We start from the raw sequence: 66,162 nt of genomic DNA, 5'->3' as shown, positions 1-66,162 counted from the left end.
ACTGCAAAGGTACTAGAGAAACCAAAGCACATTCTGTGCACAGGGAAGTGCTGTTATTTTGAGACATGACACCTTTGCCCTTTTGTCTGTTAGCTCTATGTCTCAGTGGCATGAAGGAAATATGACTAGACGTTTTTGATCGACAGACTTTCTTTTGTTCTGTTGCTGTTCTTTATACTTGTGTGCTCGTTCTCCGCTCAGTTTTGGTGCTTGTTGTGCAAGCTCATGAGGTAAGTCCATTGTCTGAAGTTGGAATCCGTTGTGTTACTTTTATTACAGAGTCATTACAATTATATAAGGTGCTTTTGTTTTTGCAGGTTTCTGTGGGACCCTTACTTTTGAGGCCATGGTTCTTTAACTGATTCGATGCCAAGAAAGAACTTGAGACGAGAAATTCCTTGCAGTTATGGTGAGGTGAGTTTTCCTCGCTTTAATGGATGTGTACAACAAAGCTTCAAACTATGGACTTTTTTAACTGTTGCAGAGCATTATGGGTCTGGGTGCGGGCTTTCTACCAAGAGACCCACTCTACTGCCACTTGCTGTCCGATTGAGCTCATACCTACAACAAACAGTCCAAATGAAATAAATATAGGACAATAATATTGGGTAAAAAGTGTTAAATCATATAAAGATAGCGCTGGGCACAGTGTTGACAGATATACACATTTATTTAAATAAAAACATGTTTCATATTTCACAACTGATTTATCTGAGCGAGTGTCAGCATCCACCGACGAACACTGTATGGCGAATAGCTACGATTATCAGTGAGTTAGTGAGCGCAATAAACAGCACGATATTGTCCTTGACTCAAAAGTATAAAATCCAGAACTTGAATTACTTTGATGTTCTCCTCAACGGCAGTCATCTTTATGTGGAGGGAAAACACCTGTGGTGGTTGGTAACTTCACAGTGACATTTGATTCGTGGGTCAGTCCGTCAGGAAGTTTGAAATCAGTCAGTGAGAGTCAATCGGAGCCGCTCCACTACGAGTTGAGGAAGACTTCGAAGAGGCCGGCCACTGAGTGCATCCGGTAGAAGATGCCGAAGGGAAGTCCGATGTTGACCACGGCGGCCCACATGTGGAACTGATAAAAATCGGACTCGGTGGAGTGGTCGAACTGGGGTCGAGCGCCGAACGCAGGCATGATCCATAACTGCCGGAATAAAAAAATAGGGTTAATATTTTTTAAAATTATTTTTAGGATTGAGTAAGAGTTCAACTTACAATGACATTTCCCAGCAGCAAGAAGGCACAGACTTCCTTCAGCACCCTCCTCTTCCACGACAGTCTGTTCGGTCGCTCCACATGCTGGTGCACCGGGATGGGTTTGATGTCGAAGTCCGATCCCTCTTTGCTGGTGTAGGGATTGGCCATCACAGTGATGGGGTGCACCTCATGGAAAGGCTCCCGATGAAGGCCCTCGATGATGAAGAAGTTCTGCAGGCCGAGCTGGATGACCATCAAGATGCCCCACGCTAGGTTGAGCCCGTTCAGATGACCTTTGGCGCCGGTGCCCACCATGGCCACGATGGTGAAGTAGCTGATGACGATCTGGCCCATGGAGGCTCCCACCAGCAGCCCCACATCCAAGCTGCGTGTGGGGTTCTTCTCCGACATGTGCTCCCTGTGGTCCAGCCGGTACACGACGCTGCCCACCACCGTAACCACAGACATGAGCGTGATGATGACGATGTTCACCACGAAGTGCATCATCACAATTTTGTCTTTGTGCTCCTCATCAATGTCCTTCTTCCTCATTTCCATCTCATACACGATGAAGGTTGTCAGGCCAGCGATGACCAGCAGGACGCCCAAAAGCGGGCCGATCAGCGCGTCCTTGAAGCGGAACTTGGAGCCGTGGTGGCCGTGCTCGTCCGCCACCCGGCCCACGTTTTTCCACATGACGTAGGCCATGGCCGAGGCGAAGAGGCTGTACTCGATGTTGAAGGGGTACAGGTAGTAGTAGGCCTCTTTGAAGACGCTGCAAGACGAGTGGCTGCACTTGCACTTGTCGTCCCCATAACCAGCTGCAAGACACCACACACACCACAGTCTTCAGTACCACCTAGTTAACCCCTTCCTTCATATCTAGTGAGTCAACTCAAACCCGCAGAACTAAGCTACTGTCTTGCCGAAGAGAAATGGTTTTGGGACATCTGAACATTGTTTCTCAAAAGAGGAGGTTCAGCTGAGGGAGCGGTGCAACAGCCTTAGTAATGTATCACATCTGTTGGTCAGATGCAAGCAGGAAGTAGATTTACAAGATGGTCCTTGAAAGAACTTCACATCGAGGTATAAAGATGGAGAACATATATCAGTCTGAGATGGTTGATGTGTAGAGGTGACTCAGCTAAATGCTTCCTTTGTTTCTAGGTCATTCACACCAGGAGGATGACTCATGGAGAACTAAGCCTCTGTGTTTGGACACTGCGAACTGCTTGGCTTGTTTCATCACCAACCTTTTTCGATGTAAAAACTTCGTCCTTGGATTTTGGAGGAGTTTTCCGAAGTATCGATGTCGGGGACCATGGTTTGATGAAGAGATTCATCAGTCACGGCGGTCATCCACAACACCAGATTGGTGGAGAGGGTGAGCATCAGGCCACATCTGGGGAAGCAGTCATGTATTAGATCAAGTCTTTTACCTTCTGATTTCATTTTTAATTAAATTCAATGTATTCAGTTTTGCATTTTTAGTAAGATTTTACTTTATTTTTTTTTTAAGTAGATTTTTTTTGCATTTTTTTCTTCCAACCATTACACGCACCAAGCTTTTTCTGAAGTATTATTACTATTATTTTTATTATAACATTGTGTTTAGTATTTTTTTAATTACAAAAGTGTTCAAAAATTCACCTGAATTCACAAGTATTAACTTACAAATGTTCTTTCTGAGTATTTGTGAGTCAGGTAATTTAATTTTGCCATTGCAATGCTTCTCATGACAATGTAAAGTTCGTGCATTCAGCTCATACGCTTAATACACATTTCATTCACCTTTTAAAATGTGAATTTCACTTTACAATGTAACATCAGTATGTCGAACTCAAGGGTCGTTGGCCTACATCCAGCCAAAGATATAATGATTTTCAGCCCTCTATATAGTGTCTTGAAGTTGTTTAAATTGCCTATTACTACACACTACTTTCAGTCCATAATGCACTGCAACACTTGAAAATCTGAACGTGTTTCCCCTCATAAACATTTAGATCTTTTGAAATGAACGTGGATCACCAACCTTGTTATGTTTTTCTGTACTTGTACACAATCTTTGGAGTGGACCCACAAGTAGTACGTCTGCAAATCAACAACACTGTGTCTTAATACATCCTTCACAGCACAAAAAGCATTTGTTAGTGTTGGGGGTTTGTACCTGCACGATGATAAAAACCAGCTGCACGACTGGAAAAGCCACTTTCACGGCCGAATCACAATGGAGGTAACCGACATAGCTGGCGATTTTAAAAATATCCATGATGATACTGAGGATTCCGAAGAGCACAAGCCCACCTGTGAATCAAAGACGGATGAAGTGGTGCTGAAATTTAAGTTTAATGTAAGTGTGTCCTCACCTCTTAGCCACACGGGTCCAGCATGAGCGTCTTTGTAGTCGATCGCGTTCTCCTTCCTGGCCGTGAAGACAACATAGCTGACCATCCAGATGATGGTGAGGAGCAGGAGGATGATGAGGAAAATCTGATGGTCTACAGTGCTGATGTTGACTTTGCTGTAGGCGCTGCCGCTGACCAGAGCGCTCCCCAGGATCAGGATGTTCACACAAATGATCCCGGACACCATCCACCCCCAGCTCCTGCCGTGATCCCTCACCACGTTGGAGGTGATGTTCAGGTGAGGCTCCGGTTGCCTCCCGGCTTGCCCCGCTGCGTTCATGTTGTTGGGCCCGTGGGTCTCCTCCTTGTCTTTGGCTGTCGTCTTGCATGGCTCGCAAGGATTCTCATCCGTCACGCAGTGGCAGGAATAGCACATGGTTCTTCGCTGAAAGCTCAGACAAGTGATGGCACTCTAACTGTCTCACCTCCTATATGAGACAGGTCTGACATGCCACGCCCACCTGTTGTTTCCGTCAGAAAGTGATCCCGCCCAGGTGAAACCTTTCCTGCATCACCTGCCACTCTTACATACCGATACAAAAGAGGGCTTAACCCCATACAAATGAGCATGTGGGCTCTTTAGTCCTGCTAAAGACTTGCATTCAATGAGAATCCACAAAACCCAGATGACATGAATAGTCACTGCATCAACATCCTTTATCTGTGATTCAATCACAACAGTTTCCCTTAAATCATACAAATATATTTCTTGTTAAAACACTTCTCTGCTGCACCTCAGAAGAGCATTGGGAAAAAAAAAAAACAAAAAACAACATGCCGGTTTTAAGGTACCAGGAAATCCAAGAAATCTGTTTTGGACATCACAGAATGCTGTGCACAAAATATGACGTGGGTCCAAGGAACCGGTTCTTTATTTGGTTTTGAGCTTTGATACAACACAGCATCCACCCCAGATGAGCGCGACATGCACCAGGTGTCTTTATCTGGTCAAACTCGATTCCTCCCGCTGACCATTCAGACGACACAATCTAAATGGCATCTGAATTCTCTCAGTAGGCGTAGCGTTCCCTATGGCTCCTATCTTTTTGATAGTGTGCTCCGGGGGAAATACTTCAGCCTCTTAAATGCTAATCCTGGCTCTGGAAGTAGATGTGATGCGCCTGAGGAGAAATTTCTGCCACCGTCCATCTATTGTCATTGAAAGCCCCTGGGTCCACCATTTAGACTTAACACTTTTATGACCGTTTCTTTTGGGCGAGACTGTTGCAACACGACGGGAAATCGTCGACCCTCTGCTCCCTTCGAATTGTAAAGCCGCCTGAAGTCTTTATCAAGAGCAACAGCAAGAATGAAAGAAAGTGACCCAACAAAAGGACTCTCCTTCCCCAATATAGTTATATTGCTTGATAACAGTTAACCAGTCCAAGGTCCAGTTGGGACACATTTCAAGAGTGATGGTCAGCAAGGCCTTTTAATATTCTGCCAATAACCAAAATGGCCCTTTACACAAGTGATTGCAGAAGCATTCAGGGTAAATGCTCTTTTTTTCTGGTGCAAGTTTTGTCTTTGGAGGAACAATTTTCACAAATATTAGCGTGTCGGCTTGTTAAAAGAGGCAAAAAGGGATGCGTTGCCTGTCATAAACCAGGGCGGCGCAGAGCCCAAAAGAGGTGACTAATAAAGGGGAGTTTAATATTAATAAATCATTAGTCCAAAGTCCAATAACCCAAAGGCAACCAGGGAAAAAACACAAACTAGGCTGGTCTGAAAAATTTAAGACACAAGGGATCTGGAGATTGGAGAGTTCTTTCTCCATCAATATCAAACTAAAATAGAAGCAGAGCATGGCACTATCCTCCATGTATTGCTACATCCTCACTCATGCCTCATACAGACTCTAGTTTGTATTGGAATTGTATTTAAGTTTTCGTTTGCTTGTATCCGACTTTTTATTGTGAATACTTCAGTATATATATATATATATATATATATATATATATATATATATATATATATATATATATATATATATATATATATATACTGAAGTATTCACTTTTTTTTTTTTCAAAAAAAAAAAAAATAAAAAAAAAAAAAATATATATATATATATATATATATATATATATATTTTTTTTTTTTTTTTTTTTAAATTTATTTTACATTAAAGTCAAAATACATTTATATTTTGTCATGCTATAAGTAATATGATTTGATCCCCAGGTTTGTTGTCGACTGATAAAAAAGCAGACTTTTCACGTGTTTTCTGCTCATCTTCATCCAGTCACTCTACTTTTCATCAGGCGCGCAGCAGAGCAGTTACAAGGGTCCTCTGTTTGTTTTGGATCCTCTGAGGGGTCGCGCGCGTGCAGGCGTCCATGGATACCGGCGACGCGCCCGTGCGCCGCTGCGGACCCACGACTTTCTTCCGCTGCGCCGAACCGCGCGTCCACTTCGTTGACGCCAGCGGATCCTTTCCACCGAGATCATGGTGAGACGAAGTGGAGTGGCGCACGCTGGAGCAGTGGGGCGCCATGAATGACAGGTTCCACAAGGCGGCCCGGGACGGCTACCTGGACCTGCTGAAGGAGGCGACGCGGAAGGACCTGAACGCTCCGGACGAAGATGGGATGACGCCGACGTTATGGGCCGCTTACTACGGCAACCTGGAGGCTCTGCGGCTCATTGTCTCTCGAGGGTATGAAATAAAATGACCTTTCACTCCGAATAAACTAGCTTTTCCTTTTCCTCTCAAGCTTTCATGACTATACGCACAGGTCCAGTTCGACTCGCGGCCAGCTGGAAAACTGCGTTTAGAATGACAACACTTTTTTTAAAGTCTTTTTTTTTTTGCGTGTGGAGAATCAACACTAAACGTTTGACTCTCAAATCCTGGTTGCGTCACTCGGTGGGCAGGTAAACACCAGCTGATGAGTCGCTCTCTGACTGGCAGGTTCCTGTTTTTGTCAATGGATCATCATGTCACACATTTGAAAACACAACACCTTCACGCTCGCATATCTTGGATATCTCGTCTAATGCAATTTTTATTGTCTGTTGTGATGGATAAGTAGCAAAACACACTGTCACCAGCGTGGTCTCCCTGTACCTTTCACCTGTGTGCGTCTTTGCATGTGTTTATGTTCATGTGCTTTTGTCTGTTGTTTGTCCTTATATTTTAAAGAAGTATATGTGTTTATCTTCACCTTGTCATTGCGTTTTTGCCTGATGATTTTTCACCACTCCCTGGTCATAATATAGAAACTATGCTGTCAAATGGACAACAAATAAATTTATGTCAAGTGGATATCAATTACGAATAATCCAAATTATTCTGATGTCAAATGAGGCTGTACATTATTATTTATTTATTTATTCGGAAAAATATAATTTTATTTATTTTTTGTAGGAATATTTTTAAGTAAATAAGCATACTGCCTGGAGGAGCGACGACCGCTTGTCATTTTGCAAAATGGCAGCATTCCACTGGACATTTTTCAGTTGGGGAAGATGGAGCACATAACGGCCCGCTTGTCGTTGTTTATGGCTGACCTGTTTTGCCTGCCAGTCAGAAAAATGGGCTCATTGTGAGCCCCTTTAATTGAGTCACTTCTACAGGAGATTCATTGTTGAGCCAAAATCTCATTCAGTGTTTGTGATGCCATGAGTCAGATGATGTTTGTGCAGGTTGATAAGGGTTTAGCAGAACCAAAATATATAATAAAATAATAGTAATATATGCTACGTCTTATTTTTATTTTAGATTTTAAATTTAGACTTTAAATATTAAACCTTAAATGGATTTATTTTCCTTATCACCACACATTTTACTGTTTATATAACTTATTTAATGACTTTATACATGCTATAAACCGCAAGTGGTATCTGTTGCTCTGGCAGAGACATGAAGTACTGTAGCAACCCTGCTACTGCGAATTGAGCCGGCGTTCCTCAACAAAAACCAAACCTTTCTCACTCCTGTGAAGCATGTTTCAGCCAGGACACATGAGAACGAATCACAACTGTGTTTAAAGGAGCCACTGATGTAGAAAAGTTCACCGCGTCCTGACAGCTTTAGTGGCAAAGATGTCGCCGCGTGTTATCATTATGAGCTATTACACGAGTCTGCAGTCGCATCAAACTGTCAGGGAGAATCAAGATGCAAACACTTGATGCTGTCATAAAGAAGTGGAGAACAGACACTGCAGCAGCCCTTAATAGAGAGTGTTGAATTTATGACACATAAATGTCACCAGGATGTTCTCCATTCCGCGAGCTTGTTGTGTGAGATAGAGGCCGCTGTTGGGTCCAGAGTTTACTACACAGTCGTAAAATCTGCTTCAGCTTGGACCCTTGTATGAACTGTCGTAAAAGGAAACGGCCTAGTTTTTACTTCCTTTTTCACCCACTGAGGCTCCAAGTTCAAGACCCTTTTTTGTCAAGCTAAATTGTGGTACTGATACTGGGATACAAATGAAGCAAGCCTCCTTTAAAGCTGGGATTGGCAGAGCCGGTCTGGTTCCAAAGATATCGTGTGTATTTTTGCATCACTGGTCCCTTCAGAATCCACTGATCACTTCACTGCAAATGTACTTTGAAGTTCCTACTAAATGCTAATGGCTACATTTGAAATAATTCTTGCTGAATTCAGACAAAAACTGTCTGGGTTTGTAGGATTCATTTATGTTCTAAACAGACTTTCTAAATTTGATCTAAAGCCTTGAGTCCTTGGAGTCTGAATGGCCACCATGCGTCTTGGATCTCGTGTTATGAAAGGTGAATCTTTTATGGTCATAAATCATCATGTCGTCGACAGGATTTGGCTCTATATCCTTGAGTCTGACTCACTTGTATCACAAAATGCATGAAAGCAAACCTACCTAATGTACACTGTTTTTAAATTTTGGCTTGTAGTTGACATTCTTGACTCAATAAGAAGGAAATCAAAGCGCGACTTTACCGGGCTCCCAGCTGAGTTTTGTGCCGACGATCTGGCACACATTCCCTGCGAGAACTTCCCGACATGGTCCATCAATAATACATCCACACTTGGGTAGCTTCACGTCCATCTTATCAAATATTCAGAGGCCTGTATGTGTCATGTTTTGGTGTGAGGAGGCCACACTGTTTAGGGAAACTTCAATAGAGGATTTCTGTTGTAAATGTAATACATTCAGTTATATTTATGCATCCAGTTGTTACAGTCTGAACTTCACAAGAGCTTCTTGGCTTTTATTGATTTTAAGCAATCTTAGGAGAAAACTGTCAAAACAAAGAAACAATATTTGCCAGTATAATTCCACCGCACTTGATCTCCAGGTAGCAACCTCACGCAGGTGTTTTTTTTTCTCGAGTCAGCACTAGTTGATTTCATGCTCTGAAAGTGGATACTGGTGCAGAAAGGCCGGTGCTGGTAAAGCCAAGGTCGGGTTACACAGGGAAGGCAGCAGTGCCACGGCATAGTAGGTAACCCTGAGGTCAGTGTGAGGAAGAGTCCTGCTTCCCTACTGGAGCACCATGCTGTCCCCTTCTGAGGTGACATTTAGTGCCTGTAATAAAGGTTAGAATAAAGTTCAGAACTTTCCTTTTTCTTCTCCAGACTATGTCTCATATCTGTCATCACTCCTGTCTTGTCTTCCACAGAGGGAACCCTGATAAATGTGACATTTGGGGCAACACTCCGCTCCACCTGTCAGCGGCGAATGGTCATCTCAACTGCCTTTTCTTCCTGGTGTCTTTCGGTGCCAACGTGTGGTGCTTGGACAACGACTACCACACGCCGTTGGACATGGCCGCCAGCAAGAACCACATGGACTGCGTTCGCTACCTGGACTCCATCGCTGCCAAGCAGACCGGCCTCAATGCCAAGCTGGTCAGCAAGCTGAAGGACAGGGCTTTCCGGGACGCCGAGCGGCGAATCAAAGAGTGTCTGAAGATGCAGAAGAAGCACCACAAACGCATGGAGAAGAAGTTCAATAAGGAGTCCTCTGAGCCGTCAGTGTCTGATGCTATGAGCTTTTCCAGTTATACCGGTAGCTCTGTTAGCCATAAGCTGCGGAACCTAAACGCAGCCACCGTCAGTGTGCCATATTCTCAGGTGAGTGACGTTTTCTCTGCTCAAATAGCTTAAAAATGATCTTTACTTGCATGTTCAACATTTCATCCAAATCCAAACACAAACCAACACCATGGAAAACAGCTCTAACCTACCCTTCATTTGTCATAAACCACACGCCGAGTCATGGTTGATAAGTCGTATCCTGGATGACTTCATTGTAATGTAGAATTCCCCTCAGGAGGAAACGGCCGCTTGTCTTCTGCAACCATGTATCACCAGGGCTAATTCCTAGCTTTGCTATGAGCAAACCTGCTTGCGTCAAAACTGCTGATGAAACGTGCCCTATATCCTTGCACGTGTGTTGACCTTATTAAATATCTGATGAACCAGTTTCCAACTACTGGCCTAATTTGCCTCTGAAACCACATTCCTGTCAAAGTGGTTTGCCCGATCCCTTCCTTGACTGCATCTGACATTTTGTGCCCTCAATGTGTTTTTAGTTTTAGTCAGTATTTTTGTCATAAATACCTGCTTTTTCTTGCCTATATATAGTGGAAATCTGGCGGTACGATACATATCCTGATACAGGAGTGACGATACGATATATCGCGATATATCGCAGTGCTCCAAGAGAAGGTCGGAAGGATCTCCATTGTGTCTTTGTGGACCTGGAGAAAGCGTATGACAGAGTGCCAAGAGAAGAGTTGGACATGTAGGATATGTATGCCAGGTGTAGGACAGGTGGAACAGAGGAGTTCAGGAGGTGGGACTGCACCAAGGCTCAGCTCTGATCCCCTTCCTGATGGACAGGTTGACAGATGAGGTTAGACAAGAAGCCCCTTGGACGATGATGTTTGCAGATGACAGTATGATCTGTGGTGAGAGCAGGGAGCAAGTGGAAGATCAGCTAGAGAGGTGGAGGTTTGCCTTTGGAAGGAGAAGAATGAAGGTTAGCCACAGTAAGACGGAATACATGTGTGTGAATGAGAGGGAGCCAAGTGGACAGGTGAAGTTACAGGGTGCAGAGATAAAGAAGGTGGGGATTTGAAGTACTGAGGCTCAACTGTCCAGGGCGATGGAGAGTGTGAGAAAAAGGTGAAGAAGAGGGTGCAGGCAGGATGGAATCATTGGAGAAAAGAGTCAGGTGTGACAAAAGGGTGTCAGCAAGGATGAAAGGGAAAGTGTGGTGAAGCCAGCAATGTTGTATGGTTTGGAAACAGTGGCACTGAGGAAAAGACAGGAGGCAGAGCTGGCGGTAGCAGAGATGAAGATGCTGAGGTTCTCTCTGGGAGTGAGCAGGATGGATAGGATCAGGAAGCAGAGGATCAGAGGGACAGCACATGTCAGGTGTTTAGGAGACTAAGTCAGAGAGGCTAGATGGAGATGGTTTGGACATGTACAGAGGAGAGAGAGCCAGTACATTTGTAGGAAGATGTTGAGGTTGGAACTGCCAGGCAGAAGGTGGAGAGGAAGGCCAAAGAGGAGATTTATGCCAGGCACCAGGAGCGCAGAGTGAAGCGCATTTATAGTCATCAATATATCTCAACTTATCCCCGTGTTTTATCCCCAAGTGTTTACCCTCTCTCCCCAACAAGAGTTGCTCTTATCTGATTCGGATTGGCTTGTTCACATTGGCATCAATGTGTTGCTGTTGTGTTAGGCGACCCTCCACGCCACCAACCGAGGGAAGACGAAGATCCAGAAAAAGCTGGAGAAAAGAAAACAAGGCGATGGGACTTTTAAGATTTACGAAGACGGGAGGAAGAGCGTCCGCTCTCTCTCGGGGCTGCAGCTGGGAAACGATGTCATGTTCCTCAAACAGGGGACCTATGTGAACCCCAAGGAATATGGCCGCCGCAACATTCGGGACATGTTCCCCAGAGACAACGATGATGCCATCTCACGTGCCATTAGTGAACCGGACCTCCACGGAGCCAGTGTGGAATACTCAGAGATCAGCACGGATTCCGGACATGATTCCCTCTTTAACCGGCCGGGTTTGGGAACCATGGTTTTCAGGAGGAACTATGTGAGTGGGGGGATGTTTGACCTTGGGGCGCAGGAAGGAGAGCAGTCAGGAAACACGGTACGGCTACGTAGCAGGTTGCAACAATACTCCGGTCTGGATGAGGACAGTATCGGCAGCGCGCACAGCCTGCAGGAGAGGAACGTGGAGGAGGTGCCCTGGGACGAAGTGGAGCTCGGACTGGACGATGACGACGAAGCTGAGTCGAGTCCCCTGGAAGTCTTCTTGGCCTCTCAGCACATGAGCGAGTTTCTCTCCATATTCAGGAGGGAGAAGATCGATCTGGAAGCATTGCTGCTCTGCTCCGACAATGACCTGAAGAGCATCCACATTCCGCTGGGACCGAGGAAGAAGATCTTGGACGCTTGTAAGAGACGCCTGGAGACCATCGAGGAGCCGGACTCGATCGAGGACACAGAGTTGTGAGTATGTTCCATACCTCATTACCCCTATGCTGAGATTCTGATCCCCTTTAAGGAGGACTGTTAAGGACATATGTTCTGCTGTCCCTGTCTTCTTTAGCAGCTCCCCATCGTCTGTCCGCCTTTATGTCGCTGTCTCTATGTTAGTGTTGCTAAGCTAATGTAGCATAGAGTGCTAGCGCCATGCAAGGCTCAAACTGGTATTTTTCTTCTAGCCTGTCAGCATCAAAGCTTGGGGGGAGAAAGAAAATCCTGGGACCCACCCTGAATATCAAGCTACAATTTTAGCGTACTAGTTTTTTAGCATACACTTTTTTGTGTCACTAGTTCTGATATTCACTGTCGGTCTGCAGTTTTGTGTACAGGATGACACAAAACATTTGCTTCAAATTCTTGAGTGGCGTGGACGAAAGCCCCCAACAACATGCTTCATTCAAGATGAACCCCTTCTTAACATGTCCTCTTCCCTCCTTCTCGACACTGCAGATAGTTGCTGCGGCTGAAGCTCACTCGCTGAAAGCTCCAGGATCGGAGCTCTGAAGCACATGTGAAGACATGTTAGCGGCGCTACTGTGAGTCACTGATTCTGAGCCATCGTCCCTGCATGGTTGAACAAACTGAACGGCAATTGTCCGAGCTCACTGTTCCTCTGACATGGAAGCTAACAGAGAGCCGATTGTGGGGTCCGTGTCCCCGGAACTTGTTTGCCCCTGTGGGGCACACCCTCCCACGTCATGTGCTTAAACGTGCCTTTTCTTTTGACTACAGCTGAAAAGTTACTCAGTATATACCTCTCGCTAGTTTGAAACTCAAAGCAGCGTGTTAAAATCTGTCTCACTGCCAACGTCTGTGGAGATTTACTAGCGCAACATGAAGATGATGGACTGTAGCCTATATAGCTTCAGTCAATATATAAAGTTTATAGCTCTGTAGCTCTCACGATCTATGTTGTACTCCTCCATGTTTTCACCATGTACTACTGATGCCAGTGTTAAATTATCATTAAATTTCAGGCTGAAGATTTATAGTGTGTCGTGGCTGTCATTTTATTAAAAATATATTTTTTAAAAGTCGCCACACTGATGCAACACAGTGACGCGACAAATTCCTAATTGTTATAAGTCAAAACATCTGGAGTGACCTTCTTCAAATGTCATCATAATTACGCTGTATGTAGTCATAATTCCCTAAATCGTGTAAATAAACAGGAGCCTGAGTCAGCGCAGGCTAAGCGGAATTCTAAGGCTTTTGTCACCGCGTGTGCAGACGGCGGAGTGGCCGTGTTTTGGCACACACATGTGTAATCCCCACATGTTTCGCACAAGGCTGAGAACAGGAAGTTCCAATACAAACGTTCCATAACTCGCCGTCAGTTACATAACACCCATGAGGAAATGCTCACTTTGAGTCGTGAGTCTAAATTTAAAAACTTTCACCGCTGTGTTTTGGTTGTAAAAATGTGATGTCATTTAAAGAGTGAAATAAAGTTATAGTTGCAGTCACTAGAACCACTGAGCTCCTCACCTGAAAAGGTCAAGGTTTGTAGCATAATTCAGGATCAGTGATGGAATAAACCCAGGTTGTTTTCCTCACCAGGATTCAAACCCAGTTCTCTGTAGTGCTCCTGCCTCACCTCTTATCCTCCCACGAACTGTTGGCTTATTTAACAGTCCAGTGAATTTCCTTGGATCGATCCTCTTGCCAGGAAACGGCTCACCGCCACGCTGTTGTTTATTGCGTCTGCGGGTTTGTTGACAGCAAACTCAGAATCAGCATTTTCTCCAGAGTCGTGGATCAAAGCCCGTATTCACGATTATGATACAAATATGAAGAGTTGGTTATTAGAAGAAAACAGTGTCATGTTTACACTGGATGAGGGAGGCTTCGGAGAACCCGGGTTTATCCAGAGTGCAAGGAAGAATTCAGCAATGTGACGGAAAATCCTGTGACCTGATTCAGTAAACCTACAAAACAAGGTGAACTCAAAGTTAAATAACACGTGAATTATACTTTTTTGTACTTTAAAATGGGGCTAGTGTGATACTTAACTTCTACCGTGATGTGTACTGATTTAATTTTATATTTGTGGATTCAAATTTTAAAATAATATTTTTTTTACCTCCCCTGGTTAAAAATATGGCAAGTGTGTACAAACACTGAGGTGGTTTGTTGAAGCGTAATACTTTGTTTATCCTGCAGAAGTTTTGGGTTAGTTGTTGGTAAGGTATAAAAGGAGGGCATTAAGGATGAAAAAATAGTTTCTAAAATAGGAAGTTATATGAACAATTGTCTCATGATTATTACTGCAGTTTATGATGTTTGTACATGATGTATCTTACTTTGATGTCACTGTTTTTCAAGGTATTGTGCACCTGCATACAGTTGGATATAAAAATAGAAAAAGTAAATAAATAAAATAAAAAAGAAGTTCGGAGCTGTTTATGAAAATAAAAAGTAAGCTGTATGACTCATTCAAATTGGGAAATAGATATGAGAAAAAATGAAGCCACTTGTATTTTCCCATGAAGGAGTTTATTTGTCTTGAAAGAAGAGGCTTTGGGGGTGACACAAATCAAACTGTCACTCAAATGTTTGACTTCATTTTAGACAACAACTCAGAGGGTTCAGACGCTAAAGTCTGTTTCGTTCTCGTCGTAAACTGGATTGACAAAGTGAATCCCGGTTTGAGTCAGAGAGATGGAGTTGGTGTCCATCCTGTACAGGCCTGGCATTTCAGGTATGAAGGACGGCCTGTCAAACATGGGGTTGTCGAAGCCCTGATCGATAGCTTCGTCCAGGTGACCGTCCTCTGTGTTTCTGCTGAGGAACCTCGGAGCTGGCAACCGAAGACGGCCGGTATGAACCAGGGCAGTGATGACAACGATAACCGCTACAATGCTCAAGACTCCCAACACGGTTCCCACCACAGTCCCGACGTTGTTCCCAGACTGACCGCTGCTGCCTCCAGAAGAGGCCTCAAACTTGGCTTCAGCGATTCCCAGAGATTCACCGTGAGAGCTGGCGTCGTCCACAATGTCCCGGGCCAGAGCTTCAGCTTGTTTCCCGTCCGCTTCATCCACTATAACCACCTGGATCTCAGCTGCGGCCTCAAGCGGGATGACCCCCAGTAGACGCTGGGGCTTGAAGACTTTAGACATCCCAACCTGGACGGACTTGTACTCTGCATGGATGAGGAAAAGGTGCTTGATCCGTTCTCTGTACGTCTGCAGGTTGAAGGTTTGACTGTAGCTGATGGCGACAATCGCACCACACACCTGACAGCAGTGTCCGATTGGGCTGAGCGGTTTCTTGCACTTCACAGCGCTGCATTTTACGCTTTTACAGATTCTTTTTTTGTGCCCAGAATTCCCGCAGTCACAGCCTGTGGGATCCTGACAGCCCGAGCTCCCCACCACGACCTTAGCCGAGCCGTGAAACTGCAGCTGTCCAGTCCTGGAGCTGAGGTACTGGCTGAACTCAGAGGCGCCGTCGAACCTCTTCCCCAGCACTGATACACTCTTGACAGGGATGCTTGGCTGATCGGAGCTGGTGTCCACTCGGAAGGAGGAGCCGGACCTAAAGACAACGTCGTCGTACTGGCATGGCACGCTTTCCTCGTGGACGGAGAACAGGAGGTCTCCACTCTCTAAGTTGTCCTGGGTCACGGCGGCCTTCCAGAGAGCGGGGGTGAACCACTGTAACGCCTCAGAGTCTTTAAACTTGGTCGTGACTCCTGCTCCGCATCCCGGCTCTTGTCCTGGAAACACGTGAAATCCAGCTCCCGTATTGAGGATAAACTCCCCATCGATCGGCAGCCTCATCTCCTTCACAGCATGTGAGGTTTCCACGAACACAGAGACTTTCCTCTGAGCCAGGAACTGGACCACGTCACTGCCGCACGGAACAACTCCCTTATCCCAGTTGGTGTGATTCTCGTAGTTGGTGTCCGGGATCCATTGCTTGTACAAGGCGTCCGCCGTCCCGAGGAGACAGAGGAGGCTCAGAGCCTGCGAGGGGTTCAGCATCTTGAGCGTTTGTGGCTGTAAGAGCGAACCGCTGCTGACCTTTGTTTCTGAACTTGTGACAAACACATGAGGTGCACCACATTAGCTTGTTAAAGCAAGTGCGCTGTCAAAAATTAACTCAATACAACGTGGGGATTCAAGTCAATAAATGCTTGTTCAAATGCTGTCTCAGCATCTTTTTTTTACAGGTGCAGAAATAAACAACTGAACTTATATAATGATAACATTGTTAAAAGGGACTTGTTTTTGTTTAATAGCATAGCTGTAACTCACTATAATAAGCAAATCACGCCGCTAAATGTCTTCATGCGTGGGGTTCCTCAGGGGTCAGTCCTTGGTCCCCCCTACGTTGTGTTTCCAGCTATCATGCAGATGACAGTTATACATGAATAATTCATTCATTTAAAAAGAAGAAATTTCAAGTTCACTTCTGAACCCGTCCTTGTTACCAGCACACTTGCTTGACCCAAGTGACCTGTTATTGAGGCAGTTCCAGCAACGTGACTCAGATTTGCTCTGATGTGAAACGTGACCACGGCAGGTTGAAATGAAGTCTATACCCTAGTGCATCGAATATTGTCTGCAAACAAAGTTTTCAGAGAGGCCATGAAGGTAATAAGGATGGGCCCACATACATATGGTATTGATAAAACAACGCATCTGCTATGAACGTGTCAAAAATATTGCAGAATATGCATTACTTCTGATGAGTCAGGATTCGTTTATGTATGCGACAGTTCAGACATTTTTTTAAACGTGTATATATATATATATATATATAATTTTTTTTATCTATTATATAAAAAATGTACTTGTTTTCATGCATATCTTTGTAGTTTGATTCATTCTTTCAGAATTATCTTTATTTTGGGTGTGATGGGCTATAAAAAAAAAAAAACATTTTGTGTCAACATAACAGCAGAAGTTCCCCACCGCAAGGGATTGTGGGGGTTGAAGTGTTTTGGACGAAGGTGGGGACCATTAATCAACTTAAATTGGCGACACCTGCAGCTTTTCTTCTTCAAGCGCGTTGTGAGCTTTTCTTTTTTTCAAAAAAAGATGTTTGCCTTTTCTTAAGTGAATGAGACTGGACGTAGTAACCTTTCACCTGTATCATGAAAACAGTGGCTCAACAAATGTTACGAACCTGCAACAAACTTTTAACAAGGTAATTTTTGTCAGTTTGATTTTAAAGAGCGTTTTTAAGTTAGCTGTGTTTAGTAGTTCCTTAACCAGCGAAAGTCGAATCTGTCACTATCGAGCCAACTTGACGCAAGTAGGGTTTTAAGTAGTAGAGAGAACTAGTGTTTTTTCTATTCATCTTCTAGCACAAACTCGGGCTAGCAAGCATTTTAATAGCACTTCAATGCGTAGTGTTTAACTTTCCATGACTTAACATTTTAAAACTGAAACATTTTATTTTAGAGTTATGTAGTCACTTTTTGCTTTTGTAGGGTTTTGTCATGCTTACATTGGCACAACTTGACCAAAACAAGTTAATGGGCTTATTTTTTTTACATTTTCCGTAGAAAAACCCCAAATGATGTTGTGGAGGTGCATCCATCTAACATCGAAACTGCTGCCCAGATGGAGAACATGCAGCAGCTTCCTGGTTTTTCTCACCCGCCCAGTGCCGAACTTCAGAGAGAGAGTGTGCACCATATCGAGGCGGTGGCGGAGCGGGCTCATCACGGCGGCGGGTGGCTCCTCTCAGGAATCATCTGCATCAACGTCCTCATCTTGGGTTGCGCGATTGTCAGCAGCAGCGCCTTCAATAGTGTGATCATCACCCCAGTGCACAGGCAGATCTTCCTCATCGTGCTCCTGCTTCTCACCTTGTTGTGGATGCTGTTTTACACCGTGTGCACGCACAGGAAGGACCAGGCGGTTCTGCTTAAAGACAGCCATGCTGGACCTCTGTGGCTTCGAGGTAGTGGACTGGTGAATCAAGTAGTATGTTCTTCCAAAAATATTCTTCTGTAGTTCACTGGCCTTCATGGCTTGGTCTGGTTTCCCTGGCAGCTGGCCTTCTGCTGTTCGGTCTGCTCAGTCTGCTTATGGACATCTTCAAGATCGCCAACTATGTGGGCTACCTCCACTGCGACTCACCTGTTAAGGTCGCCTTCCCGGCCGTACAAGCTGTGTTTCTGCTGTACCAGGTGTGAGCTCGTATGTCTATCATGTCAATGACAATGATTTCAAACAAAACATATTTTTACAGACTTACTTCTTTTGGATTCATTCCAAAGACTGTGTGCAGGTTCACACCAACTTCACCCGGTGAGTTTTACTTTTGAGAGATGAATCTTTTTTTTTTTTTTTTTGTGCTTTGAACATTTGTCCTCTTCCGTCCAGCTGTGGTCTGACTCTCACCCTATCGACAAACCTGGTGGTGTGGATGGCCGCAGTGACCGAGGAATCGCTACATCAAACAGAAGCTCCACACTTTAACACCAATGTGACCTACAAGATGTACAGAGGTGACTTTTAATGACTCTGAATGTCACAGTACTGAAAAAGGTATCTCTATTTTGACACCCAGGATGCTGTTTGGTACGGTTGCTGAAACTGCAGTATAAAAAAAATATGAAATAAATAAGTTATAGGCATGTTTTAGTTGTGCTGGCAAGCAAAAGGCTGCTAGTCGCGGCTAATTGCTTATAACAACAGGCAACATTCATTGAGCAGCAGGCTAGCATGCTAGCCATGGCTCATCACAAAACAGCCAACATTCATTGAGCAGCAAGCTAGCTTGCTAGCCACGGCTCATAAAACAGCCAATATTCATTAAGCAGCAAGCTAGCATGCTAGCCACGGCTCATAACAAAGCAGCCAACATTCATTGAGCAGCAGGTTAAGCACAGCAAGCTCGCATACTAGCCCCAGCTCATAAAACAGCCAACATTCATTGAGTAGCAAGCTAAGTGCAGCAAGCTAGCATGCTAGACACAGCTCATAACGAAACAGCCAACATTCATTGAGCAGCAGGTGAAGCACAGCAAGCTAGCATGCTAGACACAGCTCATAAAACAGCCAACATTCATTGAGCAGCAGGTTAAGCACAGCAAGCTAGCATGCTAGCCCCAGCTCATAAAACAGCCAACATTCATTGAGCAGCCAGCTAAGTGCAGCAAGCTAGCATGCTAGACGCAGCTCATAACGAAACAGCCAACATTCATTGAGCAGCAGGTTAAGCGCATTTCACGCGGAAGACGGTAGCTTGCTAACCACAGCTACCGTAACAAAACTGCCGACATTTATGCGATACACTGGCAAGACCGTCTGTTGTCAGTGCTACAGGTACTTGAGCCATAGCTTCAATACAATGTCTGGTTGATACTGTATCCGATTACATTTGAGTGCCGGTATTTTTGACTCCAAATGTGTAGGACAGCGATGCCAGTTTATGTTGCCATCCCACTTGTGACGCCGTTTTTCCCCTCACCAGCCAGCTACGATGGCAATATCAAGTGCAAATGCAGTCACTCGGCATGTGACACCTTCAAGGAGGCTTTCTACTACCTGTACCCCTTCATCATCGAGTACAGCATGTTCGCCTCGGCCATGGCCTACGTCATGTGGAAAAACGTGGGCCGGGTGGTGGAGGATCAACACCATCACAACATCAAGTTCCGTCCCAAGGATGTGTGCTTCGGTCCAGTGATGGGAATCCTGCTGGTGCTGGTGGGCTTGGTGACCTTCATCCTGTATGAGGTGGACATCATGGAGGAGGACTACGAGCGGAGACAGCGAGCCCTGCTCATTCATTTCATCGTGAATATCGTGATCCTGTGCTTGATGTCCCTCTCCACCGTGGTCGGCTGCATCGTCTACAGACTGGACCAACGAGAGCACGTGTCTGAGAAGAACCCCACCCGTAGTCTGGACGTGGGGCTTCTGATCGGCGCCTCTATGGGTCAGAGCATCCTGAGCTACTTCACTATTGTGGCTGTGGCAGCGGAGGGGGTTCATGGTCACCTGAACGCCCTCAACCTGGTGTCGGCGGTGGTGATAGTCCTGCAGCTGGGGCTGCAGAACTACTTCATTATCGAAGGTCTAAACCGGGAGCCTTTCCACGTCATGCAGGAAGCCACGCTGCACACCAACGCCCACGCCTTTCAGGAGCAGGTCGACGTGAGCGAGGTGCAGGAAGGAAACAAAACCCGATATCTGTTCACCTCTGATCGTGACGAGCCGAACTGGAAGAGGAGGGTGCTGAAGGAAGTGTGCGCGTTCCTGCTGATGGGCAACGTCATCGTAAGTCACTCGAACTCCGTCTTTGTACTTACCTGCCCTGACGCTTCTGATCCGCTGTTGCAGCTGTGGATCATGCCGGCCTTCGGCGCCCGTCCCCAGTTCGACCATCCCTTCGAGATCCACTTCTATAACTTCACCATGTGGGCGGCCATTGTGAATATTGGACTTCCATTTGGGATCTTCTACCGCATGCACTCGGTGGCCAGCCTGTTTGAAGTGTATTTGATTTCATAGTGCGAGTTTTGTGTGACAAATAAAAGTATATTTATTGTAGATAATTTTAACTTGTTTTAAGCAAATAAAACTATTTGGATGTATCACTTGTGACTTCTTTTGTCCTCACTAATGCACAGAAAATTGAGGCTTTCTTTTGAGTTGCTAGGTCGAAATTGAGTGTTATATTGGCGCCATCTGGTGGTGAAGATGTACAGCATCCCGTATTCGAGTTTATAAACTAGGAATGGCTGAAGCACACGTTACACAAGCTTGAAACTCAAGTAGATGGGATTGAAATGTCTTTTGTGAAACCTGTTTGCAGGGTAAAAGATGCTTCTTAGAAAGTGGAATCTGAGAAGTGCCACATTCTTGAACAGGATTTGTCGTCACTGTTTGAATTATACTTGTAGCTCAGTGAAATAATCTTTTGGGAATTATCTTTGGAAACCTGATCAATCGAGGAAGGATTTGGTGTAATGGAGCAGTTCCTGGTGTCCTTCAGTCTTCGTCATGGTGGCGCATGTACTGCCAAAACTGGAACCAATGGCGCTCTAAACTTGCCTGGATATGAAGTGGAAACATAATATAAAACCAAAAATGGCGAAAGAACTGAAAGAAAGTTGTTTAAACTTTGGTTAATTTATAATATATATTAATAGATTCAGGAAAATACAACTTTAGACCTCAAACGTCAGCAAACCAACCAGAAGCCTTCATCTGATTGGACATACAATCTGTATCGTCTCCTGATAAATAACATTGTCACATAAATTACAACCAAGATGTGCAAATTCACTTCAAAGCACGACAAAGAAAACCGCTTTGTTATTCTGACGTTTGTCTCGAGACATTGCGGAGCTGAAACATGCCTCACTGCTGCACGAAAGCTGATTTTTGGTATGAGAAGCAACGACGACGTCACCCGTCAGGAGAAGAGGGATCCGGCGTTTCACAGCTGCGAGTTACATCCTCTGGATTTCAAACAGGCGCACGTCTGTGTCGTACCAGATGGGAGGATCCACGTTCCTGGAGGGTCAAACACTTCAGCCGGCGCCTTTAAGACTTGTGTTTCCAAGTATCTTACCGCAAATAGACAACGCCCCACATGTAGGTGCGGAACCACATCGCGGTGCCGGCGTTCGCTTGGTACTTCCTGATGAGGATGGGGTGAGGAACGGGCAGGAGGCCCACTAAGGTTCCGTGCTGAAGAAATTTGAGGATCTCAGATTCATCTGTGAGACCCCTGCAGTGAGACAAAAACAATGGCTGGAGAAGCTGGGGACACCCTGGAAAGGTCACCTGTCACATCACTCGGGACAGTTTGGAGTCATGTGGGAAGACACCCACTTGTCAATGCAGATCTTCTCCACTTGGGGGACCAGGACTTGGAGCAGACGCATGATGGTCTGCAGGGGGAGCTTGCACTTCCAGGAGAGGACCTGAAGCAAATAAAAAAAGTAGACAAGTGGATGAGACGACCAGAAAACACAGTTTCCACGTGAGGGGTAACTGCTGACCCAGTCCTGTGAGGGAGCCCAGCAGGATGTGGAAGACGCACTGGACAGGCGTCGGCGCTCCATCTCCGCCTCGGTGTAGAAGACATCCTGTAATGACATTCTGTTAGCCGGAATTGTTCCTTCACTAGCTACTGTCATACTGACACACTTCATTGTCTCTTCCTGAGTTCGACTCCGTGTCGCTGGTGCCGGCGGCGGCGCTCTGGTCAGCGCAGAGCGAAGGGTCTTTCTTCGGGACAGACACCATGGTGCCGTCTTCCGAAACCTGAGACTTCTCCGTCAGCTTATCGATGCCTGAAGAGAGCACGATCAATACAGCGCATCAGTCACTGTGCTAAAGCCGCGAGCATCTTCTTCTCTTGGAGCTTATTTTGTCCTGCTTTTCATTCTAACAATAGCAACTAGAATATATCTGAAACTTTTTATAGCCTCGGCTTATATAATGTGTATTTTTGAAACAAGGAAGATTGTTCTTTTTTATTGAGGTGTAACTATTTTCTTATCTTTATTTTTGTCTTTAGGTGGTGCAACAACAGCTTCTCCAGGGAAGAGAGAGAAACGATAGGCCTGAATACAGGTATTTTTGTGTGTAAGTGTGAAAATAAGTACAATACTACGTGTAGCAAAAAAAAATAAAAAATCATGTGATCTCGTAACCAAAATAAGCTTGTATAATAAGTTAGTAATTTTCTTCAGTAAAAAGTCAGATTTTAAGAAATATTTAAATATTTAAAGTCGTACCATCATGACATTTGTTTATAATTTTGACTCCTTGTTAGAAATAATAGATATGTGTTTGTCTATAAAATTAAAAGTATCATAAAAAAAAATTCATTTAAATTAATTTATTAATATTTTAATTAATCATTATTAATAATTCTTTTACTTTTCTTTTGTTGATAATTTGTTTTAAAATGGAACTGCTACCTTTTTTCCCTTTTTTCTTTCTTGAGTATTGCATTATTGCACCTGTCTAGATCTCTAATACATAAATAAATAAATAAAAAGGGGGTGGAATGTGTTTTTGGTGGAGACAAATGATGAACACGATCTGTTCCACTGTGATTTTAAAAAAAGCTATAGAACTAGTCAACATAAACATTGAACTTTAATCTAAGATTATGAATAAAAATACACCAAGCAAATGTATTCAGTTCAGAGTCTGAGCGCTTGCGTTCATGTTCAGTACCTGGCATGGCCACTAGAGTGGCCTTCAGAGTCCCAGGCTCAGCAGGAACAGCGGGATGTGATCCCTCCATGGACACCGTCTCCTGCGAGCTGGTGCGGGAAATGACGTCGGGTGTTTTTCCTTTCTTCCTCTGCAGGGCTTTTTGAATGGAGACGGGGTCGGACGGGAGGTTGGCGAGCTGGTGGAACACGTTCCGTTTACGGATGATGGCGTAGACCAGGTTGCAGTTTCCTGCAGGTGGGAATGAAACGGAGTGGTGAGCGGTCCGGACTCATGACTCTTGAGAGTTTTCCCCACCGTCAAACTGATACTGGATGATGTTGTTGAACGCCTCCAGGAGGAAGAAGACCAGGTGGTGGTTCTGAGCTGTAGAGAACAGGAACCAGGTGGTGGAAAAGGCCTCCAGCAGATGCAGCAGTTTGTTGGCTGCCACCATCGACAAGCTTTTCAGATACGGGGAAACTGCGAAGACAAGGTTGGTTTATATGTTGAAATGATCAAGATTTAGAACAGTCAGTGAGGGTCAAAAGGTTGAGGGCCATTTTTAGCCTCTAACGGTGCCATTTTTCACACCGTCTTTATCAAACACTAACATTCATTGATTTAATCTGACAAATCGTGAAGCATAAAAATCATTGTTGTCAAAATATTATTAATATTAAAATACTATTTCAAAGTACTATGACTTATAATTCATTAGATTAAGTTGGTATTATTATTTATCACCTGTTAAGATGAAATAAAATGAACATAAATATATTTGATCCATCCAAGATGAAGGTTGAGGAAATAAGTTAAAACACTAAATATTATTTTAAAAACACTTGATTTTATCAGTTAAAAATCTCACTTTTTTAAAATTGTTTGTTCAGGTTGTTATTCAACCAGATCGCCACACTAAGAGGATTTAAATGATTTGAAAAAAGACTAAAAACCAAGCACATGTCAAGTTTAAAATCCTCCCGGCAAAGAATTCATGATTAAAATCTCGAATATTTATTACCCGCATGTTTATTTAAGCTCTCCGAGCACATCAGTGTGTCGTCAGCATAAAGGCTGTGGTGTGTTTTGGGAGCCGTGTATGACATTAGATTAGCTATGTTTCAGTGTGTTGGGAATTCTCTCAAACAGGACAGATCAAATGCAGATAATCTCGTGGTTTACGGCCCACAGCTACTGAAAAAGCAGCTCACCATTCACTATAATGGTGAGCAGGCAGTCAAATAAGGGCTGCAGACGCTGGTGGCCTGTGGTGATAATCTTGTGGAAGACCTGAAAAAACAAAACAACAGCTGGTAAGCCTTTTTCATTATGCATGGATGGAAAGGTCAGCCCCAAATCTCACCACGATAAGCAGGTCAGCGTGCGTCCCCGTGAACACCGGGATGTCCATTGGCACATGGATGGAGTAGGGTTTGTTCAGGCGCACGCCGAAGTTCCTCTCTCCGCTCAGCAGCAGCAGGATGAACACCCCGATGTGCATCAGCCCGACGCGAGCTGGGGGGAGAGTTGGAGTGAGACCCGCGCTCGGGAGCCCAGAGAACATCAGCCGACACTCACACTGGTCAGCTCGGGCGTCGTTCAGGTAGTAGAGGATGGGAACCAGGATGTCCAGGACGTCACTGCTCTTCAGGACAAAGAACAGGAACTTCTGCGCGTGGAATTCCGGGAGTGATATTAGACGGATGAGAGCAATAAATGAAAATGTATTTGCATTCATAAGGAGTGTAATGACTTTACTAGGGATGGCGTGAAACATAGAAATAAATAATAGCTGGTGCTAGCCAAAGTAAAACGGACGAGGAATAAGGAGTTGCAGAAACTGTTCACAACCTTGTTGAAGTCGCACAACTTCCAGAAGAGCACTAGCAGCTCCTGATGGAACTGGATCTTCTTGGTGGAGTTGGGCAGGTAGGTCTGGGTCAGCGGGTTGGTCAGCAGACGCGCCAGACCTTTGAGGACGAAGTCAAAGTCCTGCAAGCACCAGAGGAGCCTTGGTTACACCATCAACCATGATTTGCAGTTTCCATGCACCGACCTCCTCTCGGTGTATCCGGGACAAGTAGTTCACAAACAGGTTTTCCGGGCCAGTGGCCTGCAGAGAGACGAAAGTGTTAAAAAGTGCCCTAAACTTGTTGTGTGGAGTTCAACACACCTCTTGTTCCTCAATGCTGGAGGGCGAGGGGGGGCGGTGTGGACCTCCTCCGTCGTGCTCCAGGGTGACAATGAGGATTTGCACGGCCTGTTCCACCAGCTGCTCCCGGTAGTCCGAAAACAGCAGGTGGTTATAGGGGATGCCGTAGCCCACCGGGTCGTAGGCACAAACCACGTTGAGGAGGGAGGTGAACAGCGGTAAAGCGTGTCTGAAGAGGAGCGCCATCATTTAGGAGACTGAATAGGTTTGGGTTTTTTTCACCCTCCAGTACCTGTTCTCCGTGGAGCAGAAGAAGGTCACCCAGGGGTTGAGCACGCTGTTGTCGGAGGAGGAGGGCAGGTACATGGCCTCGGAGAAGCAGGTGAGCAGCAACCGCAAGAGCTCCGTCCTGGTGAGCGGAGAAAGGTCAGTGGGAGAACACTAGCACGCAAACAAGCGGCTCACCTGTTCAAGTCGTGGATGTAATTGAGAGGCGGGGACTGAGCGAAGCCCACTCCCGCTTCCCAAATGTACTCGCAGCTGTCGATGGAGTGCATGCTCTCCACAGAGTCCTGCGCAGCACAACACGCCTGGGTCACCAAAGTCTCCTGATCCAGAGTGCGGACCGCAACTAGCTTAGAGCTCATCTTAAGACAGGTCTTCGAGCCAAGAACGGACTTACAGTGTCTCAGACATATGAGAATTGGGTCACGTTCACCGATACTCGGCTGCCATCTAAATTGAAATATCCATCTGCAAATACTGCTCCTCCCTTTTCAATCAACGATGGATTTGCTGATGTCAGATTGCTGTTCTAGATCACACCGGGAGTGATTATTATTTGGAACATGAGAGAGCTGTTATCACTGCTCTTCATCTGGATTTGTCTTCTGTGTTGTGAAACTTCGCTCCAGGAAGAGAACAACAATGACAAGTACATTCCAGCTGGAGCCCAGGGTTGACATGAGGCACTCACCGGGCCTCTCTTGTGACTGTGCACGGTGAAGTCCGGACAGAAGAGCAGGTCAGCGATGGCCAACAGCAGGGACTCGGCCAGCGGCCGGGCTCCTTCGTCCTCATCCATCTCATCTGCCTGGAGACAAGAAGCCATTAGGTGCCTTTTGTTAATGCGGCTGCACAAGGAAGAAACCTCCACTTAAAGGCGAGACCAGTCTGCAAACAAAAGAGGGTCTGTTGCATCACACCTGACACACCTGCCGTGCTGCCAGGCAGCATGAGCACTGCTTCTTACTGAACACACAGGACGTTTCCTTTGAGCTTGAAAAAGGAAACATCGGATAAGATTTTTTTTTGGGGGGGGGGAGCTTCCCCAAGTGTCAGAGGGATGGCTAATGTGAAGACGTTTGGAGAGGAGAAAGCAATGAAATGCCATTAATCCAGTAAAATATTTTTTGAAAATGATAACAACAAGTACATAAGGAGGTAAAATCCATTAAATACTTTTAATTAAATCCTTACTAAATTTGAAAAAAATGAAGGCCAGAACCTTCATTCCCGTGCCAAGTGATGCAAACATGACTTTTGAATGACACCAGTCCATCTTGTCTTCAAAATAACAGCCTTCCATATGTCAGGTTTTCTTTTGTTGTTTTTGCTTCTCACCCCAGCCCGGCCCGCACCAGGCACAGTGGACCAGAAGAACCCCCTCCAGTCCTGGTCCTCGAAGATGTAGGGCAGGATGCGGGTGAGGATGCGTGTGCAGTTGAGGATCACCAGTTTCTCCTTCTCGCTAGGGCAGCCCGACTCCGCGCCCTGGACCAGCTTCTCCACCGCCTGTGGAGAAGAGCGCGGTGGTTTTCAGGTGACTCACTCAGGTGAGAATTACAGATAGATACATGTATTAAGCAGACTAAAGTCGCCTCTTTGTAATATGCTGTTTGAATCTGAGTGAACCACAGTAACCAGTGTAGATCCGGCTGCTGAAAACAAGTTAGAATCCTAATAATCTCTGCCGCTGGCATGTTTTGTCTCAGGCGGAAGCTGGTAGGCAGAGACAGGAAGCAAAAGAAGGGAAGGGGGCTGATTCACTGGGCCCTTAAATTTGTCAGCAGCTCTGTGTGTGGAGAGAAAACACAGGTTCCCTGGTGATCAGCAACAGCTACATCCCGGAACAGTGTGTACCTTATAGCAGAGGGTTGCTAAATTAGAAGGTGACTCCTCTCGAACAGCTCTTATCTCGGCGGCTGGCACCAGAGCAAAAACATCCTGGACTGTGGTGGTGGTGTCTGCCCAGAACTGGTCCCAGAAGGCGTCGTCGGTGGCTTCCACTGGCTGGGGAAGACATCCATTGCACGTTAGTCCTGAATATATAGGGTTTTTGTTTTTCATGCTGAATAGATCATGTGCCTTCGGTGTGTTATTGTCTTGCATAATTGCTCAGGTCTGTCTGAGGACTATGTCAACACGGCCCTTTATTCAAACAGAAGTGCTCAGCCACACCTGCCACACTGCGATATCTCCGAGCTGCCTCTGATTTATCATTCTGTTCTGTAAACGACCCGCAATTACTCGATCGACTGACCGATCAGTGGCGGATCGGCTCAATTCGACGTCTCTCTGAAATGTCGAGGTTGCGACTGTGCTATTCGCGCGTGAGAGCAGATGGTGGAGAACGTCAGTTGATACACAAACACCCTGCGGTGGTTAAACGCGTCGCCTGATCTCCTCGGCGATGCGTTCACGCACCGCTTCTTAGAATAAACCGATCGCGGATGCGCGCCGCGATAGCGAGGCCGAGTACCTGTGTTTTGGTCGTCAGCTGAATCACCGCCTTCCTGAAGTTCAGCTTGGAATCGCTGCTCCCCATCGCGACTGTTCCCCTGCGCTCTGATGCTTGTGCGAATCCCCGTTAATCCACTCCGTCCTCCGCTTGACTCATAGAGGTGGGCGGGGTGGTCTTTTTTTTCCTTTTTTGAGGGGTTCGAATGAACACACGGGACACCACGAAACATCACATTTTCAATATAAATATGCGCTGAGCGGGGTTAAATTCAATTGTGCCTGTCCTTAAAACTATAAGCTTTATTACATGTCGGCCATTCGACGTTGAATTGCCAGTTTTGCAATGGATCTATTGCCTTTTTTTAATCACATATTGTATTGTCATGAGGGGGCTGTTTTTTTTGTTTGTTTGTTTCCTGGTGTACATTTATCCTAAATATTATTTTAACACCCCCGCGACTACCACTGACAACGTACTTAAATGCACCATGTTAGTTGTGCGCAGCCGCAGGTGAAACCATTCTGTTCCTTTACGTGACGCGTTAAATTGTTTCTATGCGAGTAAATACAAATGTATGCCTGTGAATCATCTCCTGAGTCAACGACTATTACATCTATATGACCGTTTCCAACCGACTGATCATTTTAGGAAATTCGTTTTACACCTCTTTTGTTGAATGGTTTTGACGTGAGGGAAAAAAAACGAGCTTCACGCGAACGTACCGTTGCGTTTTCCGCGCAGCCGCAGAGCCATGTAAACACAGCGGCTAATGCTGGTTCTGGCCGACTGTGTTTTAGGTGGAAAGTGAAACTGTTCATGAATTTGAATCATATTTGATGTTAAAGCGCGTTGTGCTAAACTGGACTTCACTACGGTCACTACATCAGCCAGCCGTCCAGGGGAACCAAAAGGAAAGCACAGCTAGTGAGCGCTTACATTGTCATAGCGTTAGCTCGTAGCTAATGCTAAGTCTAGAAGCTGACGTTCTGCTCTGAATAACCCAACTACTACAGTTTTTTTATTCGTTTTTACGTCAACATGGGAAACTTCATCACATAATCTGCGGCTTGGGGGATATCTTCCGAGCGTAGGCCGTCGACTGGAGTGAGCGAGCTGGGTCCAGACTGTCTGGTCCGAAGACAAAAAGAGGCTCGTTGGAATCGATGCTCTCAGGGTTATCACATGTTGACTGACAACAGGTAAGTGAGAGAACAAATCTGCCTTATTGAATGAACTGTTGGAGCGTGTTCAGTGCCTGTTCATGTCCCAGACTGTTCTCCAAGTCTGCCTTTCATGTTGAAGCTAAAATACCACCAACTTTGTTTGCTGCCATGAGTAATATAGTTCTGTTGTCATTAACTGTGAATCTGTACCTATGTAAAGTGCTGCCCAAGTGCTTTCAGTATTGATACAAAATGAGAAAAATGTGAGCTTTTGGTGGCAACAGGCTGACTGGGTTTGTCAGTGTGACACCTAACTAAATCTATGGTGATGTTTGAGATGTTTAAATGAGGATGGGGTGACCTGATATCAGAACTACGTTACTCAAAAACATAAAAAAAAGATACTAAAGTTCCATGTGAGGTGTAACTACTCCAACAGTGCATACAAAGAAATGAGGTACTAGACTAGACCTCCTGCCTATTGACTACTATACAAAACCAGTGTTTTCTGTGATAGGTTTGGAAGCAATCCTGTGCTTTATCTCCCTCGATAGGAAGCGGCGGCGCTGTGGCAGTGATAGTGATGGCGGTCAACAGGCACCTCAGGCCAAACGGCAACAGAAGTCTCCTGAACCAGGACAAGACGCATGCGACTCAAAGGTACGTCTCTCATCTCACTTATGGATCCCCTGGGGAAACATCATAAACCACATAAAGTGTCTAAAAATACGCCAGGCTCTATTTTAGTCGCTCAACACAAAGAGCAATGATGAGGCACCGCTTTATTGTCCACACAGATCTATTAAAAACCCTGGCTTCTACGTATTTACCTTCCTTTTTATCCCACGTTTTACTGCCATGCTTGTGAATGTGCTGCCTGAGAACAAGGATGTGTTTAGTTGCTTGCAGCATATTTCCGTTCTCTCTCCCTCTCTCGATTATATGCCCTTGGTAGCAGTGATGGCGTCATGAGGCTTCATGAAACGGTGTCCTCATTTTCAGCGCTCAGTAGGTGGCGCTCTTGGTTTTAAAATGATGTGAGGTTTCTCTGGAATGGTTGCTCAAATGCAAAGATTTTACAGCAGAGAGTGCCATCTAGTATTATTTTGACACTAGAAGTTTAGACATCTTTTATGTGTGTTATATGGTTATTATTTTTGGAATAAACATGATAAAGTCTTTTTTTAAATGTGTTTTTTTTTAAATGATTTTCAACTGGCTGTATCATATAAGATGTCCTGACCATTACTCTGTATGTTTCATCTGTGAATGCCAATGGCACCCGGCTGACCTCTTGACCCTTGCGTTTCAGGTATCTAACGGCGAGAGCTGCAGTGTGGGCAGTCCAGGCCACGCTGCCGAGGGCTTCACCAGCCCGTGTGTCATCGGTGCCAGCAGTCCACTTCACTGCGGCGACTCCGCCAAAGGCGGCAGCCCCCCGAAGCCTGAGCCCTATCTGCAGATCAACCGCATCCTGAAGGAGGCGCACTTGCACAGCCTGCAGAGCCGAGGTCAGGTCCACAGCGACCTCATGTGCCCCTAGGGTCTGCAGAGCGAGGCAGTGCTCCGCCACGTGCTGCTCAGAGCTCTGTGGTGGACAGCTCACCGGAGCATCTCTCGTCCGCTCAGTGTGAGCAGTTTAGGGTCCTAGTCGAGTACTTGTGGAATCTGAGGTCTCAGGGAGCGTGCAGGGTTTTTTCTTCACCAGTCCGTCATGGGCGTGGTTGGCAGCGTTCCCAAAGTTTACAGGTTTCTCAAAGTACTGTCCCCAAGGAGTGTCACATCCATTTCAATTTGAACGGCGACATATTTACCTTTCTCATCCAAATACATCGTATTAAGATAGAGCGGCGGAGTGATCACATTTGTGTATCACACAGCAGGGACGCGCGCGCACGCACGCGCCTGTGCTGGAGGGGCTGCCAAATCATCACCTTCAATGTGAAGCAATATCAGTCGGTGTTGCCTTGTGTGTCGTGTCAACTCCTCTATGCAGTTCTTTTAGTTCTTTACTTAGTGCAGATCTTCTTTTAGACTTTTGGAATACAAGGTTTCCTCCTGCATTTGTCATCAAATGCTCGACATTCTTTGCAGTGTTTGTGAGTCGATCCGTCGATTAGAGCAGCTTCAGTAGTTGACAACATTCCGTGGTTCAGTTCTGAGCCCTCTGCATCCAGGTGCCACACAGACTGAGCTCACTTCCTCATCTATGGATGATCTGAAATAAATGGATTATTTTTGCAATGATATATATTTTGTAATTAGTGTACATGACATCGACATGCCTTTTTGTTTTTGTACCTTCATTAAAGGAGTCGTTTTTTCAATGAAGACTCAGTAGTTCTGGCTTCCTCATTTGCATTTCCAAAATCCATCCAGTTTAGAAATGCCAGTCGGGGTGATGCGTTCAGGTGCTGTCGGAAATTCCATTGATCTGGGTGGAGTTCACCAGACAGGACGTGGTCACTGTCAAGTGTAGTTCTATCACTGACCCGTAGAGGACAGCAGACTAACGGCGGTTCCCTGACCGCAGTCAAATCTGACCATACATATGGATGATGTTTATCCCAAATCTGCTCTCACACATTCACTCCCATCGTCCTTCAGCGTCCGTGATGAATGTGTCCCATCAGCCGAGCGGTCAGTGAGGAGAGAGTTAACTCCGCCTGTCCTTGCTCTGCTCCTATATATGTGCATACATTGTTTTACTTGTGCAGTGGCCGGCAGCGGAGATAGATTTGAGCTCACACTGTGTCCTTTCTCATCTCTGCCAGCAACATGAGGAGAGTCTGTGTCTGAGTCTGAGAATCATCTCAGATTACTCACCAGAAGTGAGGACACCCTGACCTTTGTGACCTCTTAGACTTTTTGCAATAAATTGTATTCATTTTATTCACATCTAAACATTTTATTCATATATTGTTAAACTCATACTGAAACACTGACATAATTTGTATTAAACAATTATATATATATATATATATACATACACATTATGTATAACTCCTCTTACAGCGTGTATTTTTAACGTGTAATTTTTCATTGTGTGCGCATTTTTTCATCATGTTCGTCCATATTCTGCATGACTCTCAAAATATTATTTTTGTTTTTATTTTATTTTTGTTGATGTTTTTAAAATAGTATATCCCTAATTCATCATTTTTATTTATTTCATAATTTTTATTGTTTTTATGTGCTTGGATTTAACTGATAATGGTGTATTTTTCTCATCAATGTCACTCATTATTTTGTTTATTTTTATAATTTTTTTCTTAATATCCAAAAACTATTTTTTAATGTTGTATTTCGGTTAATTCATTGTTCGACTATTTGTATATAAGAGAATGATTTAGATTTATGTATTTTATGTTAATTTTTTGTCACATATTCTTTCCAGAACAAGACACTCCATCTTTCATTTAAATAACAGGTTTATTATTATTATTTATTTTTTGTTTTTTTCAAATCTGGGATCATTTGTTGATGCGTTGTTAGATGAATTTTGACACTGGAAGTTAATGCTTCTTTCAAATGTAACCTCAGCCATTGAGATAAAAACTAGCGAACAACCCTTTTCTTTTTGAATCCCAGTTCGGAACTCGATGATTCCGAATCAGCCGGTCGGTGTTCAAATTCCAGCGCTACTTCACGCCGGTGATCTCGTCGTCCCGCCAGACTTCAGCTGCACTATATTTGGGCAGCTGCTGCCTGGCATGAGTCTGTGACTGGCTTGGCGCGAGCTTGCTGATTTTTCCTCACCAGCCAACACAAACATCTGCTTTCCCTCCCCGCTCCTATTCAGTCCAATATCAAACAACACAGCTCCCCATCTCTCTCTCTCTCTCTCTCTCTCTCTCCCCCCCTCCCTGCCTTGGCCATCCGAAAAAAATTAATGACCCACCAAGCACATTAGCGGTGGCCTATTGCTCCGTCCTGGCTGGAGCCGGGATTAGAGGGGGCCTCGGCAGGAGAACAAGGAGAGGGAAGGGTCAGTGAGACAGGATGATGAAGGAGCAGCGGCCAACATCTTCAAGATATTTGTGCCAGTCGTTCACATGATGAAAAAAATACTCTCCCTCATACCTGCCTATGACTTCGTCCTCATGGATGGCGTCCATCTTTTAGGGCTGAGGTGTTGCTTTCGCCGCGTCAGTCATCCACGCTGGGGCTTTTTTTTTTGCTGATCTAGCAGAATTTCTCCTCAGTTTGATGATCGGAACCGTGATGTGAACAGACTGAAGAGATAAAAATGATGACCTTTATTGTACGATATGGATGAAAACAAAATGCTGGCGAGTGCTCATCATCTCCTGGAAAGCTAGGGTCAGCTGAATACGATGCATAGAAATTATTCCAAAACAGTCGCCATGGTTACTGGTCCTAAATAAAAAAGAAGGCTTTCTCATGATGTCAAGTGAACAGTGCTGCCACAGTGGCGACTAAAGCAGCTGTTATTTTCAATCGTTCTCGATGTAGTTAGTAGTTGTCCCTTGCCTGTTACCCTGACTGGCTGGGACAGGCTTTGCACCCTTGTGAAAAAAAAAGAGTCTTCCCAGCACCCCAGGGCAGCAGGTTTGTGGACAAGATCCCAGCTGTCATGTATGTGTCTGGAAACTCTTTCCAACTCTAGACACGCTAAAGTTTAGCAGAACCCGGACTCAAACCGGGTGTCGCCTTGCTTTGCTTTGTTCGCCACTCTGGAGGGACCAGTTCACTCCCCCCTCAAGCTCTGTGTTGCTATTGTGGTTGCTTCAAACTGGTTCCACAGCTGAATGAATTAGAAAAGAGACTCTGGTTTCCTCCCAGTGCATGACAAACTCCATAACTGCATGTTAAAAACTGGAGTGGGAGTGAATGGTGGGACCCAAGTCGCCACCTAGTGAGAGAGCTCAAGACTAAGAGAAGCTTTAACCCTTTGTAATTCCAAAAACACCCCATGCATCTACTGCTTCTGGGGCTGCCAGGTTTGCTGCAGCTCTCCCCCAGTGTGTGTCTTAAGAAATTGGTTCCTGAAGTGAAGGACTTTATAGATGTTTTTAAGGATACGAGGACGATGAAAAGCACAGTGGTCTGAAAGTCGCAACCTGGCAACATTGCTCCATAGGATCTTGAGCCACTGCTCCTTCGTATTTTGGCCAGCATCAGCTGAACTGGCGCATCAGACTTCATCCCTCTTTTGTCTCCAACAGCGCACGCTGACGGGCGTCGCCGCCGCTGCACGTTGGTCAGTGTCTCTGCTTCCATTTTATGACTCCTCTATTCAATTTCACACACTGTGCTCCAGAGACAACGTACAGTGGACTGTTGTGATTGCACAGCGAAGTTGCACTCAAGGACTCTATCGATCATAATAAACGCTCACCCGAGAGGAGCGACTCTTTTTTTTTTGGTGCCGCTAACATCCCCCTTTTTATGGCCCCGGCGTAATTGTGAAACGTGAAGTTCGCGTGATGCTGCTGCGACCCGCTCAGCCCTCAGAGAAGTGGTGCTCCGGCAGGACGGGCCGATGTCTCTCTAAGTGGCCTCTATTAAGGAAATAGGCATAATCTGCACTCGGGCCCGTGTTGTTGTTCGCGAGGGGAGGACGGACGACAGGCCCAGCATGACAGCCGACCTGCCACGCTGCCATCGCTCATTGCCACAGGACTGATACGGCGCCATTCGCAGCCACTGAGGTGCAATTTGTTGCATTTGGACTATAACTGTCAGGAAGAGATATACTCTCACTTAGACAGACGCCCGTAATGCGCCCCTCTCCCTGTATTACCCTAATTGAACCCCGGTGGCCGCCGCCATCAATAGCTGAGCTCATCTGCAAATTAATAAAACATGGACTCTCACCAAATCCACGTCTGCAAACCGACATGAGGCTTTTAGACGCCGAGGTGGACTGAGAGGGGAGCTTTGTTTTCTCTGGAATGTCAGATTGAGAGCTACTTCAGGCGCAATAAACTTTACATTTGTTCTGCGTCCAAACTGCTGCGACGTCGACACTCGTAGTTATTACACTTTAGTCCACTATATACTATGCCTGTCTGTCTGTCCGTCCATCTATGTATCTGTCTTTCCATCTGCCTGCCTGTCTGATGTATCTATGTGTCTATCTGTCTGTCTGTCTGTCTGCCTGATGTATCTGTCTGTCTGTCTGCCTCATGTATCGATATATCTATCTGTTTGTCTGCCTGATGTACCTATGTATCTGTCTGTCTCCCTGTCTGTCTGTCTGTCTGGCTGCCTGATGTATCTATGTATCTATCTGTCTGTCTGTCTGCCTGATGTATCTGTCTGTCTGTCTGCCTCATGTATCTATGTATCTATCTGTTTGTCTGCCTGATGTACCTATGTATCTGTCTGTCTGTCTGTCTGATGTACCTACGTATCTGTCTGTCTGTCTGTCTGTCTGATGTATCTGTCTGTCTGTCTGTCTGCCTGCCTGCCTGATGTATCTGTCTGCCTGTCTGTTTGTCTGCCTGTCTGTCTGTCTGTCAAATGTACCTATGTATCTGTCTGTCTGTCTGCCTGATGTATCTATCTGTCTGTCTGTCTGCCTGCCGGTCTGATGTGTCTGTCTGCCTGTCTGTCTGTCTGCCTGATGTACCTATCTGTCTGTCTGTCTGCCTGCCTGCCTGATGTATCTGTCTGCCTGTCTGTTTGTCTGCCTGTCTGTCAAATGTACCTATGTATCTGTCTGTCTGTCTGCCTGATGTATCTATCTGTCTGTCTGTCTGCCTGCCGGTCTGATGTGTCTGTCTGCCTGTCTGTCTCTCTGCCTGATGTACCTATGTATCTGTCTGTCTGTCTGTCTGTCTACACACTTAGAATGGCTTGCTGTATTTGTGTGTTGCGGCGAAGCATAAAGCATTAGCTTACCACTGCTAAGCTTCTGTTTATGTATTGTTTTTAAATGACTATATAGCTGTAATTGTGATCTTAAAAAGTTTTTTAAAAACTCAATTGTTAGCCTCCGCTAGCCAGCATCTGTGATCCTCATGTGATTTCCCTTTGGTAGCGCGTGGTTGCCAGCGCTAGCTCACTGCGTAACAGCTGTCTTATCAAACAAATGAAGCTCCACCTTCCTGAATGGTTTTGTTCAGCGAGCAGCTTTTGAGTGAGTAGTGGTTGATGTTTCTGATAATAGCTTAAAGGTCTGCATTCAATTTCATCATTCAGGAAGATGAATAAAAGAAACCATGTGGAACAGTGGTGGAGTGTCAAGCTAAAGGCGAAATCGGGTTTCCTCCCTCTGTCCGAAACCATTCAGGAATGCACTTCTGATCTGAGTGTGTATTTCAGGCTGTATGTTCCTGGACTTCTCATTTGTTTTCCGTATTGTGTTACCAACTTTGGAAATAGTTCATTCTGAGCAAAAACGTCCGTCCAAAAATAAGCTCCGCTGCAGTGACCTAAACGCCGTGCGCCTCCAAATATGTTATCACGTCTCAATATTCAGCGTAAGAGAATCCCTGTTTTGCTGCTTTGCCCTGATGCGCTATAAAACATGATGAGAACATTATGGTTCTCACGGTCCCACTGAGGTCCCAGCTCTCGTGTCATTAGCACGGCGGATATGCTAATTCGATCAGTCTGTCGGGGGTCGCCCACGAGGAACCAACAGGTGAGGAGGTTCTTCCCGCTGACGTGTGAGACCACTGGGTCAGGAGTGAGACTCCGTGGCACCATCAACAAGTGGCTGATCAACAGCAGGACTGAGCGGGGGAACGGGGGGGAGTGTTTATTTTGACTGCCTGGACAGACCCAGCATGACCGGGCCCCCCGATGTAGGAGGTGGTAATCACAATAAGACCCATAAGATCTTAATAACAGCAAATCCATGAGGACACTAAAAAGCAGCCAGAGGTTATTAAAGACATCTATCATGTCTGGTGGGCCCACCCCCTCCCCCTCCTCCGTCGGCCATCATCGCTCCTCTGTCGGACATGAAGCCATGATGACCACCCGCTCCACTCCCACACTGCTTTTCTCATGTGACTGTTCGACCCTGCAGGTTCAAACGCCCTGATCTGACCTCGGATGACCCCCGGGTGTGTTCATTTATCCATTTTTAGGGCTGGCGGTGAGTTTCCCAAGGCCTTGGAAAATAAATGAATAAATATTATGAGTGGAAAGCCGCAGCATTACGTCCGATTAACATGTCGTGTTTCGTTTTTATTTGACTAGAGTTTTATTGTGGGAAAGAAATCAAGGCATTAAGGCGAAAATGACATCTATTTTGTCTTCGGGATCATATTTTGTTGGATGATGAAAGTTTCTCTTTTGCGTCATATAATACATTACTCAAGGAAATTATGTGTATATCTCAGGTCTCCCTTGGATTTTTTCCCAGCAGGATCAGGAGACGGGGGCACAACACATTCTTCACGGTCCTCCTTAAGGCCCTACCTTAAAAGGCGGAGTCCTACTCAACAGAGGGAGCGCTTACATTGGAGTCGTAATTCACTATCACTACTGTAGTTCACTATTATCCTGTGGGATTTCATATCCAAGAATCTGCGTCGCATGTTGCCACAGCGGACTTTCAATTGAACCGCGTCTTGTGACTCACGCAAAACATAGACGGCTACGGAAACCGATTTGGGTCAATAATAATGAAACAAAAGTTTTTACATTGCAAACGAAACATTTGATTTATGGTGAAAAATCGACCAAGCCACCACGTCGTACTCAATGGTTCACAGACGCCATGTTTTTCTTGAAGTTGGAAAAAATCAAGCATACAATTAATGTTAATACTGGAAAGTTTTTCTGTAAATAGCATCTTTTTCTTACCTATTTCAGCTCACCTCGCCTTAGACTAAATCCTGGTCAGAGAGTTATATTTCACTGTTTTTAATGCGTGAGACTACCTTCTCCAGTTTCCACTTCTGCCTCCATTTTTTTCAAATATTTATTTAAATTTTATGTATTGTTGTTTATTTAATTGTTGACAAATTTTGTTTTGTTTGTGTGTTCTATGTTAGGTAAAAAAAAAATCAATAAAAAATAGAAAAATGACATTAACATTGTTTTTTAAATTTTTTTATTGTGGTCTGAAATTGTAATTATTATTGCAAAATGTCATATCCTCCAATAAAAATATATACAAAACAAAGGCGGTGCAGGTAAAGAAAAGGGGTGATGCTCTGGAAATTCTCTTCTAGCAAGTCTGACATCTGCGTCTACATTGGACGCGTGTCGGTATGTGACGCTTCAGGAGTGTGAATATATCATATCATCATAATCTCACTTCATTGGATTCACTGTGAGTTTTTGCATGTTGCTTTTGAAGGCTGTCATAATGTAGCATTTAGCTTAGCTGCTAGACCAGCATGTGAGTGACACTATTTATTTATACATTTTAGTTAAATTACATAACCATCAGTCATTAAATATATTATTCTTATTTATAATATAATAATAATAAATTCTCACAAATCTTACTTTAAATCTAGGGCCTTTCGAACCAAGATCCGATGACTCAAGAAATAAATTCTGTTGTTTTCAAATTAAAAATTGCTCCCAAAAAGGTGTCAAAAAAGACAATTCAGTGAGGAGTCAAAATATAATGAAGAAAGCAGGAGGAAGTGTGAAGGTACGAGGAGTATGTGCGTCGGAAACCGTTGTGTTCAAGTATTTAGCAGTGATCTGGATCCATTGACAGAGATGCAGGGAGGGGACGAAGGAAGTGAAAGGTGCAGCGGGTGGAGCTGAGTGAAAGTGGTCATCTGACTGGCAGGAGCCAGAGTGAAAGGGAAGTTTGGCTGAAACAATGAGAAAACTGCCCTTTGAAAAACGTGTATTGGGGGTGAAAACAGCAGCGATGATGAGCGTTGCTGATGTAGTTTGTGATGACCTCACTTTCAGCAGTCATGAGAAGAAACACGGGCTCCTTGTGATCGATACCACGTCTGGGGTGTGTGTCAGTGCTTTTTTTAATGGACGCGAGACAGCGCTGCGATCAAAAACTGCGTCGCCGTGACGACCGATGAGACACGAGAGTGGAGGAGAAACGTCACGCGGCAGAGTGATGAATGGTTGACGGAACACAGCAACAAACCAAACATCCAAAGAAAACACGGCGTAATCCTCCGACTGAGCTCATATTTGTTTGAATACCTCCGTGTCACATGACTGATGGTCCGCGCTTGTCTATGCAGGAGCAGAAACAAAGACAGAGGATTTATCAAAGCTGAAATGATGAATATCCACCAGGAGCTCATTTATACTTCGGCGTGGAGTTGCACCCTCGACCAACGGTTCCTTCACACACGCCGCTCTGCCCTCAAATCCGGTCGGAAAAGGCTCCAATGTGCTGGATACGAAGGGTGTCGGAGCGACTGTGACACAAATGAAGGAGCCACTCCTGCACTTTCACACATGCTTCTCAGTTTAGTCATCGTGAGCAGCTTCTCCTGGCTTGTTAAAACAACAGAACTATCCTGCGGCGTTCTGAGATATCTGGATTTGGGAGCTTGTGTTTCCCTCTCGGACATGTTGGCGGCATATTGGCGCTTTGTTTTGTATCGATCAAGAGTAATGAAGTTGAAATGCAGGCATAAAAAAGATGAATACCGGGGCTTTTAACTGTTGAAATGCATTATGGGACATTTGGTTGGCACTTTTAACTAGCAGGACATTATGAATATAAGTTACCAGCCAGTGTACCTCAACTTTGACTAGCCTTATCCTGAGCTACACGTAGCTTTTCCTTTTGCAAAGTTGTTTGTAGCCTTGGTCAAGTGGCAAAACTGGATTGGAACTAAAGCAACCTGAGTGTTATGTTTGTAGCTTTTGCTGTGGAGCTAAAAATGCGAAACAAAATGGGACAAACTGAATATTTTTTTTTGCCAAGGTCAAACTAAATCCATGTTCAAAATCCAATTCCATTTTCGCTCACATGCTTATTCTAGCCTGTGTTCATCTTAAAAAATAACTCTGTACCTTTAAATACAAGATAATCTTGACTTACAATACCAGATGAATTAGATTAAATACTCACATGTTTGAGTGCGTTTTCTCTGGGCACTCCAATTTCCTCCCACAGTCCGACATGATTATCAACGATGACTCTAAATGGCAAGCATGTAAGCTAGCTGTCTGCCTCTGTCCCCAACTGACTGGGATCATGTTTTCCCTCACGAACCGAAGCCAGTTGCAGCTAGCTAAAACCTAAAAAACCTAAAAGCTTAGTTTAAAGCGCTAGCTATGTCTATTAACCACACGAACAAAGCCTCTCGTGTGGCCGTGTCAATAGTCCCGTGTATGTGTGTGTTCCGCTGGATTATTCTCTAAATCCAAACCCCAGTGGAAACACGACATTTAACATCCCTATGAAAGTCTTGTGCGCCACCCCAGAACGTAACGTCAACTCTCATTACGTGAATGAGACTTTCTTGAAGGAACTTGGTGTTTGTCCAGCGACGCTTGTTAAAACTTGCTGTTGATCACCATATTTCAAAAAAGAAGTCGCCCTCCGTCATAAAAAATTTGGAGCCCAGAGGACATTAAGAGCAGGATTTACGGCGGCCGTATATCCGAGAGAAGGGCTGCTAAACCTTCTCCAGTCCCGGCTGCTGCGCTGCTTCGTCTCGCTCTGTTGGTTTTTCACTCCGGTGCTTCAGAGTGCCGCCGATTCCCCTCTCTTTATTTTCATTGGCATTTAAAGACTGCGGTTTTCAGTTGAATGTGCTTATTCAATAGCGAGCTCTTTGACAAAATACATTAGAGCACACACACACACAAAGAGGAGGCACAGCGAGAAGACCTTGACTCTCTGCTTTTCAATGTCACTCCATGTTGGAGGCCTTGCAACTTTCAGACCCGAACCGGGTCTGAAAGCATTTCGCCACAGTTTCAAGGGGCATTAATAGATTGCCTTGGTTTGTGTTGCTCTATTTTTCGGTGGAGTTCAGTCTTGGAAGGTTGCTGACGTCTACGGAGAGCAGAGCAGAGCAGCAGCTGTCTGCACCTTTAATGGCAGCAATCGCATTTGCACATTTAAATCTGCCATCTCCTGGGGTGTCATTACACTTTATGGCTTTCTATGTCTCATCAGGTTTTATTTTCCCAGATAAGACAAAAGAAAATGCTATTTTTCGCACTTTTGATTTGGCTAGTGAAGACCTTGTAGAGGGCATTTCTTTGGTATATTGTTCCCTGGTGTGTACATAAAGCCTGGAGACGTTCGCTCAAAAAAAAAAAAAAACATTTTTATTAGCTCCCTATTTTGAGTCTGTGTTAGGCAAGTGTGACCAAACTGTCACATGAACCCTGAATGCGGCAGAAACCTTGGCAAAACTGGATTCAGGTCGGCATGAGCCAGTAGAGTTGAATGAAAGGTGAAGGTCTCCCTCTGGGTCCAATGGATCCCTTTCATCTTGTCACTTGTTTGTCTACGTTCTTGTCATTAATATTTTGTTTCCCTCCCACGAAATAAACACGTGCAGACGAATAATCCAGAATAATCCTGACTGGGACCCAGTGGAGGTGTCGCAATAAAAAAAAAAAAGGAATGTGACTCTACAGAGCGGCACATCTCTCTCTCTCTCTCTGTCTCTCTCACACACACACGCACACACTGCTTGTGCAGATGGTCCGATATCTACATCTGGCAACAGCTGGAGTTGCGAGCACATCTGTTCCCGTCTGAACAGTGAGGGAAGCTTTAACACTGACCTTAAATATATCTCAGGTTGGGATCGACACTACCTCGGCAGCCAAACTGCCGCATTAGCAACGCTCTCTTATTCCCCCGATTCAGACAGAATGACCTATCAAGCTCGCCCAGGGGGAACAAATGTCGGCGCGAATCACATCGTTTGCTCCCCCCAACACATTGTTTTCCTCTCGTCTCTGTGTTCTCCCTTCCGTAGGACCTTTGTTCCTTCGCACAGCGGCCAGATGATTTTTGAATTAGGTTTTCAGGTCCTTTGTTACTCCTGTACAGCCACAATATATGATGCTAAGAAGCTAATGCTGCATTGTGACATCATTTTACAGGAAACCAGTGAGACAATAGCTTCCTGTCACATGCTTGCCCGCGCTCCTCTGTACACTCCCTCGATAACGCAACCCATCCTTACTCCCATTGGGACGTTGGGAAAGTGGACTTTAGCTTCCTATACTGACGCCAAAGAAACCCTTCGGAGCAGGATGCTGACGCATTGGAAAAACGCTTTCCTTCCCGTGTAGCATTCCAGAGTCACATGAGTCATGTGATTTAGTAGCATAATGCATAGTCCAGAAGGAAAAGCGAAGAACGAAAGGCCATCGTGTTACTCGCCCAACCCCAACCGCCGTCTTTTTTACGTGATGTACTGCCCATGGCATCAAGATATGCCGCGGATGGTGGAGCATGTCTCATTTCAAAGCCGAGTGCGTCAACTTGCAACGCGGAAGACTGCCTTCAGCGTCAGTATAGGACGTGAAAGTTCATTTTCCCTATGTCAATATATTACGCCATGAAAGTGAGGATGGGTTGTAGAACACAATACTAAAATTAAACTTAAGTACCTAGTACTTAACTTGATACCTACTTCTACTTGAGGCAGGCAAACTGGACACTCGTGCCGCGTCCACGCTGTCAAAATCAGTGCTTGAGTTGAGGGAGGATGCGGCATCATCTCTGAACCACTACTGTATAGGTCCAAAGACAGAACCAGAACCGTCATCCCCAGTCTCCCTTTTAGACTATGTTTCCGGGTGGTAGAACATCTGCCGTACCCCATTCCTTCTTGAGTAGAACTCCAGCTGCTGGATGGTATGAAACCACCACAAGGTGTGAATGGTGTTGAGTTGTCGCACACAGCTGGTGAATCCGCTGCTCTGTGTTCCACCCTGTTACTGATGTTGCCTCCGATGGATGAATTATAAACCAACAATGTTGCCGCTTGAACTGATATTTAGCTTTTAACGTATCAGTAGTTAAAACAATGCAAGCCGAGATCTGTCCTGTCCGCCTTCCCTTCTCATTTTCCTCGGCCATTTGTCTTTCAGGAGATCCATGACTCCTATTTCCTCCCTCCTCCATCACCTCCTACCTCTCTTACTTTTGTTCTCGGACAATTTTCCGATCAATCTGCGGCTCACGGTATCTAATGAGCTCATTAGATTTGTCTTAAGCAATGGTGATGGATCATGATGGCGGAGAAATGTCTCATTGATTCACTCCCGCGTCAGGCCTGTAAAGTCACGGCTCAGTATCAGAGAAGTCAGCGGAAGCTTTTTTCTTTTTTTTTTTTTCCCCCAGATTTGGTGTGTGGCAGGTCCTTTGTTTTCAGCCGCCCCTCCCCCGCCATATTCCATAATGAGTGCCGCGCTCACATCCATCTTGCTTGATCATTTTGCTAAAGCGCTTCCTTGTAAGTGTAAAAACGCACAGCTCTAGTGCTAATATTTGCTCAAGAAGAATTGAGACGCGTTCCGAGGGAAACACTTGGAATCATGTTGTTCCAGCCAATCAAAACAGAGTGGATGTGTAACAGATGCTGGAAGTCTTTAATTTTTACGAGCGGGCTTCTTAGCAGCCGTGACTGATGGAGCCGCTTCTCCCGATCGAAGGAGTCAAACGAACAGCTTGGCGAGTTTGAGGACGCTGTACCATCACTTGTACCCCGGCGAGCAGCTTCGCTCCGTGGTTCGCAACAGTTTAACGGCGGAATCCGGGGTCGGTAAAGTTTTTATTTCCGACGCTGTCCATAATCACGCGGCCTTTGAACGTCTGCCACTTCCCTTTGGCTGACAGGTTGTGCATTCGGATCTAATTGAATCCATTTACATCCTGCAGAAATGAAAAGCACATGGAAGGCCCGAACACCTGGTTCTGATCAGCTACCGAGTTGGGAACCGCACTCTCGCACCCACTGCCAACAGGGTTTACGCCGAGCGGCACAGAACAGAAGACGGACGCAATTTCATTTGAGTCTGGGCGGTGATTTCATTATGCGCCGGTTCAGTTACTGCAGCGCTGCATCGGACATGCGCGCAAAATTGCAGCTCACCACTAGGGGGGGCCTACCTACATACTCACCTTTCTTCCTTTCCTTTCCTCTCAGGATCTACATTGAAGCAAATTGTTCTCTTTATTACATACAATACAAAGGTCAGTGTCAAGAAAAAATATTTTTGTTCATTTGAAATACCGAGGTACAGCGATATAGGAAAATCGAAAATGACTCTCAAACTGCTTATAGATTCATATAATTTGTAGGGATAATACAAATTCTATATTAAGTTAAAAGGTTTTATTGATTTATCATGTCCTTATATTCAAAGAAATACTTTTTTTTTTTTTTTAAATACAAAACAATACTTAACTTAAAAAACACAAAAAATTGTATTGAGTTTCAGCTAAAACACAAAGTATTATTCATGAAAAAAATACATTGATGTGATGTTAAAGTGTGTTTTTATTTATGTCACATTTTGTTTAAATACATATTCAGCGGCTGTTTTCCGGAACATGACAATTTGAATTTTAAAACTGAATATGGATTTCCATAAATTAAAAGTGGGCAAGTTGTAACTGTACTCGGAAGATTGCGTAATGAACAGTGCATAATTGTAATTGTAATTTACTTGTCTTCTACAAGCATAAAACTAAATATTTTTGCTTTGTTTACTGCTGTCATGATATCCTCTTACTGTCCTATAGATCGATAATGGTTGGCGTTTCTGTGTCAAAAGACAAACTTGTCGACATGTGTTGTGCATCAGAATGAACAAGCGACGGCTTTCACCAACATCTGCTCAGTTTTCAGAGCTGAAGTTGTGAAATCTGTTTGTTGACGGAGAGCTGTGAAACAGAACAGTGACGTTTGCGGCTCCACGCCTCATATAAGTGTCCCCTCATGCTGGTGGATGATGTCCTGGAAAGTTTGTGTTGGTCGGTGTTAAGAGGAAGACGGGGTGTGTGAATGTAGCCAACAGTCATCTCTGTAAATGGATATTGTTAATGGGGTCAGCAGGTGACATCATGACCTTGACAAAGTCCCCCTCGCTCTGTCCATCCTGGCTCCATCTCACACCACATCTGGTTTGATCATCTCCACCCAAAACCCCTGCTAGCTCCCCCTGCCTGCACCTCATCAATCCTGCGTGTCATCGTTGCCACACTTCTGGCTATAGCCAAAGTAAGCCGTGACACCAAGACGTGAAAATGATGAATGGACTTTTCCGGACAGGAAGCGATGACGGCTGAGGAGATTCGCCACCCTCAGTCATCTGTCCCGTGCATTTTTCACTCCCAGCACTCTGCCATGTCTCTCTGTGGTACATCCTTCTTAAATCAATAGTAACCAGCGGCTGTTTGTTCAACATAGAGGCAGCGAGACTAAAAAACATGTCTGGATTCCCAGCACTTATTCCACAAATGGTTAGCTTTACCGTGACAACACAAGAGACAAGTGTTGTGGTTGTTGGTCGACATGTGTCCTACGATGAATTGATGAATGATTGTTCCCTGCCTCTTGGGCAGAAAAAAAGTCTTGTTTATGAGCAGCAATTCTATGTTTTCCTCCATTATTTCATTGTTTTATACATGTAACTACACTCCGCCACTCTACGGTGGCCCTGAAGAGAAAAAGACAGCACAAAAGAAAAGTACGAGCAAAATGCACATTTACAAAAACGGACACATAATCTCAAAATCAAAATCGCAATCCTCCAAACAGAAACACATTTACATAAACAGATACGCAATTTCATAAATAGAATCGCAATCACAAAAACAAAATCGCAACTGTTGTTGTGCAATTTGTCCAAGCAACAACAGGCTTGATAGCAGGCTCATCTCTTCCTACGGTTTGCATCAAAGTTATTGTGATTCCGTTTTCATAATTGTGTCCGCGTTTTGAGGGTTGCGATTTTGTTTTTGTAATTGCGATTCCTTTTTTTGTAAATGTATTTTCATTTTGGAGGTTGCGATTCAATTTTGTAAATGTGCTTTTTGGTTTGTAGTCATACTTTTCTTTTGTGTTTGTGCCACCGTACCACTCACCTTATTGGGCTATGCCACGGCACACCTCTGATGCCGGACGGGCAATGTGTCATGGCTGCCACCTTCCGATGATGTTTTCCAGCCTGGATTTTAATGTTTACATTGTCAAGTGATGCTTCTAATTTCAAATCACTATTTGTATCCACTTCAAGCTGCTTCTGGAGCTTCAAATTTATTGGCGTTTCACAGATTTTGTGAAAATTATCGACTGCAACTAATTATTTTATTGCTTCGGTCGGCGATCGGAATCAGACTCTGGCCGTGTGAACGACAGCTTGCGGGGGAAGCGCTCTCTAATAACTGTCATATGAGTTGCTCTCTTTTATTTATAGATGCTACTGAAAGTTCCTCCTCGATCCTTGAGACCCATTATCAGTCTCGATCCAGGGGCCGCTGGCTCCACTGTGAATTCACTTCCATCCTTTGTCCTCTGTGACCTTTGCAGAATTGGCTGATGAGCATGAGTCATGAAATAACAGCTAAATTTGGCTTCTGTTGGGAGCTTTGAAATGTTGCTATTATGGTCGATCCAACTGGTTTCTTGTGACACACATTGATAACCCAATTTATATCCCCCGGTAAATACATTAGCCAATTCTAATAGCCTTTTAAAGATAAATCCCAACTGGAAGGGCGGCTGCAAAACGGCAATATTAAACATCTGACTTCTATCGGAGGCCTATCGTCCCAGAAATCTGGCAACAATTCACTTGAACAGGACCTCTGCAGCAGTTTGACCTACTTTTTTAATGTGAGCTGAGAAGCAGGTGAAATTTGCTTCGGTGTCGCCACGTCATGCATGTGCCGTAAAACTATCGACCACTTGTTATTCTTGTTTGACTGGTGAACCTTTGAGACGCCCTCTGGCAAGCTCATACCACAGCTCCTGCAACCATTGTTCTAGGCCGAGATGGTGGTATCCGTAAAGGAGGAGTGAATGACAGGGTTGCTAGCCAAAAACAGAAGGACACAATTCTTTTATTTGCGCCAAGTGGGTAGCTTAGCACCACACCAAAGCACTCGAACCCCAGCCCTTCACCCATTGTACCCCATCTCTTCTACACTCATTCCTGAACGTCCTTTACGTGGGTATGTCCAACAGCTCCTCATGTTTCCTCTTGCAGCCATCCCACTTATGGCGCCATTTAGAATGTGGTCCCACCTTTGGGCTTTGAACTGGAGAAGCCTGTACACTGAAGAGGTAGCTTGTTGGTATTGGAGTGGCAACGTGGCAATGGGTTGCCATACGGTTAAAGTAGAGAGTGAAACTGGTGTATGCCTTCGTCTTTTATGTCGACTTTATGTTTACATTACATGGTCTTCCTCCTGCAGGGAGGCAGTTAGACTCATTGAATTCACTGAAATCCCTTGGACTCGTGTTAGAGTCGGACAGATCAGGTAGACCAGGATTTATGTAACACTCCGACTGTAGACGTAAATGGCACCAGCTATTTTGTGGCCAATTACAACAAAGCAAGTTGCAAATAAAAAATAACTGTAAAACCTGCATCGGAACTTGGATTTGCCGGAAGGATAAAGGATTCTTCACTTGAAATGATGAGAGAGGCTGTGATCATTTTTATTTCAAATCACTCTCAGTGGAGTTTTTCTGACATCCTTTATTTCAAAGAAGACAAACTACTCTCATTACACTCTCTAGACACAGCAGGACAGATGTGAATATTCAATAAAAGACATAAAACCGCAGGTAAAACACTCCCCAAAGTGCCGATTTTTTTCATTCATCAAACAAGGAAGCTTCCTCTGTGGTGCGTTTGAAGGACTCTCCTTCTTCTAATTTCATTAGTGGACCAGGGTTTGGGCCGGTCCTCCTCTCTTACTATCAGTGAGAAGCCAAACAACCAAGGCAGACGTGTTGGCTAACCAGGAGACAATGCGCTCATGCACCGATACATAAAAACACGCGCCTGCTTTTACGATGCGCCGGGAATTTCTAATGATTTTAATGAGGAAAGGTGCAGTCTATTTCATGGCGGCGCTGACATCCCGGGGCGCCGCAGCCAATTAAAAATATGTGCTGATCAAACAGCCTGCCCTCGCTATGCTCCACTGTCCCCAGAGCGGCGGCTGCTGCTGCTGCCGCTGCACGGGGACGACCAAGCTCAGGGCCTCCTGCTCCCACCGAGCCTCCTGCTGGGGATCGGGCGGCGCTGCACTCCGCGCTCCGCCATGAGTTCCAGTTCAAGGTTCAGCTACTCCCATTAGCTGCATATTACATGTGAGGACTGAAGAAGCCTTTCCGATTCTCTATCATTCTGATCCCTGCAGCGCCCCCCCACCCCCCACAAAGTGCCCAATTTTCTGCACGCTTAGAGTGCAAACACTTATTCAAGCTTTGCTGCGGGGCCTAAACAATTTTGGAATCAGGCCACATTTTATCCTTGTCATGTAATGTCTTCTTGTACTGTACGAATCGTAACACAGGGGATTAACCGCGCCTCACTGGCGAGCGGATGAATTTGCCACATCAGAAGTTTTGGCGAGATCAGGACGTCTGCATCTCTCTGCCTCTCTCAACCACATTGGCTAATCGCTACATTTCTCTCTGTTCTAACTTAATGGGGTCCCTTTATCCATGTTAAGGGAACTGGATCCCACTTCTAACGCCACATGAAGAAGAATGCAAATGGTAAGCTAGAGTGGTAACTGGGTGGAAAACCAGAACATTGACTTAAATTTAGCTTGTCACCGTGGCAGGTTTTGTCTTTGTTCACAGGCGTCTGTCAATAATAGTTTGCATACAATGTGCAGTTTTGTTCCGTCCATCTTTCTTGGCCACACCCACTCGTCCTTCTCCACCTTAAACTGTCTTGCAACGCCTCCCTTCATGTCCTCCTTAACAACCACCTTGAGGGTGAACGGTTGTCTTCCTCTTCTCCTTTTGTCTGGTATTGTCATCTTGTTCAGCCTCCGTCCTTCATGTCCAACCTCCCCAGACCCTCTGGCCTCCTGAGCTTTGTCTCCAAACCCATTCATTTTATTCCGAAATTCCCGAGTTTGCTTGAATGCAGAAACCTGTAGGGGGAAGCTTGTCGACATTTTGGCGGGTCCAGAATGGTGATGGTGGTGTGCCAAACCGAGTCAGATAATGTTCCTATTGACATTTCACCTATTGACAACTGAAGGACTGAAGATGCCACAGCGCCACCCCTAGTCGTGGAGGTGACATTACACAATAACTCAGTTCACTCTCCGCTGCATGTAAACTAGAACAAACCAATGAAATAAGACTCAGTGGCTTCAAACTATGACCCTGTTCTCTGAATGAAAATGTGGTCACATTGTCGGTGGTGACAATGAGCAGTCTATTTAACAATGTTTATCATACCTCCATTACAGTGCTTTCTTCAATGTGTTGGGAAATATAACTATAAATAAATCTTACAATATAGTTGTGTTCTGTAATATGCTTTTCCCTGTGTGTCTCACGTGAGCAAGTGACTCCTGGCAGGAGAAGGCGACAGTAATAGAGAGTGACAATTAACCCTGATATTAATCACACTGCTCTTTTTGTTTCTCGCCGACACCCAAAATAGACATTAAATAAATCAAAAAAAGGAGCGACACGCATTTTCCAAATGGGAATATTCTTGAAAAATCCTTAATCTCTGTCAGCTTTCCTCCCCTCCTGCCTGTACCAGGTCCCTGGTCCTTCCATCATTAGGCATCTCTGTCTCTGGTGATGAATGAGACTAATGAGCGCGAGCAGCCTCTCACGCCGCCACACGTCATCCCGTCCTCTGGACCCGGTCATGTGTCACGTCCTCCCGCAGCACGGGACATGGCTCCCCGCGCTCACGCTCCCAAACAATAACAGTCACCTTTGCAGCCCATGAACAAGATTGGGAGACAGAAGATCAGAGCGGTCGCCAGTTGGTGGCGCTGATTTGGTTTCTCCAAAACATCTGGATGGTCACCAGTTGTTTCCTTTCTCCTCTCGTGGTCATCTTGGCCCATACCGTCATGCTACAGAGGCAAATATCATACAGCAAAACAGAGTTCATGCAACACACTAACCTAGTAACATTAACTCTTAGTAATAATAATAATAATAAAGCAAAAGAAAATTTAAGTGTGTGAACATTAGCGACCGAATGTGAAGCAGGTAGTTTTAAGTAAGTCAGTGAGTCTTGTGCAAGGTAGGGAAAGGTAGGAGTTATCTATTCATTTTCATTTTTTTTTTTTACCTTTAAATATATTTTCTAATTATAATTTATTCATTGTATTTATTAAGCCTCAATTTTTTTTGTTTTAAAAAATGTATTTTCCCCAAATAATATTTTTTTAATTTAGTTATTTCACCATTTTCTTTTTTGTAATTCCATTTATTTATTTAAATTTAGTATACTTTTTCCACTTTATTTTTTAACTTTTTCAGTTTTTCTGTTTTGTTTTTCTTGCATTTTTCCTATTTTTCTTCATTTTTTTCTTTAGCTTCTTTTTTCTCTAATTTTATTTATTATTATTATTATTATTATCATCCTTTTTTTTTATAGAAATTTGTCCAAGGTGTTTCCTGCATAGGTACAGTAGTTTGCTGATCTGGTTCCTATTGAGAGTATTAAAATTATGACTATTCGGTTCACATCAAATAATTGTGCATCATTTTTACACTTTCTTTGCATCCACAATAACTCATGCACATGTACTCACATTTACTGTCCTCATGTCCTGAAAACGAAAATGTAAGTTGCTTCCCGGCAAAAGAGGAGCGGCCTGACTGGGAGCTGAACCCGGTTCACCAGGATCCTAACCACCAAACAGACTGTGAACGTGCCTAGTCGAAGTATTCCTGGATCTAGATGCAGCTCCAGAACTGTTTTTATTAGTGTCACTACTTAGCTCATGCTCTGAGTTGCCATACGCACCCAGAGTAGAGATGCAGAGGGCTTGCAGAATAACACCAACTTTCTCAGGAGCCACCTGGCGACTAATATTAGCCAGGGAGAGGCAGAGGATGGCGGTTCTTCCTGCAAATACAGAGAGGTGACACTGGTGAGTTTGTAAAACATTTTACAAACCGCTTCCTGTAATATTTCAATTACGGATGCATCATTTACACGTCAATATTCAAAATTCCATAGGGGGACGGGTGCAACATGGCAGAAAATGCAATAGTTTTTATGAGATTATTTCTAAAATTTTCATCAATATAACACGTTTTACATGAAATAAATGATGTCAAACAGTTAATTTAATATAGCTATAATAAATAAAAAATATACAGTGTTATTACATATGTTACATTGTTTAAAAAATAACTTTTGTTACAGTTATTAGCACGTTATTTTTAAGTTATATTTAATAACAACTTGTAACTTGTATGAGAGAATGATGTCTGACATTTTGTGCAAAATAAAAAAAAAAAAAACTGAATCTAACTCCACAGTTTGTTAACTCCTAAGTAAACTTCTGTTTAACAAAGATTATAATAACCACTGAGCTTGATCTTCATGTCAAAGAAAAAAAAAAAAAACATAATTTATCCAGTGCTAATGTTTTATTCTCAGGAGACAGGCAGCCTGTCAGGTGCTAGTGAGATAACTGCATTTTTAGGAGCCATTAATAAACTCCCCTCCGCACCCCTCCACCCTGGATCCGGGACTCTGGAATATGGCCCATCACTTTAATGCCAGGGCTACAGTCAGCCATCGGGAGGTGAAATTAATATGACAGTCGGCTGTGAGGGCCACAGAGGCGGCTGTGAACGCAGGTTAACAGGGACCATCTTTAAATGGACGCGTCGCACAAAAACCATATACACGTCACATAAAGTGAGAGCGCGAGGCGAAGCAGGGCTTCAGTTGGAATGACATCATGCTAGCTAGCAGTGTTATATTAGCATCACTTCTGCTGTTTACAAGTCGGAAATGGATCGGAGGAACACTTCCAAGTGGATTGAGCAATGTTTATGCTTAACATATATTAAATATCATCACGAGTGTTGGGTTTCCTGAAGGGATTTGTCAAGCTAGCTAAATGCTAATTTAAATGTAAATCACTGACCACAGAGACTGTTGTTTTCTCAGATGACTTGGTTCAAATTTGAAGCGCTGCGAGTGGCTTTATAAAACTGTTGGCTAAATGTCGTGAAATATTTGAAGCACGGATGACGACGACGGGAAGGTGCGGGTCAAAATATGAGCATAAACTATAGGCACAGAAATATCGAGCATAATTCAGTTTCTATCAACATCTTACTCTTGTTTTGACATTTCAAACAGCACATAAAAGGTCACTCCTATTAGAGAATGAATGGCAGGAAACCAGCCTTCTAAGGGCAACATGGATTTTTGAGAAGCTATTTTGGCGCGTTTCATGACTGTTGACGGTCATTGAAGCTCTGGTTTTGTTAACCTGCCGGACTCCAATGTGAGCGGCCTGAATTCTCCCCATCATCTGGATCACAAAGAAACCCGTCGATTGCTACAAAACAGAGCGTCTCTCTCTCCACCGGGGGGTGTTTCCTCCTCACAAACGAAGCATTATTTGGGGTGTAGCTATGAAAAATCCAGCGCGAGCCAAGTTGTGTGTGGGACCTCAGTGGGATCATGTGATGCTGAAGCTGCAACCTAAAACTGCAGCTGGGGGAAGAAGATCCATCACACGACAAACCCCCCTTTCTTCTATTCAAGAAGAGCTTTCTTGGTGACATGAGCAGGGGGGCATCATGCAAATCCCTGGCGCCGCAGGCCTCTCTTGGCCGAGGAGGACCATTGATAGAGAACTTTGATATTGTTAGCACGTTGTAGTCCGCCAATATCTACATCACTTCTATGGCGTATTTACTAATGCACACAACAGAAAAGGATCAATGAAATAATGCCATGTTTGAAGGGCGGTTGCTTACATTGTCTTCAGTGTGAGAGCGAATGTTCAACTGCAAGTCGATGTGAAGCGTGAGAGGAAGGCAAATTCTATGGATAGGTTGACGGTTAAGCGCAAATATAGACGTTCTGTTGTCAACATCAGCCAACTCTTGAACAAACAGGTTGGAGGGTTTTCACGCGACAGACAGTGGGAGTCGACATACACTCTACATTTCTGGGAAAAACGATGCCGAATGGCGGCAAATAGAAGAGTCATTTAAATAGTCAATGATGTGAGCTGTCGATCAGAGCTCAGCTCTGTTTCTTCTCCAGCCCATACAAGTCCTTTTCTGACAATACAACATGTCCATTTCAAACATGTATTTCTAAGACAATTGAAGATATGCATCATAATCAGATTGGTTCTATACTACTTTAGTAGTACTAGTTAAAATGGTTCTCACTGAACATCTGATTAATCCAACAAAAACATTTGCAGTATTTATTGGACTAAAGTATATGAATGTTAATGTATAATTTAATATTTATCCTTTCATTTGAGTTTGTAATAATCTACTTCAAGTTCACATTTCCTTCTAAAACAAAACAATTGATAATAATAATAATATTAATAATGAGATAATTTTGTCATTTTCATATATTTCAGATTTTATTTTTTCACATTTCTATTTTATTTAGTTTATTTTTCAAATAGAAATACAAGTATATTATACATTTATTTCTTAAACGGAATTAAAATTTTAATAATTGTTCCACCTCATTTTATTGTTTTTATGGGTCATGTTTTACATGCTTTTAAATTTATTTATTTATTTATATCGCATCAATAAAGCCCATCATTTGCCATCTATTACAATGCTTGTATTGAATGACATTTGCTGTGTTGAATGTCAGTGGGGATCACAAAAAAAGTGGGGCTGTGAGAGAAACAAATGCAGCCTCCTGAATTCTCTAAGGATTAAAAGGAGGTGAAAGCAGGACGTTGGATTCCCTGGTGGTACCATTCCAGATGTAAGGCAAACGGCTCAGTCAGAAGTCCAATGCTAGTCCACAAGATGACAAGATCCTGCGCGTGTATCTGGACAAATGCCCATCGCTGCTCAGCAAAAACGGCTTTCATGCTGCAAAAGCAGCCTCTATTGGATATAAATATTTCAGGGTTGATACTGCGCATTCTCATTCATCTCCCAGCCTGTGATGAATTTCTCAGCTCTGTTCATTGTGTGTTTGTCCGCCACTTTCAGTCGGCACTCATGCTTCAAATGTTCTTTTGTTTCCACGGCGAGCTGACGGAGGAAGTATGATGTGGATTGACAAGACCACGTCTCCGGCAGACTCTTTGACCTGCTGCTAAAAATGAAACACGTTTGAGGCTTTGAGATTTGGATCGCGGCGCGGCAGAGCCAAAAATACGATAATTTCATCGGTATTATGAGAACATTGATATGTTTTAGATGCCGTGCCAGTGCTGGAGAGGCCCGCGGACGTGTTATTTAAATCTGAGCTCGCACTGCACCTACACCACAAACCCACACCCACTTACCTCCATGCACATCTCGCTCCATCGTTCGCTGAACCGTTTTGTGTTACATAAACTGCGTCACGTCTTAATGTCGTGCCTTTCGTTGCTTATAAATCATTCGTAAATCACACAGAGGGAAGACAGTCATGACTTCACTCATGTCACACGTTTGACATGTATGAACTGGGTCAGGTGACTCGATGTAGACAGAAATATTCTTCATGAAACGCAGTATACAAAGTGTGACTGGACCATTGATATGAACCGAGATAGATGGGCCCTCGTGCATGTAGTCAGGATCCATGCATCCACTTCCTGCTTGTGGATGTGGGTGGGAGTCAGAGGTTGTCAATCATCAACGCTTCATTGGCGGAGGACAATTGTCGTCGTAAAACTGCTCTCATTCCTAAGAAATCCCTCCGCTTTAATTATCTCTCTTTGTGTGTGTGTGTGTGCCTGTGTGTGTGTGTGTGTCAACAGTGTGGCTCGACTATATTTACCAACACACACTTTCAAACAACATATATACAGTATAAAAATCCCAATAACATTGACTCTAAATGGTTGCAAAGAAACAACTGAATGAGGAATATTTTGTTACTTTTTTCTATTTTAATGAAGAACTTTTAAAATACGTTTATATATATACATATAAATATATATTTTTGTATTATTATTATGGAAAATTATAATTGTATTAATAAAATGCAGCTTCTCACTTGTAAATACATATGTGGTCTTAAAGAATTATTGAAAACAATAAATAACTGATATTGCTTTGGAATTTAGCTGCAATTTTACACACATTTAATGTGATTTCCAATGTGAGATGGCAGACATTGCTATAAATCCAAACTATTACTTGCACATTAATTGCGAAATAAAACCACAATTTCATGAAATAATACACCCTCCATTTATGACGAATACGCTGACACACAGGTTTATTTTTAATACGGTTCATTTCATGACGTAACCAGGTGTTATGTGGACCACAAAACAAGATGGCAGACGCCTCTTTGGAAAGGCGTTTTGAATTGCTAATACATGTATTGACCGGACTGTACATTGAGCAGGACGCGCTTTATTTGGGTCAAAGTGTTGGTTGTGAATGAAACATTTAGCGAAGACCAAAACATGTGGAGCTCGCGATTATGAAAACGCCTATTACACATATTGTTCTGTTGCAGCGTTTCCACCGTCGGATTCAGTCGGAGGCAACAGTTCGACTTCGGAGTCTTGACGCGAGTCTCGATCCTGATCTAGGACAAACCTCTGGAGTGAAACGGTCCGCGCAGAGTCTCTCCTTTACAGCGACGGCTCCGTCCTCAACAACCTCCCCTCGCTCCTCCTCGTCAACTACAGTGTTTCGCAAGTTTCTGCGATCGTTATCTAGCACGACCATCCGCGAACGCACCTTCATTATAGTGAATATCCAACATATCATTTCCCTCCGCAGTGATTCACGCTTGACTCGTATGGCTTCAGGGGCAATGGGGGTCCGCCTTTGGGGCGCCTGGAAACCGCCTCGTCTTATCCCCTTTCATCATCTAACTCGGGCCGCCTTGAAACCGTGCGGCCAGTTATTGCCTTTTTTTCAGCGGCTCCAATGCGGACTGGCCGACAGCCAATCAGAGCCTTGTTTACACTCTGACAATGCTTTGGCTCCGCGCCAGCCAATCGGTGAGGCGGACACTGGGAGTTGGTTTGTAAACATTTCGCATCGTGTAATAAGCGTAAGTCGGTTGTAATAACAGGACGTTCGCTCACACTGTAGCTTTGAGGTGTCACAAGATATTTGTGGGAAGTCGTTTTATCTATCTATCTATCTATCCGTCTATCTGTCTGTCTGTCTGTGTATATATAGTTTTTGTGATTTTTACAAAAAAACTAAAAAAAAAAAAAAAAAAAATTATATATATATATATATATATATATATATATATATATATATATATATACACACATCTAAATGGATTCAAGTTAAAAATAAAAGTACATTGCATTTTATTTCCTTATATACCTGTAGTATTTTTCTTGTGGGAGTCATGTTACCACTCGCCCATGCATTCTGAAGTAATCAGGGATCAATAAAAGCTCATACTTAGATCTTTTTCATTACATTTTCCTGCAAGGCTACTGCACTTGAGTATAAAAAAATGATTAAATGATGTCTGGCCTTTACAATATATATATTTTAGTCCTTCTGAATGAGTGTGTTTTTCATTCTCTCACACCTGTCACATGACCACCCACTCGGCTTTTGAGATATTTTATTGAAAAACATGCGGTATATATATATATATATATATATATATATATATATATATATATATATATATATATATATATATATATATATATATAATTAACTTCATGATGCCTATTTGCTTGTGTACTTCATGTATTTGTGGAGGTGTATTTGATTTATTTATTTATTTTTATTGATTTATTTTCCTGGATGTATGGAATAAATTAGGTTCTCTGCCGGATGCTTCTGGCAATATTAAGAGTCAACAACGTGCAAAGAGATTGTGTACTGGAGGACGTAGTGCAGACTGAGGACACAAGAGCAGGATGAGAGAGACGTGTTTTCAACTCAGTGTTTGTTGACATCTGTCACATAAGGAGATCCATCCGTTTTCCTTCAATAATCCGAGGTTGAGTCGCGGTGGCAGCGCTTGAAGTGAAGTGACCCAGAAACATTTTTTCAGGGAGAATACTGAAGTGTTCCAGGGAGTGTTTCCTAGGTCTGCCCCATGGTGTCCTCCCTGTTGAACATCTCAGTAGAAGTGAAAAGATGTTGGAAACACATTGTGAAGGGTCAGTGGTGGAGTCTCTCCTGGATGACTGAGCTTCAGACCTTATCTGTGACATAAACTTGTTTGCCATCCAAAACAGGTCAACAACAGCCAAAATGATGCCGACTAAAACACCAATGTATGTCTAATTGAAATCACCTCACGTTTGACAGGACGCATGATGCAATACGTCGTGTCTTTTAAAGCTGCAGTGAGGTCCATTGTGAGAGAGTCAGAACATCCAGGCGCTTTAAATCTGGCGCTTTTGTCTCTGTTTAGCATCGCCAGTCTGCTCTCCATTGGTCTTCGCCGCCAGCCAATCACAGCTCTCCAATCGCATGAACGTGCGGCGTTTCGGCCAATCACCGCGCGTGTTTACCCTGCTGGAGACGCGAGGTACGCAGTTGCACCGAGGGGGGGAGAAATCGCTGCTTGAAGATCCGAGCCGCGATCCAGCCAGGCCGGACGCCTCAGTGCCACAGCCTCCGTGGAGAGAACCAGCGGGCTCCAGCCTCGAAAAGGAATACACTGTCGCCTCATGCTGTAGTCCACTTCTTTTTTTAAATTTTTATTTCTATTTTAAATGGGCGTCGCACTTGGCCTGGCATCTTTTATCCCAGTGATTTGTGATTTTATTATTTATTGTTATGCACGGATTTAACATGCCAGTAAGTATTTTTTTTTAAATAATTTCCTCTTTTATGTTTCATTCAGTTAAAATCAGCATCGATATAGGTGACGATATATTTGTCCAATGTAAAAGGCTTCGTGACGAATTATTTAGTTTTGTAATTATAATTATTATTTTGTTATCATGCTACGCATATATGTGTGCGTCATAACAACCTCATATATTTGTGTTATTTGAGGTCTTGTCGCCGAAAAGCTATCAGAATGTTGAATAGAATAGATTCAAGTCATCGACGATTCTCTTTCAAAAAAGCTTTTTATTCTGTTCATTTGATCGTCGATTTACTTTATAACAACTGGGAATTATTGTTTTAAATTAGCGAAACCCGTTTGACCAGTAGATGAATTGCTCCGAATAAGAGATCGGCCGGAGCGAGGAGCGGTGGCTCGCCGCCTCGCTCCCCGGCCGAGGCGCACTCCGAGGCGGCCAGCGCTGTCGCGATCACCCGCTCCTCTCAACCCGCGCCACGTAATTTGATTTATTATCCGCCTTCCTGCTTTCAATTGGCTTCTGCAAATTGAACTCACAGCTACATAATCAATTGCATTAGCTTCGTGGATGTTATATTTTTAACGTGCTTTTTTTTCTCGCACAAATTTAACGAGACAATTCGCCGATTTCAGGCCAAATTGAAAACAGCGATCGCGCCACTATTAAACCCGACTGAATATATATTTTCGAACGGGAACACAGCTGCAGCCTCTCGCCAGGCTCGTAAAGGTGAAAATGAGTTCTATTCCAGGGTTGTTACCGGACATGTAGAGGGGGCTTGAATGCAACAGCATGGCGAGGTAATGGCTGCCTGCACAGCTCCCAGTGTGGAGACAAAGGCAGCGGCAGTGACGGGCAGCCATTCACCTTCACAGTCCACAGACCTCTCTGTCCCCGGCACTGGACCGGTCTACACCGGCCCCCAAACAGCAATATAACAAACATGAAGTCCAAAAAAACACGTGCAGCTTCTTCAGCATGGTTTATTGTGTGCTGTACTCGTCCTATATTTTCATATTAACGTCACTTAATTCAGGATATTTTCCAAGTTTGATAAATGGAACCATAATTTTGCATTCAAATCCTAATACAATTTACTGTTATTTAAATATTTCCAACAGTGTTTAATACATTTAACAACTGATGTACACATCAAAAGGAATAAAAAAAGCTCACATGCATATTATTCGCTAAATAAATACAGTTTATTTTTATTGTGCTATTATTTTATATACATCTATATTGCAGTATTCTGCCACTTTATATTGTTCTTATTGGAATGAGCTAATTCTATATTTCTTAATTTTTAGGTTTGAAGTGTTTTTTGAATTTTACAAGAAGGGAATGCATTTACTACTCTTTTTGGTGACTTGACCTGATATAGGTCACGCAGATGGAGGCAGTGAGAGTGCCGTTATTCACACACACTACAATATTAAAATAATCAATCGGTGTGTGAGAATGATAATGAAATTTGCATTTTAGCGTCACACCGTTGCAGAAACGTGACGGGCAAACGTCAGCATCAGATGGAGACAATGGCACGGAGGCACCTTGAGCTCCATCCTGTCACATCATCATCCTTTCATTCAAACGTTATTACGTTGCACCTCGGTGAGGGACAGCTGCCATTTTGCTGCTTAGATGAACTGCTATGAATTAAACGAGACGTGGACGCGCGTGTGTGAGGAGGCAGTTTTCCATCTATGATGTATATCGGGCCCTGCTGATCAATACAGATTCACAGGCTCCTTGAACGCCTCACTGGACGAGGCTGCGATGCGCACTTTATACTTGAAATAAACATCAAACTGCGGTTGTTATTTTCAGCAGGATTCATTTGGGAGACGCTTTTTTTTTCAATGCTCGATTATGACAAATGGCTTTTCTTGCTCTGACAGAAAAGATGATCGGGGGGAACGTTTCCTGCCGGACGAGAAGCCTGAATGCAACACGCACGTCTGAAGAAACGGATTACTATTTGGACTGTATTTGATTAGCCCGTCCGGATTTGGGATTACTCGACATTTTGCGGAATGGAAGGACGGGATTTCGCTGCTCCGGCCCACCTTCTGTCAGAGCGGGGCGCCTTGGTGCACCGAGCTGCCTCTCGGATCGCGCCCTCCGGCCACAGCTCAGTGCAGCACGCCGGTCACTTCCCGCCGGGGAAATATTACCCCTCACACATACCGATGGCTCCACACTCAGGTCAGTGCTTCACCGACTCACACGTCAAACACCCTTTGTTGCGTTGTCTGTGCACACAATGCACAAACGAGCCTCGTCTATATAAAGACAACTGTTTAATACTGACCTCAAATGGATACATTTCACATTAAAAATAATGAATAAATAGAGGAATATGTGACATATGCGCTCATTTTTATTCAAATAAAAATTTATTCCGACCCATATGATCACAATTGAAGCTCTTATAAATAATTGAAAGGCACCAATTGGAAAAAAAAAAGTATTTTTCCACGTTGATTTGATGAAAGCGCACTGGCTTCCCTGCTGACCGTGGAGCTGAATTCCGAATGAGGCTGTGTGACTCCACGTCAAACTGATTTCACTCATGTCCTCACCTCACTAACACCACCATCCATCCCCAGAGCCGTGCAGGACTTAGAAACAGGATGAGGCGGTTTCTGTGTGTGTGTTACAGTTGAATGTATGGCAGCTGTAGGAAGACCACTGGCAACCTGCCTGCTATATTTGGCTTCAAAGTGCCGGGGTGCAAATGTGTCGAAGGTGCATGCATCGGGTTTAACAAGTGAGTGGAAGATATAATGGGGCCTGAGCACCATTTAAGGCTTTTTAACAATTTCATGTACAGCTGAAATGTTGTGTTTTTGTCAGTGCAGTTCTCTGTCTCCACACAACACTTCACCCCCTCCCCGTCAACATGGAGACCGACCCTCCAAATGTCATCACTGTCCAATGAGCAGCACAGGTGGTTTATTGTTCTTCCCACTCCTGTCAGGAAAACACGTGAGCGGCGAGAGAAATCTCATATCCGCAAGATTGAGGGAAATTAATGAAAATCCCCTCATTGAGATGCATCTGATTAAAGCGAATATGAAAGATAATTTCTCATAAATGCCGGGATTATTTTCTATTCCAAGGCACCTTTTTTTTTTTTAATTTATTTATTTTTTTATTCGCCTTGAATAACTTACTAAGCGATTTTAACACAGGGGAATAACAAAGAGAGATTTATTTAGATGTCATTTAATTATACTAATTATTCATTTTAAATCACTTTCCTGTTCAGGAGCTGTCGAGGTTGTGTGTCGGTGGCGCGACCAAATTGGCTGACGACTGTTGTTCGTCTTGGCAGGCCGGGTCATTAGTGTCCCTTCAGATGTCCTGTGTGCTGGAGACATTAGCACAAGTGAACATGTTGTTTGTCGAGTGCGTTGGATCCCTTCAGTGGCTCGGCACTTTCCCCCCGGGGACTAACTTGCACACTGGTTCACATGAATAGTTTACACTGAGGATGAATATTTCAGGGTTGATGTGAAAACGCGTTCTGAAGCAGGTTTCTGATGTGGCTCGTCTTTGACTTTGCGGAGGTCTTTCCCTGTGAGTGCACCTTTCAACTTGGCTGCCAAAAAAAAGCAGCACCCCTGTGGCATTGTTCTCAGCATGCTCTTGTGCTTTTAACAATTTATTCCCTATTAATTTCTGTTGCTGGGTGTCAGCCATTGTCGCTCAGTGTGCATTTGCTGCTGTCCATCCTCGAGTCACTCCTTTTATTGTGCAGGTCAGGTGTGTGGGGGGGTTGTTTTTGTTGCGTCACCACCCATTTTGGTGCCATTAAAACAACTCCCCAGACAAACAAAACTGTAATCTAATGTGCTTTCATTTGGACAGTTCATTTACAAGGTCGTTGAAGTAGTAATTTTATCTTGTGTTGGCTGGAGTGCAAACTTGGAGAGGGTCTGCACTTGGCTGCGAGGCCAGGATTCATCTGATAGTGTCAGAGCGGGAGACGCCGAGGAGCTGTCTTTACTGCTGGCATTTACGGCGGCAGGCTCGTCTTTCAGCCATATTGTTCTGATCACGACTGAGGTGTGGTTGTGTGAAAGCAGTGGGGGGGCGAGGGGGGATCTTTTCTAAACACCCCATGTAATCAGAGGTCACGTTTATGTCTCACTCGTACAGCCTCCCCTTCCTTCACAGCTCCTCTGCCTTCCCTGTTCCGAGCGCTGTCCTGCCTGTCTCTGCTCCTCTCGGTTTCCCCCTCTCCCTTCGAGCAGGAAGACCCTTGTGTCTGGGAAGCAGTGGTCTTCCTGCCACTTGTGCTTCGGCCACCCTCCCCTCCGCCGGGCCATTGTTGCAGACCCCAGCTTTGTGTGTGTTTTACGGCTGCTGTTAAAGATAAAAAACAGTCCCTTCCACCCTCTTTATTGTTTTCTGGTAGGATGTCCCTGTCATTCCCTGGGTTTTTATGTCCTCGCTAGATGTCCAAGCAGCTTCCCCCTTCAAAGGTTAGACCTTCTACCTCCCCTCTCCCATTTTTTTTCCTAAAGGGAAATAAATAACTTTACAGGGACTTTTATTGAACGTCTCATTGCTGGAGTATCCCATGGGTCTGCAGTTGTTAGGGCGACGCTTCAAAGACAAACACAGGTGCTCGGTGGAGTTATCGGTGGGCTGGTTACAACCAGGTTCTTTAAAAGAATAAAGCGACAGTGAGTGTTTCCGGGACAGGCGGCTTCTTGTTGGTTGGCCTTGAATCTCCTCCATTGTTGGCACTCCCTTCTCCTGTTTGGGCTATTGATCCTCAGAAGAATATTAATTCAGACACTATTTAATTTATCTAACGCTTCTGACATGTGAAGATTTAAATAAACAAGTCTGAATGAAGGCTAAATTCCTTTCCTTCTGGCCTTGTGCGTCGTGTTCTTGCTTATTTCATCTTCCCCTAACACAGTGAGAACCTTGGCGTCTTATCAGGTTTGTTGTTGGACCCCATGTCAAAGAAATCCCTGACAAAATAGAGGCGTCACTTGGCGTTCCACACCTGGACAAATTAACATCTGGCCTGGTCTCCCGCCCATCTGTCACCTATCCACAGGTGGTGGCTCCAGTGACCTGACGCCGCGGTTGAACTGCCAGGGATTGAAATGTTTAATATTTTCATTCACTAGTTGGTAGTTTCAGGTGAAAACCTTGGTCCAATTTGGCCAAAACAAAAATGATAACAGCGAAAACCTCTTATGGACACATTACTTCCCGCCAAAATAAAACTTTCTTTGCTTCACAGATTCCTTGCTTTTATTGCCTCTATATACATTTTAAGAAATCAAATTGATAAAAAAATGCATTTGTCGGCCTTAGATTTAGGTGATCAATTCTAAGTATTGTGCCATAAGTGGTGGGTTTAAACCCATTGGTATAAGCTGGTTGCTCTATATTCCAAAATGGCCGCTTTAATAAGATCTTTCTCTTTAGCTTTTAATTCAAATGAATGCTGCCTTCAGGTGAAACCGAGAGGTTTTTCCCCGAATTTCCCCCAATGGAGAGTTGACGTCGTACCACAGCGAAATTTTCAGTTTCCACAGGGAACGAGGAAGCCCAGCGGAGTAGTTGCTATCAACTCGATCACGCGAGAATCGTCAATCCCGCCGTACTTCACAGATTCATAGAGGTGATGTCTTTGTGACGAGTGTCATAAAGAATAGGCCAACGCTCGACCAACAAAATGAATGATTTGTCATAGCCATGACGTCATGAAAGTGACTGCTTCGGAGTCATGTTCGCTGGTCATGACGTAATGTTCACCCAACGTCTATACTGAGTGTTTGATTATGAAAATGACCCAAAATCACATTGTGTTTCACCGGCTCCTATTTGAACAATTCTCTTCACTGCGTAACTCTGTAAAAATAGAACTGAAATAGAGCTGAAGTGGAAATCAACAAATTCAAAACAATTTATTCTTTTTGAAAAATACTGCTTACGCGCTGCTAACGGACTTCACTGCAGGACTATACCTTAAAAGTGGACCATGTACTGGCGCTACTGTTGATCAGCTTCTTTTCCAGTGATTGTGCCAGTCCTGTGGAGAAGGTTTACAGTAAGTTGAGGTAGGGAAAAAGTGGAGGGAAGGTAAGAGGATTTTGGCTGGTGAGTGGCTTTGCTGTCTCACAGAGTCTGGTTCTTCAAACAAACTGCCACCCACATTACACCGAGTGGCATGGTGCCACAGAGCCCTGGCCTCAAGCGCGGGGCGTGTACACGGGACAGGCACAAAGGAGTAGCACGGGTGAGAACGGCGGGCAGGGTAGTACCTTCTTGTATCAGCTTTCACAGCGAGTCACATTTCAAAACCTTCTCATTTATTTTTACAGCCAATATAAGGAAGGGAGTGATAAGAATCCACCTTGGCTATAAAAGTCTTTTTGTTCACCTCACACGATGAAGATGAAACCCCCGGTAAAGAGAGACTTGGACTGAAAATCTACGCTCCTGAGTTTGAATAGACAGAAATGTTAAGTCAGAGTCAACAAGTAATGTTTAGTCTGTATCCCGATCTGGTCCATGCTCTTTTCCCCATTTCTTTCCATCCATCGCCCCCCCCCCACCCCACCTTCTTTCAGTATCAGGCTACTTCTCATGAGGCGGCCCACCTCGGTCGTATTGCATGCGACAGCTGTTGGACATTATTAACGGCTCAAGCAGAAAATCCAGATTACTTGTTTTTTAATTTCAGTTTTATTATTGTAATCGCCCAGGCCCCGGAACAAAAAAAGAGCCGTTGCCCCATTGTCGTCAGCAGATTTGCAGCCAGTGACAATGCTGCGTGAGCCTCGGCGTGCAAGGGTGTGTGTGCTTGTGTTTGGGTGGGTGGGTTTGGCATGGCTGCGTGCGTGCTGACTGCGCTCTCCAGACAGCCCCCGCCAGAGCCCAGGCACCCCGTGGTTGGCTGGGAGGATGAGACAGGTGCATTGTTAACCCTCTAACGTCTGAGTCTGTCCTGGCTGGATGGGCTACGCCGTCGGTTTCCGTGCTTATGGTGCAGTGGCATGCTTTTGCTGGATTTGAAATCTTCAGCGGTCCTCAGCTGTGTTTCTAATACCTAACAATTTACTCTCATTTTTCTCATTCAACCAAAGTCATAAAAATAGATACGTAGCCTCACTGTGAGCATATATGTCATATCAATATTTGTTTGGGCAGCATCTCTTGAAATCTATTTGTCAATTTGCCTCTTCTATAGTAAACTACAGAGCATTATTACTCCTAAGGTCTGATGCTTGTGAAGTGGACTTTTGGGCCCAAAGTTGACGCAGAAGTTCTGCGTTGCATGTGGACACATTAGGTCAGTTGAATCCTGCGGTGAGTGTGAGGACAATCACAAGCTCTAACTGGTACTCCACTTGTCAGGAATGGACTATACACGTAACATCTGATTTACGACCTGCTCGACGTAAGTCAGATGTTACTTGTATGCAGACGATAAAGACGATATTTCTCTTTATTTTGGGCTTGTATTTGCCTTGACACAAAAATCTGAATCCCTCTTAGTAGACATTTGAACACAACAAAAGATACTTTTATTTATTCATAGCGGAAATGCGCATGCCCTTTTTAAGGCACATTCCACAGGCGGACACCAGTGAGTGGGATTTTAGCTAGGAGGGCGTCTGGGCGTCTGCAAAACATGAAAAAATGGACGCCGAGGCTGCCAAGCTACGGTCGATAATGTGGGCGTCCCTTTCGTCATGTTTTGCAGACGCCCAGACGCCCCCCTAGCTAAAAGCCTGCCAGTGAGCCAGCTAGCTTTTTACTCGAAAAAAATCTAAGTGGAAGTTAGTGCTATACTGACGTTGGAAAATACTGTTGCGTCCTATACTGACACCAAAGGCAGCCTTCAGCATTGTGTGTTTGTTGATGCATTAGGCTCCACCCGCCGCGGCATATCCTGATGCGATAGGGAGGGTTGTGGCTCTCAACCAAAGGAAAACATGGCAAAG

At 44.3% G+C, this 66,162-nt stretch overlaps 7 protein-coding genes across 13 annotated transcripts in view; 4 read left to right on the top strand and 3 right to left on the bottom strand.

Moving 5' to 3' along the window:
* Positions 1-472: 472 nt before the first annotated feature.
* Positions 473-3,997, bottom strand: LOC128751320 (proton channel OTOP2-like). The gene is made up of 6 exons (XM_053852275.1): positions 3,579-3,997; positions 3,380-3,516; positions 3,245-3,303; positions 2,466-2,614; positions 1,231-2,033; positions 473-1,159 (listed from the first exon to the last, which is right to left on the bottom strand). Exons 1-6 carry the CDS (start codon positions 3,991-3,993, stop codon positions 989-991), a joined length of 1,734 nt encoding a protein of 577 aa, XP_053708250.1. The 5' UTR covers positions 3,994-3,997; the 3' UTR covers positions 473-988.
* A 1,975-nt stretch (positions 3,998-5,972) lies between these two features.
* ush1ga (Usher syndrome 1Ga (autosomal recessive)) lies at positions 5,973-14,708 on the top strand. Of its 2 annotated transcripts, none has more exons than XM_053851983.1 (4): positions 5,973-6,276; positions 9,222-9,675; positions 11,297-12,088; positions 12,571-14,708. In XM_053851983.1, the coding sequence occupies exons 1-3, from the start codon at positions 6,113-6,115 to the stop codon at positions 12,086-12,088; spliced, it is 1,410 nt and encodes a 469-aa protein (XP_053707958.1). In that variant the 5' UTR covers positions 5,973-6,112; the 3' UTR covers positions 12,571-14,708. The 2 variants fall into 2 exon arrangements, with proteins under 2 accessions (XP_053707958.1, XP_053707959.1); XM_053851984.1 differs by having other exon boundaries at positions 5,974-6,276; positions 11,297-12,084.
* On the bottom strand, positions 14,709-18,346 carry amn (amnion associated transmembrane protein). The gene is made up of 4 exons (XM_053851982.1): positions 17,945-18,346; positions 17,733-17,878; positions 16,383-16,470; positions 14,709-16,161 (listed from the first exon to the last, which is right to left on the bottom strand). The coding sequence occupies exons 3-4, from the start codon at positions 16,415-16,417 to the stop codon at positions 14,709-14,711; spliced, it is 1,488 nt and encodes a 495-aa protein (XP_053707957.1). The 5' UTR covers positions 16,418-16,470; positions 17,733-17,878; positions 17,945-18,346.
* LOC128751385 (proton channel OTOP2-like) lies at positions 17,697-20,611 on the top strand. The gene is made up of 6 exons (XM_053852345.1): positions 17,697-18,039; positions 18,132-18,268; positions 18,331-18,389; positions 18,465-18,589; positions 19,558-20,366; positions 20,430-20,611. The coding sequence occupies exons 1-6, from the start codon at positions 17,697-17,699 to the stop codon at positions 20,598-20,600; spliced, it is 1,644 nt and encodes a 547-aa protein (XP_053708320.1). The 3' UTR covers positions 20,601-20,611.
* Positions 20,612-21,202: 591 nt separating this feature from the next.
* Positions 21,203-28,377, bottom strand: hid1a (HID1 domain containing a). The gene is made up of 19 exons (XM_053851981.1): positions 28,184-28,377; positions 27,565-27,714; positions 27,046-27,216; positions 26,399-26,515; positions 25,888-25,994; positions 25,715-25,831; positions 25,444-25,651; positions 25,327-25,383; positions 25,122-25,262; positions 24,849-24,939; positions 24,634-24,785; positions 24,482-24,560; positions 23,586-23,750; positions 23,289-23,519; positions 22,248-22,393; positions 22,100-22,186; positions 21,930-22,021; positions 21,667-21,825; positions 21,203-21,608 (listed from the first exon to the last, which is right to left on the bottom strand). Exons 1-19 carry the CDS (start codon positions 28,247-28,249, stop codon positions 21,545-21,547), a joined length of 2,400 nt encoding a protein of 799 aa, XP_053707956.1. The 5' UTR covers positions 28,250-28,377; the 3' UTR covers positions 21,203-21,544.
* Positions 27,472-31,843, top strand: LOC128751146 (protein FAM104A). Of its 2 annotated transcripts, none has more exons than XM_053851986.1 (3): positions 27,472-29,364; positions 29,883-29,988; positions 30,641-31,839. In XM_053851986.1, exons 1-3 carry the CDS (start codon positions 29,348-29,350, stop codon positions 30,869-30,871), a joined length of 354 nt encoding a protein of 117 aa, XP_053707961.1. In that variant the 5' UTR covers positions 27,472-29,347; the 3' UTR covers positions 30,872-31,839. The 2 variants fall into 2 exon arrangements, with proteins under 2 accessions (XP_053707961.1, XP_053707962.1); XM_053851987.1 differs by lacking the exon at positions 27,472-29,364 and adding an exon at positions 29,396-29,785 and having other exon boundaries at positions 30,641-31,843.
* A 26,086-nt stretch (positions 31,844-57,929) lies between these two features.
* Positions 57,930-66,162, top strand: part of LOC128751672 (BAH and coiled-coil domain-containing protein 1) — a 63,127-nt gene continuing 54,894 nt past the window's right edge. For all 5 annotated transcript variants that reach the window (XM_053852884.1, XM_053852883.1, XM_053852882.1 and 2 more), the window contains exons 1-2: positions 57,930-58,163; positions 60,079-60,385. In XM_053852884.1, coding sequence (XP_053708859.1) covers positions 60,214-60,385 — 172 coding nt within the window. In that variant the 5' untranslated portion in view covers positions 57,930-58,163; positions 60,079-60,213. The remainder of the gene's footprint in view (positions 58,164-60,078; positions 60,386-66,162) is intronic.

Source organism: Synchiropus splendidus, chromosome 19, assembly GCF_027744825.2.
Source record: "Synchiropus splendidus isolate RoL2022-P1 chromosome 19, RoL_Sspl_1.0, whole genome shotgun sequence".
NCBI classification, from domain to species: Eukaryota; Metazoa; Chordata; class Actinopteri; order Syngnathiformes; family Callionymidae; genus Synchiropus; species Synchiropus splendidus.
The sequence above is the reverse complement of the archived record's forward strand: the minus strand, read 5'-3'. Positions and strand labels throughout refer to the sequence as shown.

What these genes read in the sequence shown, in the direction of transcription:
- LOC128751320 (XM_053852275.1), bottom strand. Translation starts at nt 3,993, where the DNA reads ATGTGCTATTCCTGCCACTGCGTGACGGATGAGAATCCTTGCGAGCCA. An exon ending in GTACAGAAAAACATAACAAG is followed by an intron (nt 2,615 to 3,244) that starts GTTGGTGATCCA and finishes CTGCTTCCCCAG; the next exon opens with ATGTGGCCTGATGCTCACCC. An exon ending in TGCTGCTGGGAAATGTCATT is followed by an intron (nt 1,160 to 1,230) that starts GTAAGTTGAACT and finishes TTATTCCGGCAG; the next exon opens with TTATGGATCATGCCTGCGTT.
- ush1ga (XM_053851983.1), top strand. Translation starts at nt 6,113, where the DNA reads ATGAATGACAGGTTCCACAAGGCGGCCCGGGACGGCTACCTGGACCTG. An exon ending in CGGCTCATTGTCTCTCGAGG is followed by an intron (nt 6,277 to 9,221) that starts GTATGAAATAAA and finishes TGTCTTCCACAG; the next exon opens with AGGGAACCCTGATAAATGTG. An exon ending in TCAGTGTGCCATATTCTCAG is followed by an intron (nt 9,676 to 11,296) that starts GTGAGTGACGTT and finishes CTGTTGTGTTAG; the next exon opens with GCGACCCTCCACGCCACCAA.
- amn (XM_053851982.1), bottom strand. Translation starts at nt 16,417, where the DNA reads ATGAAGACATTTAGCGGCGTGATTTGCTTATTATA. An exon ending in GGCGTGATTTGCTTATTATA is followed by an intron (nt 16,162 to 16,382) that starts GTGAGTTACAGC and finishes GTTTGTCACAAG; the next exon opens with TTCAGAAACAAAGGTCAGCA.
- LOC128751385 (XM_053852345.1), top strand. Translation starts at nt 17,697, where the DNA reads ATGGAGAACATGCAGCAGCTTCCTGGTTTTTCTCACCCGCCCAGTGCC. An exon ending in CTGTGTTTCTGCTGTACCAG is followed by an intron (nt 18,269 to 18,330) that starts GTGTGAGCTCGT and finishes ATATTTTTACAG; the next exon opens with ACTTACTTCTTTTGGATTCA. An exon ending in GACCTACAAGATGTACAGAG is followed by an intron (nt 18,590 to 19,557) that starts GTGACTTTTAAT and finishes TCCCCTCACCAG; the next exon opens with CCAGCTACGATGGCAATATC.
- hid1a (XM_053851981.1), bottom strand. Translation starts at nt 28,249, where the DNA reads ATGGGGAGCAGCGATTCCAAGCTGAACTTCAGGAAGGCGGTGATTCAG. An exon ending in CCCGGATACACCGAGAGGAG is followed by an intron (nt 25,263 to 25,326) that starts GTCGGTGCATGG and finishes TGGTGCTTGCAG; the next exon opens with GACTTTGACTTCGTCCTCAA. An exon ending in CATCCAGTATCAGTTTGACG is followed by an intron (nt 23,520 to 23,585) that starts GTGGGGAAAACT and finishes TCCCACCTGCAG; the next exon opens with GAAACTGCAACCTGGTCTAC.
- LOC128751146 (XM_053851986.1), top strand. An exon ending in AAGACGCATGCGACTCAAAG is followed by an intron (nt 29,989 to 30,640) that starts GTACGTCTCTCA and finishes CTTGCGTTTCAG; the next exon opens with GTATCTAACGGCGAGAGCTG.